At 40.2% G+C, this 71687-nt stretch overlaps 3 protein-coding genes and 4 long non-coding RNA genes across 7 annotated transcripts; 5 read left to right on the forward strand and 2 right to left on the reverse strand.

The window, feature by feature from the left end:
• The first annotated feature begins 1211 nt into the window (after nucleotides 1–1211).
• On the forward strand, nucleotides 1212–5106 carry LOC129750656 (uncharacterized). Its single transcript, XR_008738439.1, has 3 exons — nucleotides 1212–1358; nucleotides 1418–4249; nucleotides 4315–5106. It is a non-coding gene; the product is annotated as an uncharacterized LOC129750656 (long non-coding RNA).
• Nucleotides 5107–8616: 3510 nt separating this feature from the next.
• On the forward strand, nucleotides 8617–10689 carry LOC129757160 (uncharacterized). The gene is made up of 5 exons (XR_008739633.1): nucleotides 8617–9280; nucleotides 9347–9636; nucleotides 9702–9871; nucleotides 10316–10421; nucleotides 10487–10689. It is a non-coding gene; the product is annotated as an uncharacterized LOC129757160 (long non-coding RNA).
• A 4348-nt stretch (nucleotides 10690–15037) lies between these two features.
• Nucleotides 15038–16952, reverse strand: LOC129758315 (uncharacterized). Its single transcript, XR_008739944.1, has 5 exons — nucleotides 16447–16952; nucleotides 16091–16380; nucleotides 15856–16025; nucleotides 15306–15411; nucleotides 15038–15240 (listed from the first exon to the last, which is right to left on the reverse strand). It is a non-coding gene; the product is annotated as an uncharacterized LOC129758315 (long non-coding RNA).
• A 9126-nt stretch (nucleotides 16953–26078) lies between these two features.
• On the reverse strand, nucleotides 26079–26940 carry LOC129758263 (uncharacterized). Its single transcript, XM_055755737.1, has 3 exons — nucleotides 26688–26940; nucleotides 26540–26626; nucleotides 26079–26480 (listed from the first exon to the last, which is right to left on the reverse strand). The coding sequence occupies exons 1-3, from the start codon at nucleotides 26820–26822 to the stop codon at nucleotides 26382–26384; spliced, it is 321 nt and encodes a 106-aa protein (XP_055611712.1). The 5' UTR covers nucleotides 26823–26940; the 3' UTR covers nucleotides 26079–26381.
• Nucleotides 26941–27807: 867 nt separating this feature from the next.
• On the forward strand, nucleotides 27808–29275 carry LOC129755931 (uncharacterized). Its single transcript, XM_055752636.1, has 3 exons — nucleotides 27808–28135; nucleotides 28202–28583; nucleotides 28658–29275. The coding sequence occupies exons 1-3, from the start codon at nucleotides 28051–28053 to the stop codon at nucleotides 29073–29075; spliced, it is 885 nt and encodes a 294-aa protein (XP_055608611.1). The 5' UTR covers nucleotides 27808–28050; the 3' UTR covers nucleotides 29076–29275.
• Nucleotides 29276–30135: 860 nt separating this feature from the next.
• LOC129750724 (RNA 3'-terminal phosphate cyclase) lies at nucleotides 30136–31658 on the forward strand. Its single transcript, XM_055745734.1, has 5 exons — nucleotides 30136–30307; nucleotides 30367–30936; nucleotides 30998–31119; nucleotides 31185–31443; nucleotides 31506–31658. The coding sequence occupies exons 1-5, from the start codon at nucleotides 30266–30268 to the stop codon at nucleotides 31587–31589; spliced, it is 1077 nt and encodes a 358-aa protein (XP_055601709.1). The 5' UTR covers nucleotides 30136–30265; the 3' UTR covers nucleotides 31590–31658.
• Nucleotides 31659–33778: 2120 nt separating this feature from the next.
• LOC129750727 (uncharacterized) lies at nucleotides 33779–34335 on the forward strand. Its single transcript, XR_008738471.1, has 2 exons — nucleotides 33779–34048; nucleotides 34128–34335. It is a non-coding gene; the product is annotated as an uncharacterized LOC129750727 (long non-coding RNA).
• Nucleotides 34336–71687: the final 37352 nt, after the last annotated feature.

Consider the following 71687-nt stretch of genomic DNA (forward strand, 5'->3'; position numbering starts at 1 on the left):
GGACAGGAAATCTAATGATTCTTCCCTTATTTAACATCATTAATGAGATAAATTTAGTATTGTTACTTAGCGAATCAGGTAATAGGGTATAAAGGTATAGTTATTGTAAAATACCAGTTTTGTGCTCACTAAGAAATCCCTGGTGCCTTGATTTCCGCGCAACAAAGACTTCCGGAAATTCCGCGTTGTAACCAATTGAAACATCGACCGAGTCAGACGAAAACCCTCAGCTTGAGGGAGTTGTATGAGAGCGCAAGAGAAGAAGAGGAGAGCGACAATAAACGTCATTCGATTCGACGAGGGGTGTTCGAGTGCAAATGTTTATGTTCGAATTGTAACTGATTATATTGCAATAAATCCATTCCTCACATTCCCCTTCTTCTCCGTAGAAAATGATAAAAAAATATTGTGCGACACTCGGAGTCAATAAACCGCTTTAAAAAAATTGAGCGATTAATCAATTCTTTGCAATTCAAAAATCATCTTTTTTGTATCAATCGTTCCGAGGTAAAAACAAAGAGGTTAATTATCATTGAATATTGTTAACCACTTGTTTAAAACGAAATAACAATCATGTTTTAATCAGTACCTCAACAAAACTCGCAAAGGGCAAATATCATAATCTTATATATTGACAATGTTTTCCAGCTTTTACTAAATTCGGATTCAACGGAATGTTATTATCTCCATCAAAAAGCGTTTTGATAAATTTATAAAAAGATTTTAGCAGCAACAATTTACCGACTAATTTTATTTTGTTTAGACCAGCCCCACCAATGGTTGCTAAACCTCGAATCGAGTACATTCAGCAACATATTTATCAACCCATCATCGCACCAACAGTCGCTAACTTGATTCTAGAAATAGCATTCGAGCAGTAGGTTGTTACAGGATTCGTTTATGTAGCAACCCGGTAGCAACGCAGCCGGCCGTCGCTATCAGAAAATAAACAAACACAAATACCAACCTGGATGGCAACAAAGGGTGCGAAAATCAGTAAGTAGATAAAAACACAACCAAAACACATCAAAGCATCAAAAATACCGACCGAAATAGCAACGCCCGGTGGGTTTGGTCTTAGTAATTGAAATCGTTTTCTACCTGTAATTGAACACTTCTAATATATAACGTTGCGTAACGCTGTGCCTACCGTCTTCGCCGCCACTGGTCAGAGCCGTTGCATTTAATTTTCAAAACAAAACAAGCACAATATGATGTTTTTCTTCGTTCTGCGCAAGAGCGCAATGGGAAATCCTGGCGCGCCCAACGTTCAACTATTAACCAGTCATGGGCTGTGGAAGCTTCGCTGTTTTAACAAGGGCATGTATTCGTCTGGACTGCGTAGGACCTTTGCTAAGGTGAGCCTTTACAAGTTTGTATCCACTCCTCGTTACTCACGCACTATACTCCATCTCAGGTACTTTTACTGCCGAAACTGGCTCCAGACCAATCCATCATCCGACCTCAGTCGAGAGAAAGCTGTCGACGACACAAGTTGATAGGTCCATGGAAATAGAGCTGCTGTTAAAGATCAGCAGTATGATTCATCACAAATTCCGTCTCATCCTCCGGTATGCGCTGATTACACGCAGGTTCATCAGCCGCTGCACTCTGCAGAGCTTTTGCAGGTTACACTGCCTACACAAGGCTGCCTTCCAGGCTGCCGCTCCGTACCGAAAAATGGACGAGGTAACACTCGCCAGGACCCTCCTTCTGCTGCAGCGGATCGCCGAGTTATTCGACATGGCCCGTGAGAGGGCTGCTGTCGCCATTTTTTTTTTTTTTTTTTACAAGATGGAAATTTGACTTCAAACCATAACAGCCGGGTGTTTGCTGCCGTGTGTGGGTTCGTCCCACTAAAACCACCTTGGGCTTCGTGTGCCAGATGTGCCCCTTGGTTTCACCCTATGATACTACATCAAGGGGTAGGCTGTGATCATGCACTTATACATCTCACCCTTTTCCTCTTTCTCAATTTTTCCTCAATTTCTCCTTGATCATCGTTCTGCTTTATCCTTCTTCCTCCTTCTCCTTTTCCTCTATCGTCAACTTCAGACTGGTACGGAAGACCCCGAAACGTGTGCCGGTTAGGTAACGCTTTCATAATAACTCACGCCCGTCACAGCATCCACTATCCCGGAGACCTCGAAACGTGTGCCGGTTAGGTAACGCTTCCAAAGTAACTCGCGCTCGTCACAGCAACCACTTCCGCAGGATTTCTAACCACCAAGGCATGGCCGATTGAGAAACTACCAAGCTAGAATCCTGACACGACCACCCCGAATGGTATCTCCGCTTCCTTTTGCTGCAGGAAAGATCGTAGCTGAGTACGTGAGACCTTTTAAGTCCCACCACACGTATGAGTCCAGATTAGGGTTATACCGCGCCCTAAGATCGCGTTGCTTTTGAATTGAAGTGTCATACGATGCCCAAGACCTTTCATTAGCTTGTCAAATTTGGTTGACTATCTCGCTCTCTCCGTTCATCATCTTTCCTGATCCTTATCAGATCGCGCATGATTTGCGAGATTTCGTCGACTATAGCACGCCATGACTGTTCGTCGCGACACATTTCACTCACTATGTTTTCAGCGTTCAAATTTTGAAGTTGTTGACGCCTTGAATTGAACCTGGGGCAGACAAAGATAGCATGTTCTGCCGATTCCTCCGTCTCTACGCATTCCGGGCAATAAGGCGAGCTGATAAGCTTAAACCGATGAAGATATTGCTTAAAGCACCCATGACCCGAAAGGAACTGCGTCAGGTAGAAGTTGACCTCTCCATACTTCCGATTTACCCAGTCTGAAAGTCTCGGGATTAGCCTATGCGTCCATCTTGCGTTGTTCGATGCGTCCCATTGCTCCTGCCACTTGAGCATTGACGCTGCTCGTTGAATATTACGCACTCCTCTAACAGCTCTTGCTTTGTAACATTCCATATCCTCCGCCAGAGTTATGTCGATGGGAACCATGCCCGCGATGACAAAAGCTGCATCTGTTGATATGGTCCTGTACGCACAGGAAACTCGCATGGCTATCAACCGATGTGTGCTCCGTAATTTGGATCTGTTGCGCTCTACCTCTATCGCGGAGCTCCAGGCCGCTCCTCCGTATCGTAGTTTCGACAGTGCTACGCTCGCAAGGAGACGTCTCTTGCTACTCTTTGGACCATGGCAGTTCGGCATAATCCAGGCCAATGAATCTATGACTTTCGATGCACTTTCGCAACAGTATTTGACATGCGCACCAAAACTTAAGCGATGGTCGACCATTACTCTGTAAAAAAAACATATTAGCTCCACGATAAGGATTATCAAATGATGAAAAATTTACCTTTTTTAGATTTTTTTTTTTTATTTGTCTGCGTTTACACGACTTTGCCTAGGGCCAATTATGGCCCAACTTGGCTGACTAGTGTATGTTACAGTTCTTGTGTATATGTGTTCTTGTGTTGTTTTTCTGCATATCTATTTTTAGAATTTTCGAATCTACTTTATCGGTAGCTATTGTGCCTGCTCTTCTTGTGTTTATACTCCGGGGAGTTTACAATCGTTATTTCGAATACATGTGCGTGTTTGTTATTCATGGTTGTATGGGCGATACCCGATTTTTTTACTTCTTGTGTTTATACTCCAGGGGAGTTTACAATTTCTTGTATGTTTTGTCCGAAGACCTATTCTTGGCCGAGGCCTTTATTCGATTCTTGTACTCATGAAGAGTTTACAATTCTTGGTTTTTTTTATTGTCCGAAGACATTCTTATTCTGTGCGTTTCCGAAGACCTATTCTTGTTAGCCCTAAGCTAAAGATGTATAACTTAGGGCTATTTTTTGTTAGGGGGGTGAGGAATCGAACCTCTCATCATCTGATTGAAAATCAGACCGGCTAGCTGACTGAGCTAACCACCCCCCCTATTTTTTTAGATTTTAGAAATCGATTGCAAAATCCTTTTTTTTTTGTTTTCTTGTTCATCTTCTTTTCGTTGTTTTTATTTATTTTTCGATCAGTGACACTTGACGTTTTATGACATTTTGACAGGGTTTTATACACTCAGAACCAAAACAACCCAAAAATAAGAACGCCAGTGCATCAAAACAAAGTTCGACTGGCGTTCTTAATTTTGGGCTGCTGTCAATGCACCAAAATCAAAGTTCGAAGCTCGAACTGACCACCCCAAAAAAATTTCCCTTTATTTTCAGTTAGTTTCGTTTTGTAAGCAAAACAAAGCCAGTCGCATCGGAAACAATTTTTGGTAAAATGCTTTAAATTTGATGAAATTTTATTATGCTTAATGCATTCTAATTTATATTCTTCCAGTAAACGCTTTTTTCATGGATTATACCTTCTTTAGAAGCCGTACCTACTAGAACAGTATTTACATCATGCCTCCAGAGAATTTCCGGAAGGAAGAAAAACCAGTGGGAAACCGGAAGAATCGTAGCCGTTGATACTATATCCACCGGATGTCAATTCCAGTGATGATTTCAGCCTGGTTTCCTTCCGGGTACATCCTGCAGGACAGACCCATTGATTCTGGAAGGAAAATGTAAGCTTTAAGAAGATCTGTTCTTTATGATGGCAACGGCACTCTTTAATCCCTGACCGAATTGCTTGAAAATTTCTCCGGGCTGAATCAGGCTCGAGTTTATTAAATTACTTTCTTCAAAAACTTCCGCCGAAGTCAGTTTATTGTGAAAAAAATATTTTTGGGAATAAAATTAAATAAGAAATATGAATAAAAATATTGTGTTCATTAAATTTTCATACTCCCTTTTGATATTTGGTTCATCAAATGAAAAAAATCCCAAAAAAGTTGAGGAGGTTGTATTTTTGCTACGACCGCAAACGTAGAATTACAATTTGCTCCTGTCAATCGTTCATATTGTTTGTATTGAATTTATGGCGATTTTTTAAATGATGATTTTAACCGATTTTTATAACAGTGGCTTTCAATATAATAACAATTCTTCTTAAAATTTCGATAGATTGAAGTTAATTTCACCTCCGCCCAACAAATTCAGTTTTGCGAAGAAATAAAAAGACCATTTCCGAAATATCCAAAAAATGAGTCCAGTGAATAGATTTGGAGTTTATTTGAGCGAAACAACAAATGGGAAATTTTTAGTTTTAGTTTAATTAGTCCAGAGCTGAATGAAAAATAAAAAAAATTGGTATCATTTGGGCATTCATTCTGAAACCCTTTTTCTAAAGCTACTGCGTATAGCTAAAAAAAATGATTAATATTACAATTTGTCACAGCAATTGATAAACAATTGTGACGAATAAAAAAAATCAATAATTTTGACGTTTTTAAAGTTAAAAAACTGAGAAGGTTAAAAAAATTGCAGGACTGAAGTCCTTGAGCCAATTTTTTTTTTCGAAATATGAGAAAGTGTTCACACTCGTCAACTTGAACTGCGATTTCGGTAGATGAGACTTGTTTATGTTTACATTTAGGTTTCTGAAAGTCTCCCATACTTGTCGGGAAACTTGAGACATGCATCTTAGATCTAAATCTATATATATAAAAAGTAATTTCCGTTTGTTCGTTTGTATGTTTGTCTTCAATAGGCTCAGCTGCCTTAAGAGCTAGAGAGCTGAAATTTGGCATGGGTGCTCATTAGGACCAGGAATGATGAAAAATGTTTTTAGATTTTCGGATGACCCCTTTTGAAGGCGATCGTCCAAACAACAACGGTTTTATTCCCCCGAACCAAAAGTCATGGCACCCATTTTGTGAACCGACTTTCGTTTCCGTTCGTTTCGTTGGCGGGATTATTTTCACCATCACCATGGGCAGGCTATTAAAAACGACCATCCAGAGCTCACATGTACTGGATAGCAAATCGAAGCTTGCTGAGCATTGAAAATTTGAAAGTGAAAATTTTGGCGGGTGTTTTTTGGACCTTCTACTGTTCAAAGCACATGCTACCGGTACGAGATATTTGAATACAATTATAAGCCTACATTTTGATTGAAAAATACAACTAGCCTGTTAGGAATATATTGACTAGAATAGTAGTGGCTTTCAAAGTGCTCTTTACCGCAGCTGGGGGGCTTTGAAGGTCAACCATTTTTATATTTTTGGAATTCCTCATAGAGAAAGAAAATTTTTTTAGATTCAGAGTATATAAGTTCAAGGCTGCGATTTTAACGCTTCAATTGGAATTTTGATGGGGGATTAGAAAATTGATAAGATAATAAAATTTGAGGTTTTGAGTTTTATCCAATTCGATTTCACTGACCAATTTCTAACTTTTGAATTATCATTGATGATCGATGTGGTCGATTCTACCATCTATTAATTGGATGTTTGTGCCCATGAAAAAAAAACAGAACTCCAAAAAATCCTTTTTCATAATATAGAAATGGTGTTTTCGAAATGATTTGTTTTCGATAACTTCAAAAAGCTATTAGTAGAACTTCCAACATTTAAGGTAAACTAAATTAAACATTGCGAAATTGAAAAGCGAAAAAAATACACACATGCAGTTAAAAACATGCGAAGTGAGTTTTCAACATGCTCAACAAAATCATCCATATTGAAAAGTGGGATAATCTTCAACAGATATTTTCATAAGATAAGGGATGGAAAAGATAAAAAAGCAGTTTAATCTTTTGAAGATAAAACTATTAGGCCAAATCTATTCAAGCTTCCTAAGAAATGATGTTTGTCTATATTAAGTTTTCAATATCTTAGTCATCTTGCTGTTTTTATACATCGGATTGGGTTGAAAATTGGCAAATAGGGGTTATTTGGGACAAAGAATTGAATTCACTTATCCAAATTAAAGTCAGGGGTCGGCCTAAGGGGTCGTCCATATTAACCTTACAATATTTTTGAAATATCGTCGTTGTTATACATCGGATTGGGATGAAAATTTGCACACGGTAGTTTTCAGAGACGGACAATCAACTTCAGATATCAAAGATTGTATAAGAGGCCACCAAAAGGAGTTTAGCTTTTTGGCAATAATTGCGTTGTTATGCGACGATCAACCCCCTGGCAACTTGACAGTTCGGTCGAGTTTCGTGTATCTGTTTCAAAATCGCAGATGTCGCATGTGTGCCGCTTGTTTACATACTTTTTGAGTCATGCATATGGAAGGGGCACACTATTAAATGTGGTGCGAATCAGGCAAATTCATAACTTTCGAAAGAATAACAAAAAAATTTTAACCGAAATTGTTAATCTTATTCAATATTCTACCGATTTATATAATGTGTAGGAAGAGTATTTCTATAAAATGGCAAAAGTTCTGCTATAATGTGATTGTTTTGTAATTTTAAAATTTTCATATGCATCGCAGCTTATGGCAATCACTTAATGATTGATGCTGATGCATTTATTGTGCTTGAGTGCCTTCAACAGTTTCGGTGGAAGGTAAACTTGTCCCAAAAAACTGCCGGATATCAGTAATTTATTTAAAGCAGCCCAGAACTTTTATACCTTATGTAGGACACACAAATTAACGCCCTACTCGTTTTCTTGGACTAAACTTTTGAAAACAGATTCACTGCACATAAAACATAGTTAAAAGTTCCAAATTTAAAACTTATTTTAGTTATGGAATCAGTTACAGAAAACATATTTCAATATGCGTCCTTCCGACATGTTAAGTAGCTCGATTTTCGATTTGACAGAACCAGAGAACCAGAAAAAACTGGCACACGCGATTTGTATGGGAAACGTCAAGTTGCCAGGGGGTTGGCGACGATCGACTCGACATTTTTAAACGGGGGGTTTTTTTTTGGCACGGGCAATCAATTTCTGATTTCAAATGAAGTAGCAGACGACAGAAGAGGTGTTCGTTCAATATTTTTGCAATTATAACTTAACAATTAATTCAGAAATGCATTAAGAAAATATTTGGCTATTGACTTTCATACAAACTGTTCATAACATATTCCAAGTTGAAAGCGAAACGGAGTTCGTATGGGAACAGCTAGTGTGAAATAAAAATCTTAGCAACCGAAATCACAGTTCAAGTTAAGAAAAATATTTGACCTATTCCGCATAACCAGTTTTTATACAAGCGAGCACCCCTCGCCGATCGATAAACTCTCCTAAACAGCATCTCTCCAAACCAAGCCCCTCCTATGCGCACCGATTCAGCGACCAGCCGCCATCAGAGCATTTTTGCACGCAACGCAGCTTGCGAACGGGAACTCCAAGCAGCTCTGTCTGTATCCGGCGCCATTCATTTAACGTGTACCCAGGGCGCACAGCAGCAACGAAACTACTCTCCGCCACTGGAATTCTCTGCCGCTGGTCATCTGCGCTGCTTGCTGTCTCTGGCTGGTTCATGCCACTACACTTGATGCTGAACAAAACTGCTATTCGGGGTCCTGCTGCTGGTGGGGTCCAATCACCGATCGAAGAGCAGCTAACTCTGTTCAACTCGACGGGCAGAACGAAACTGAAACCGAGTCGACCGCAGAGCCCTTTGTTTTATACCTATCGTAGGTATGGAGAAACAAAACCCATCAAAGCAGGCGTTGGTGATGACGTCATAATCCTTTAGATGTGATGGCTCTTAAAGAGGAGTTTTTCGTGACGCGAGTTCGGTTCGCAAATTTCAATTTGCCCCCCTATAGTGTTGCCGTAAGACGTAATTCTACGTCAAAAAATCCCACCGCATGACATGCCCCAAAATTAAGTTGCAAAAATTACGTTTATTCTCAAGTTTGGGAAAACCCCCTCAAACTCATTTTCGTCGGGAGCCACACGGAAAAATTGAGTTATTCATAAAATGTATTGCGATTACACCTTCAAAATAACTAATCGGTTGTTGCTCACAATTTGTATATACCCAATTCAATTTTGAGTAGTTTTGGGTTTCCAATATACATATTTGAACTAACACTCGATTATGCAGCTCTGTATAAAAAGTTTGCTGTTGTTGGAATCTGCTGAAAAGGGATGTTCAAGGCTAACTGTGAGCTTTTTCTGTTATTTTAATGAAAAAAAGAGCCAAGAAGAAAACAAGTAACAAGAAGAAAAACATTCATGGAGATATGCGAATTATTTTTTCGGAGTTTCGATAGCAGAATTCGGCGGAAATAGGTACTTAAACTGAAAAATCGACTGGTGCTGGAACATCGCGAACAGAAAACTGCGAAGTGGCCAAAAGAAGGTTTTGGGAAAAATGAAGGACTAACCGCGGAAAACTGATTCGATGGATTTACCGGAGACAACCGGTAATCTGAGGGCGATTCTTTGGTGAAGCCGACAAATAAGCCAGCTGCGGTCATTTGAAAAAATGAGACCGAACAACATAGGGTTAACTGCAGCAAACAACTATGGTAGTTGATCAGTACAATTTATGTATCTTTTATCTGTTTGCAGATTCCTATTAGGATATTTTTGAGCATAAAAAAAACTGATTTGATGTACTTTCAACTCAATGTATTTTCATGAAAGTCCAAGAACTATTAAAAAAGGTGCGGGAAGCTCACGTAACACTGCCTCCAGGTGAATCCGAAAGTGTACTGTGTGTTCCGAAACTAAACTAGAAACGAGAAGACGATCTTTGCTCATGGTACCTTAAATGAATGAACATTCATAACTGAAATGGTTACGTCATTGGCAGTGATCCAACCCGGAATATTTCAACGGTCCCGGAAAGTCATCGGCGGGTCCGAAATTTTCTAAAACCGACAGAAATTTATTGAGACCAACATTTATTTTTGTTTGTTTGCAGGATGCAACGAGAAGCGGCCGTTTAAATAAAATCCTGTGAGGAAACCCTATGGCATCCAGCTCATTATAACGTGGAAAAACTAAAAATAGGAACGAGTATTTTGTCGCTTACGATGGTAGAACATGGTTTTTGATGAAGACAACATCAAATTCAAGTACTTCGTCCCAAGAGTAAGTATCGATTTTTACAATTTATTGTTGGAAATATCGATGCCATTTGCATAATAGACTTTATCAAATTTAGTGATAAGTTATTCTTCTTTTAAAAACGAATTGATTCTACTCAAAAGCGAAATTTTACGATAAAACACATTTCTAAAGATTTCCGTAACGTTTTATCCTTGACCTTGCATATTAGTTACGTATTACTGCTGTAATTTCAATAAATGATAAATTAATTTTTGCTTGTCTACAACATGAATACTGATTAAGTTGAAATGTGGTAGAACTTCTCTAGATATTCATTCTGATTTTGTCTGGATTTTATTTTAGAAAACGAATTCATTAATGGAATTAATTCAAAACAATGGTTTCATATAATACATACTTCAAATATTTTTCACCAAATTGATGCTTTTTTTCAATTCAAAGAAAAAACTTTGATTTCTGTTCCAGGTACATAATTCCTATCGGCATCGGAATCGGCGAATTGTGTTGCAGTAGGTATAATTCAACTTGGGACCCGGCAATGGAAAAGAAACACCTCTGCTATGGCTGAAAGGTAAGAAGTAGTTTCCGAAATTATTGTAACACTTTACAGAACCTAATTGATTGGTTTAATTTCAGGAACCGGTGCTGAGCAGGTTTATCGAATCCGGAACGGTATCTGGTTCTCGATTCTCCCGAAATTCTGCACCAGATGTTGGGTTATGATCCGAATGGTACCCGGTCAAAGAAGGTTGACAGATTCTCTCACAAAACTCACAAGCATCTACTGACGCGATGCTATGGATACGTTTAAATCTATTGTATTTCCTTTGATGACACAAATAAAGACTTAATTACTGCAAAGATATCTTTTTTTTCTAAGAAATTCTTTTCAACTTTACTTTTGTGTAGAAATTTCCAAAATGCATGGACACCCCCATGTCAAAATATACAGAATTGACTAACTGGCTGAAAGCTTTCGAATGTGTAAAAGCTTTTTGCTCACGCTCTGTGTAAAGCGCCCAAACATAAAACTAAGTGGAGACACTTTTCTCGAATCTGTATGGATTTTTATACAGAACAGAGTAACTTTGTTTACCGTGCAGTTTCATCCGATTTTGCGGCATTTCAACTTGGTTTTGGGTTAGACCGGCCTAGAGTGTAGCAAGGTTTTGTAATTGCTTTATAGCGGCTTTCAAAACCGCTATATACACGGAGAATAAAATATTCTTAAATTTGATTGAGGTTTTCTAAGCAGGTTTTATAATCGTCCCGTAGATATCCTGAAAGTGGTATTTGTAAGTGTCTTGTCGAAAGACGCTTCACGGCTATAAAGACTTCCGCAATTACGTTATAAAACTTCGAAATTTTACTATAAAACCATCAAGTGTTTAAAATGTTGCTTGGGATATGTTTATAATAAATTACAGTTTGAAGCGTTTCGCTACCAAAATTGGTTTTTTACTCGAATATTCAACAGCCGTCATAAAGTGATATTTTTCAATAGGGCGTAATCTGTTTGGTTAGGTAGTTAGCTAGATTAGTTTCAAAGAATTAGAATGTTTCAAATATTGCTAGGTAATGGTATTCGCCTCCCCAATGCTCTAGAATGTGTGCATTTGCGGTTTATGAATTTCGTTGGCTTATTCTTAAATCAAGCATTTTACAAAAACTAGATGCTCATTGGACGGGAATACTGTTTTTGACAAATATGATATTTCATTTTGTAATACACTTCCGACATATGTTATTATTTATTTACTTTTGGTAGGTTTGGTTTGAAATTCATAAATCGAAGTATAAAATAGAAAGTATGATTTCGATAAGCAAGGATGAGTAGATAGTCCAGATAATTAAGTTCGAACATTTAAAATCAGGCAAACGGTTTATTTAATTAGAGTCGCTATCGTGTAGATTGAGTGTAGTTTGTCAGAGAAGTTGACCACAATTAGTGATGAGGTTTTAAAAACCAGCATTGTTCTGGTCCTATTCTGTTGATAATTTGACGATACTTATAACTAAGCTATTTAAGCATTCAGTTTATTGTTTGATCAGTTGAGGAGAAACTTTTTCTAAATTCTGTTTTTTATGATATCCTAGTTGAGTTACCGAATCACCGTGTAGATGCGTATAATCAATGACTAGAAGATATATCTTTAACTTAGCAAATCTATGATTAGATTCGAGTTCAAATTAACAAGAATAAAAATTTATGGAAACGAGTAAGGCTAGGTGACAGGTAGGGAAAATTTAACTACGGTAAGATCGTGAACCCTTCTGAACAAAAAAAAACAAAAAAAAGTTTAATGAATTTCAAAACACAATTTTCCCTATCATTACAGTTGAAAAGAATTTCATAGATAGAGCCTTCCAATCCTCATAAGTCTCGGGCTTCGTTAAAACCTCGACATTCTACCAAAATGTGTTGAACTGTTATTTGAACTCCGCAGAAAAATAGAATAAAAAAAAATTCTAATAGTTCTGTAAGTTTACAAATTACTGTATGAACTTCCCCTTGTAGACTGCCATGTATTCAGTCGATATGGTTTGTATTGGAAGATGGTTCCAGTGAGACGCACCATAAATCAGGGTACTTTTCCTAGATGAAAATCTCCATGAAGCGCATTCCAGTCTAGGATGTCTTCGGGTTTTCGATAAAACTCCGCAATGATCTGGAGCCATTCATGAACGCCAGTCTTGTGGAGGCATGAAAACTGTAGTTGGGACGACGTTATTAGCAATCGAATTCTAGCCAAAAGAGAACGGTATATCAAAGGACTGTCAGAAGTTGAGGCACTCAAGATTCAATAGTGCTACTTCTCCACAGCGTCTGTCCCAATATCGAAAACCAATTTAACCACACATCTTCTCAGTTGCTAGTGAAAACGCATATAGAAGCGCAACATACTTTCGGATCAAAATCAACTGTTACGGCATCAGCGAACGCGCCTTCGCTACCAAGAAGACCCCACCAACAACTGACGTCAATGCTGACTAAAGAGAAGCCTTCCGGTAAAGAAAAAAATAAACGTAGAAAGAAGACATACTAGTTTACAAACGGATCCTTGATTACACATGGTGGAACGTTTAGTGACATACGACAGTTAGTGTAGACGGTTTCATTTCTCCAAAATTGATTTATTTGCTAAAACTAGTGAACAACTATCTACAGTTTGTCATCACAGTTTGTATCACCATTCACTGTCGCAGTTCGATCATAAAGTCACTATCACAGCTTGTTACGAAAAGACCTTATACTTACGAATCTAAAACACCGATCAGTACACGATACTACCGTTCAGGACTTGAACCCCGGCAACAAGACCATTATATTTACCATAGCGCAGGCACTAAACGTTAAATTTAACAATCAAATAAATTGTTTAAATCTACAGAAGCCTTATATCTTGTCGCCGAATCGGGAACATCAACGGTCAAGCACATTGTGCTATTGTTGCTGCAAAGGCGAAGGTGGCCAGACTGCAGCATTTATCGATTTCTCGACTAGTGCTCTTGGCGGACGTTCCTGGTGCAACGAGAAGGTTTTTTTCTAGGCGGACTCGTTGACAGTCCTCTCGTGGATAGTAAGAGACCATCGAAAATACTAACAGTAGTAGTAGGAGTAACAAGTGCAAATTTCTAACTTTCTCAAAACTACAATTAATTAAAACTAGCTGACCCGGTAAACTTCGTTACTGTTACTCAGGCTAGCCTAGCCGAAGGCACTCTTTGCAGCGTGTTCGGTCGGATTGAAGAAACCATTAAAAGCCGAAAAAATATCTTCTACAATCTTTTTCTAAAAACTCATGTATAATTATCCTTTTAGTTTTGAGCTACCGCTTAAACATTGCTTCAAACCCCGGAACGATCGAGCAAAATGCTTCATCATCTCCATCCCCATCATACCACAATCTCAAGGAAGAATATCCTGTATGGCGCCTCCTGTTGGAAGCGACAAGCCAAACAAAATATTCATTAATACTCTAACGTTTTGTAACATAAGTGTTTTCCGTAACCTGAACTAATAGGTAATTGTAACTCTAGACTACGTTAAAGTTAATAAATTACAAATACTTGCCGTGACCCCAATTTCGGCCAGAGGTCGGACAGTCAGCGATTCATATGCCACTTGGAAACATTTACCAAAAAACCAGAAACACTGGTCTTCTTTCGGTTTTTTACTTTTCCTTCCTTTCACTGGAAGCTTCTTCATTCAGTGCCATCCCGGTTTTTAACGAACGGCAGAATCACTCACACCCGGCTAGTTACCAAATCCCACCCTCCTCTTTTCCCCCGATCAACCACACCATACACAGGAACAAGACAACCAAACGAACCGGCAACGATAGTTGCGAGAGCGTCCGGATATTTGTGTGGAGAAATCCCAACACTTTGCCTCTTCGGCCACACAATTGCCCCTACGGCCAAACTAGAAAAGCTTGTTATGCTGCTGTTGCTGATGGTTTCCTTAGTCTTCCTGCACCACGAAGATTTTTATCACACCGGTACCGGAAATTGACTCCCGGAACTTTACGGGATTTTGCACCGCTTAATGGCTAACAAATGGGCCGCAAGCTTTTTCCTTTTTTTGATTTTCATACACAAATTCTTTTCTTTTTGGGTTCACTTTTTGTGCCCCTTGTGAGCCTTCCCGATCCCCCGAAAAGGAATAACCACGATCAACCTCGCGTGATACAATTCACTATAGCGACCAAGGCGGCCCAACAACCCGAGAACGATGGTCGCGCAAACACCGGTTTGACCGAAATACCGCACCAAGTCCCGAAGATACCAATAAAATAAATTTAACGGCTTCCGACGGAGTTCAAATTGGCCGCACTTGTCGTATAACTGAAAACATTACGAATTTCAAAATCAAAACAAACGTATGGAAAATATTTAGTACAGTTGCAGGATGGCATATCTGTACACGGTAAACAAAGTTACTCTGTTCTGTATAAAAATCCATACAGATTCGAGAAAAGTGTCTCCACTTAGTTTTATGTTTGGGCGCTTTACACAGAGCGTGAGCAAAAAGCTTTTACACATTCGAAAGCTTTCAGCCAGTTAGTCAATTCTGTATATTTTGACATGGGGGTGTCCATGCATTTTGGAAATTTCTACACAAAAGTAAAGTTGAAAAGAATTTCTTAGAAAAAAAAGATATCTTTGCAGTAATTAAGTCTTTATTTGTGTCATCAAAGGAAATACAATAGATTTAAACGTATCCATAGCATCGCGTCAGTAGATGCTTGTGAGTTTTGTGAGAGAATCTGTCAACCTTCTTTGACCGGGTACCATTCGGATCATAACCCAACATCTGGTGCAGAATTTCGGGAGAATCGAGAACCAGATACCGTTCCGGATTCGATAAACCTGCTCAGCACCGGTTCCTGAAATTAAACCAATCAATTAGGTTCTGTAAAGTGTTACAATAATTTCGGAAACTACTTCTTACCTTTCAGCCATAGCAGAGGTGTTTCTTTTCCATTGCCGGGTCCCAAGTTGAATTATACCTACTGCAACACAATTCGCCGATTCCGATGCCGATAGGAATTATGTACCTGGAACAGAAATCAAAGTTTTTTCTTTGAATTGAAAAAAAGCATCAATTTGGTGAAAAATATTTGAAGTATGTATTATATGAAACCATTGTTTTGAATTAATTCCATTAATGAATTCGTTTTCTAAAATAAAATCCAGACAAAATCAGAATGAATATCTAGAGAAGTTCTACCACATTTCAACTTAATCAGTATTCATGTTGTAGACAAGCAAAAATTAATTTATCATTTATTGAAATTACAGCAGTAATACGTAACTAATATGCAAGGTCAAGGATAAAACGTTACGGAAATCTTTAGAAATGTGTTTTATCGTAAAATTTCGCTTTTGAGTAGAATCAATTCGTTTTTAAAAGAAGAATAACTTATCACTAAATTTGATAAAGTCTATTATGCAAATGGCATCGATATTTCCAACAATAAATTGTAAAAATCGATACTTACTCTTGGGACGAAGTACTTGAATTTGATGTTGTCTTCATCAAAAACCATGTTCTACCATCGTAAGCGACAAAATACTCGTTCCTATTTTTAGTTTTTCCACGTTATAATGAGCTGGATGCCATAGGGTTTCCTCACAGGATTTTATTTAAACGGCCGCTTCTCGTTGCATCCTGCAAACAAACAAAAATAAATGTTGGTCTCAATAAATTTCTGTCGGTTTTAGAAAATTTCGGACCCGCCGATGACTTTCCGGGACCGTTGAAATATTCCGGGTTGGATCACTGCCAATGACGTAACCATTTCAGTTATGAATGTTCATTCATTTAAGGTACCATGAGCAAAGATCGTCTTCTCGTTTCTAGTTTAGTTTCGGAACACACAGTACACTTTCGGATTCACCTGGAGGCAGTGTTACGTGAGCTTCCCGCACCTTTTTTAATAGTTCTTGGACTTTCATGAAAATACATTGAGTTGAAAGTACATCAAATCAGTTTTTTTTATGCTCAAAAATATCCTAATAGGAATCTGCAAACAGATAAAAGATACATAAATTGTACTGATCAACTACCATAGTTGTTTGCTGCAGTTAACCCTATGTTGTTCGGTCTCATTTTTTCAAATGACCGCAGCTGGCTTATTTGTCGGCTTCACCAAAGAATCGCCCTCAGATTACCGGTTGTCTCCGGTAAATCCATCGAATCAGTTTTCCGCGGTTAGTCCTTCATTTTTCCCAAAACCTTCTTTTGGCCACTTCGCAGTTTTCTGTTCGCGATGTTCCAGCACCAGTCGATTTTTCAGTTTAAGTACCTATTTCCGCCGAATTCTGCTATCGAAACTCCGAAAAAATAATTCGCATATCTCCATGAATGTTTTTCTTCTTGTTACTTGTTTTCTTCTTGGCTCTTTTTTTCATTAAAATAACAGAAAAAGCTCACAGTTAGCCTTGAACATCCCTTTTCAGCAGATTCCAACAACAGCAAACTTTTTATACAGAGCTGCATAATCGAGTGTTAGTTCAAATATGTATATTGGAAACCCAAAACTACTCAAAATTGAATTGGGTATATACAAATTGTGAGCAACAACCGATTAGTTATTTTGAAGGTGTAATCGCAATACATTTTATGAATAACTCAATTTTTCCGTGTACAAACTGATTTTAGAACATTTGCAGGATGGCATGGATTTATAAATCCATGCCATCCTGCAAATGTTCTAAAACTGCTAACGGGTACCCACGAAATGCAGCGAAAATTATGTAAAAAAAGACTCTACCATGCGTCATTTAAGCCTAGTCCAGTGTAAGCGTGTGAGCAAGAATTTGTTTATTTAGTACGGATCGGTGTCATCCTGCAACGTCTGTCAAGCCTAGTCCACACTACACGCTCGTTTTTGTTTAACCATTTTTGGTTCAAAAATAACCATTTTATGGCTTTGCCCCGAAAACTGCCAATATGGTTATTTTTTAAGAATTTTTCCTTCATAAATTTTAACCATTTTTGTAGTTCTAGGGCATTAACCATAAAATGTTATGTTTTTCATCGTAGCCATTTTAAAAATAATCGATGTGCAGACGAATGCGTTTTTTTTAATTCATAATACCGCGTAACTCGAGTTCTCATTTAAATCGGTCCCTTGTTATTCTGGAACATCAAATCTATTGACAATGATAAAAGGTAAACAATTTAATATAAATTATCTTCGAATAAAAATTCTAACCTAAACAAATATTTCAGGACACGGATTAGGAGGCTCCGCTTTAAATTGATCCGCTGGCAACCGGTTCATCGTAATCAGGCACAACAAACGAAAGCTGAAAAAGCATAGTCGTCGCACTATCTGGAAGCGGACTTCGCACAATTCCCCGGTAAGTTTTTATTTTCTCTCGAATATTTTTTAAAATAGAATTCAAAGGATAAATAAGGTTGGTTACTGAATGAAACATTCTTGTTTTAGGTTTTCTATCAATCGTTGCGAAATGCGAGATATTCTAACGACCAGTATTTTCACCATCCGGGAGGAGCTGGAACTGGCTGGACCGCCTGAAAAACATCATCCGCCGGTCATGAAGGAATCATTCAAACCTCCGTGAACGAACAGCAGTGGTGTTGTGATACTGATATTTTGGCCATTTGCTGAAGCTATACCACTGATGAACTGATGTACAAGCTCGAACAAAAAATCTTCAAAAACTTGTGTAAAATTTCCAGTGTTCTCTTTTAAAGAAGCCGTTAAAAAGTGACGAAAAACAGTGCCATCTATTGCTTGATTTGTAACTTTTGAACGGCGCAATAGATGGCACTGTTTCTAGATATCTTTTTTGAAAGTAAGAATTTTTCGAGAGGGCGTAATGGTGTTTGAACTCATTAATAAATAAATTTAAATACAATTAGATGAATTTTGTTCTATATAATTAGATGAATTACGAATAAATTTTAGCTGAGAAAAATAGCATCAATATAATGTTGTCACTAGAGAGACTGACGAAATGACAGATAAACAAGCTTGAATTATAAAATTCCAGAAACGTATTCAAAATTTCAAATGCTATCATTTTAAGCAAGCCGAATCAACTTTTGAAGTACCTGGTTCTTGGACGAGCGCAACTGAATATGATCTCAAAAATTAATAAACTAACATCGTAGAAAAATGGACGGCTTCAATATATTCACAACAAGGTAAATTCATTTGGTTCATTTTATCTTGATTCTTTTTACTAAAGAGGCTAACTAACAACTTTGAACAAGCCAGATGAACCAGTTATTTTACCCAGTTGAGCTTAAAATTAACAATCCAACGAAGAAATACAGATTCTAGGCTTCTCTGAGCGGGCTTTTAAACGCAACATATCTGTTTATATTAAGTGCTTCATGGTAGTTTGAAGCAATTTGAAAAACAGCTTCAAGCGTAAAATTTTGATAACGCAAATCAGAAATGTGTAACGAATCTCCAACATCAATTTGCTCGAAACTTGTCAAATAGATACGACCTTTTAGTAATTGACTAACAGTTTGTTATTTTGTTTTGTTTAAATTTCATTTTCTTCTTGACAGTTCTCTCTGGTGTCCTTGGAGACATCTGGTGGCTCAACCAAAAAACATAAAATTGATTCAAAACGGTCGTCGGGACTTTACACACTTTTCAAGGCTTAGCTTGTACATCAGTTCATCAGTGGCTATACGGATCTACAAAATGTCACCGAGGCATATGGGATCACCACTTCCGGCTTTGTTCGGAACCGACATAAGTTAGTTTTTTCATTTGAATCCGGTGGTAATCGTGGGGGGAATCAATTTTGCTGCTTCAAATGCTACCGGGTGTTTCGGCTGTCCTTATCACTTCCTGCTTCCGTCCATATATTTTCAAATATCATCTTTTGCCATCATTTCTATGGCAAATAGTACATACGGACAGAAATACAAGGAATAAAATAAACAACATACATATTTGTAAACCGTGTTTTTGCTTAATTTTGTCGATAAGTCTATCATAACGTTCAATTCCGCAATATTGCTCTTTATATTTCGTTTAAAAAATAACCATTTTCTTACTTCTAGGATGCTACAATTTACGATTGAAAAATAACCATATTCAAACTTCTCCCCTAGAAGTCATTTTATGACTTCTCAAGGAGAACTCATAAAATGACATTTCCCGGGAAAAGGTAAAAAATGGTTATTTTTGAATCGTAAATGGTTTAATGATTTCTAGCGTGTAGGCAACATGAACTGCGATTTTTGTTATGAGCAGGGTTGCCAACATTTATTTTCAATAATCAGGGAACTTGCGAAATAAAAATCAGGCAAAATCAGGCAACACACTCACTTGGCGCAACACCTTAAACTTGTAAAATTGACCCATTATTGCGAACAGCCGAGATCTGTCAAAAAAAGTGTCGTTCCATCGAGTCAATTTTACACATTATTTAGAAAAGCTGGCTTACTAAATAAAGGGTAGTTTTTTAACTTGTCATTCAGAATATAGAACTCTTTCTGCCGTAGCCGATCTCGTTCGACGATTCAATGAATCGGTTAATGCTGAAAGAAGATCAGTTGATTGAATATTTTCCTATTCTATAACAGGAGCATGGAAATTATACCTAGCCGAATACAGAAATTCAAAACCAACTGATTTGATTTTATTATTTTCTTTCCATCCTTCTGACACTTCAACGGGCTAACATCAAAGGGCTGACATCGCAGAGCGGGCTTCCAAAATAATGTGTAGATTTTACATGCTTACATTACTAATTTGCACCTCTGTTTGACGTACATGCTGTGTACACTATAAAGGGTACAAGGAGTTTACATGAAAAAGGAGTTAACCCAGTCTTTTCCGATAACGGGTCAAAACTACACTATAAGGGGTTGCGCCAGATGAGTGTGAACGTAAAAGTAACGGAAATTACGCTCAAAGTGATGACCTTTTTTTTTTTTTTGATCATCTCTCCACATTTTCACTCCAACATGTGTTGTGAGCCTACTTAGATGAATAACTCTACTGCATCAAAGCAATCAAAAGATTCCCTTCAATTCTCTTTTGTAATAAGAATTAACGGGAATCTTTCGATTGCTTTGATTCAGCCACATTTTCACTTTTTCACTTCAGCTACGGTACCTACTCCAGTTCCTTACTACCCATTTTTCATAACATTCGCAAAAATCAGGCAAAATCAGGCATATTTTCAAAAATCAGGGAAAATCAATGACTTATCAGGTTGTCAGGCAGATCCTCGAAAAATCAGGCAACGCCTGAAAAATCAGGCACATTGGCATCTCTGGTTATGAGACGAACTTTGTTGTCTGTTGTTGTTGTTGGAAACCTGAGACGGTCTCAGTGTCTCCCGAAGAAAATGGGAGACGCTGAGACCGTCTCGAGACGAACCGTCTCCTAGTGTGGACTAGGCTTCAGATTCGCAGCTGTTTTCGGAAATTTTGACTCCGGAGCGCTGCACGCGTCGACTCCGGCTTTCGGTACAACCCAGACGGAGACGAGCCATGGCCATGCTGCCAACACCACAATCAACAAGATTTTCGGTGGTTTGGAGGGAGCAGAACCAACACCGCACAAGTAGCAGCTGCAGATCCGGTTTTCGGGGGATTCGGAACGGCGCAACCTTAAAGGCGGGTTCGACTGGCTTCGAAGAATTCGGTGCGATAGCTACCATTTCGGCTGCAGGGGGTTCCGGGACAACGTCCGCCGCTTGGGTAATGCAATAAAAAAAATATAATTTTTATCTCATATTGCTAACGACGTCCTTTGTTTGTAGCTCCCGCTTTTGATGAAATCGGAGGATTCGGAAAGGGCAATCAGAAGCAGTTCGCTTCCGTTCCGGTTCGAGCATACTCATACTTTTACCAACACCGGTTTTGAAGAATTTAGTAGCTCCTTCGGAGCGGGAACTTTCGCGTAGCATCCGGCTAAAAATGGCTAGATTTCGTGCTAAATAAGAGTAGCGACAACCGGCTCTTATTCTGGAATAATAAGCTTTGGCCCAACAGATTTTCAATGTTTCGATCTTCGTTTTTCATCAACTAGAATTATTCGAACACCAAGCTGGGCACCGAGAAAGCTTTAATCGCCCACCAATGCGCCGGAAAACATCACACCTAGTTGTAACCTTTGTTGGTTCGAAACCAATGCTACCCAGTAGAGAAAACAAAACTAGCCTGGAATTGGACTCACCACGAGTCAATCCGCAGGACAAATAAAGATCAGCAGCTGCATTTTGTCACCATTGTGGGTGAAATTTTCCTCAATAAACTCAATCTTTGGAATAGAACAAGGGTTAGATCATGTATGTATGTATGTTGAGAAAAAATCTATCACTTCCAACGATATAAAACGTGTCTCGGAAATATCGAACTGTATGAATCAACCGACCAAAACTCTTCACGATTGGTGTTGAATCAGTTGTCGCTGTCGCTCTCGTTTTACCAGAGGAGGACTAGTTAAAAGAATACCTCTACAATCAAACCACAGAAATCGACACTGGAATGTGGCAAGAAGCCTAAACCGATAACCCCGATTCAAATCGAAATCACATTTCGCATGTTCTGAAGAGCACTTATTGTTTTTTTTTAAACTAGCGTACCGAAACTAGACAACATCACTAGGTAGTTGTGCTATTTCAGATATCACTTATTCAACTCTATTATAAAGCCAACTCTTGAATGTTCAAAAAATAAGAAAAAACATAGAATCTCTTTTATTTTGGAAAATTGTTGGAACATTATAAAACAATTGCTCATTTAATAATCCATTTTTCACATTTAATTCAAACGAGGTATTTGTATCTCATGTTTTCAATATCAATGTTTAATTTTTTTGGGTGGTAAATGGTGTCTAGGCAGTGAAAGACGACTTGATGGAAGTCGGTTGAAGCTTAAAAAAATTTTTAAAATGAACCGACATCCGAATTAAAAAAAAAGGTGATTCCTATTTGAACGTTAACGATTATATTTTGTTTTCAGTTAAAAGATAGGAGGGTTTTGTAATGACACAAAAAATAGATTTAGGACTTAAGTCGTATTTTTTTCCGCTAATGCTTCTTAACGGGGTTCACTCCTGCCGATTGACCCAATAATTTCCCGTCGATTGGCTGATAACGTTTGACTGAAAAGAATTTTTGGGACAACAGCTTATTTTCGAACCGAACGTACGTTGTGCACAGATGTGACGGCTTCTATGGATCTCCCAAATCGAAATGTTGTGAAAATGACAACAAAGCAATTAAAAACAAAAACATTCGAGTGAAGTGTACTAAATGTGCCGGGACATAGCCTTGTACTAAATGCGCAGGTTGACACCAGTTGTACTAAATATGTTTAGTACACTTGCAGGATTACTTATCCCCGGATAACTATTAGCCTCTGCATTATAAATCTGAAAAAATAAATCATTTTATATGCATGAACTTTTTTTTAATGTTTTTTTATTTCTGATTAGCTGGAATTTTAACATGGATACTTAAAATTCAAATCGAAAGCAGATTGAAATTACATTTTCTGATTTCAAATTAAGTTTGGAGATTGAGAATGAGGCACCTATTTAATTTATCAGATAGCAATTTTAGATTCAGTTTTCAGTTCAGAGTAAGAGTTGGAATAAAAATGCCTTTATTCAATTTAATGCCTTCTTTCAGAACATGAAGGAATTAGAAATCTTTTTAAAATTTCGAATGCTTTTTACACACAGATTAAGTTAAACAGTTTATAAAAACAATAACAAAAGTAAGTCACTTGGGGATAAGGAATGAAATTTTATAAATATGCAAAAAAATCCGATTTCGGAATACTATTTCAGAAATGAATAATTAAATAAAATTTTACCTGCTAATCGATGTCTTACATAAGAATCTTAGGAGATTAACAAACTTCACGGTCCTCTCCCTCTTATTCAACGATTTTTTGATTGGAGACACTTTTTCCCACTGGTTGCGGTCAGTTACAACTTCCCGGATGCCTTTCTGAAAAAAAGAAAATAATTAGAGAATTTTGCATAAATTGGTAAAGAAGTAAAAAAATACATCATTTGGTAGTGCTCGTTCCAGAACCATCTTCATACAAGTTTTTTTTCAGATAGGTTTGTCCCAATCGACATAATAACCAAAAGAGCAGCTCTGGTCAAATTCAAATTTTTGACCCTACTTTGCTGGCAACGAGAACGGGCCAGCGATTACGTCATCGATGCTCACACCTTCAGTCTCGAGTTATTCAACTTCCGACTGCCAACCTTTAGACCACCGTTGTGAGTTTTTAGAAGCCTGTGATGTGCCATCGGAATGGCCAATAACTTTCTTCGTCCTCAGCTAAAATAAAATTTTGTTTTAAGTTAAATAGGTTTAAATTTTGTTTAGTTTAAATTACCCACTTACCGAGCAAACTCAGGTAGAATGTTCTGCCCTATAAATTGATTCGCTTCCGTGAACAGCAGCAACGTTGCCGGAACTAAAGCGCTGGTTGATCAATCGAGCAGCCCCCATCCAGCGGAGGAATTCAATGTATAGGTTCAGGCTCTTCCGCGGGCGGTCACCACAACTAAATAGTTGGCCGGCACCCACAGGAAGTTTTTGTCAACACCCGTCCAGATGGAATTCCGGAGCAGCCTGGGATGAACGCACCGGGAACACCAAACAGAACCACAGCTCCACCCGCACGCACAGATCAGCAATGTTGACATCGTTGGTTGGTGCGAGTTCTGGAACATGTTAATCAATGGATTTTTATCTTCCTCCAGCAAAATTCGCGTAAAAGGAAAACAAAACTTTAATTTTTTCTCGCTTCGAAATTGCGACCGACTGGACGACATGCAGAAAAAAAACGACTGCGGTTTAAGTACAGACTATTGTTCGAGTCCATGCTAATATATTTGCTCAATTTGGTATACCAAAGCTATAGCAAAGGGTTTTTTTTACTCAAATTGAGCAAAAGCCATGACAATTTGGGAAAATGCTAACTGAGCAGTAAAAATTATTTTTTGCTAACGGAAAGTAACGGCTCATTTTTGCTAAGTGGAGCCTCGAAAGTTTTGTGTGTATGCATGGACCGCACATTGTAGGTGCAGATATACGAAAATGAGTATAAATAACATTCTATACGATGTAATCTGTAAAAGAAAATACGACTTCTGGTTGTCTGGGATAGAGGACATTGAGATCGGCTATCAGTTGCAGTGTTGCTGACCTGGAACACAGGCGGTCTTACTCTTTGGACGGGTGCCTGACGACGACTAAGGAAGGTAGGATTGACACTGGCTAGTTGGTTGTCCAACTCATCCTCCAACCAACCAGAAAAAATGTCGAAAGTTATCATCCTATTTCCTCTCGTCAAACTGGCCTTGTGACGAATCCACATCTGCTTGCTAAATGTTGGCAGCTTGTCTGCTAGATGAGCAATTAATTCGGGATTCATCAAATACATTTCAGCGTTAACATTTTTCAGAGCCACAGCAGTACCAGTAACGGTGTTGAAAAATGTCCTAAATGATTCAATATTTCCCTCTCTAACTGTTTCCAGGTTTCTAAGCATGTCCAGCCTATTCGACACAATCCATTCTGTACGTCCAAAATTCGTTTTTAACAGTTTAATAATCTGGTTCACATTTTCAGCGGAGGTAAGGAGAGCCTCAACGCACTGTCTGGCCTTGCCGTGAAGCGCTTTATTCAGCCTTCTCAGGTTGTCTTGACTAGACAAAGCAAATTCAACAGTGGAAATATTGAATTCATTCTCGAAAATGGGCCATTCCATTAAGTTTCCGTTAAACTGAGGCAAATCTCTTACAGCACGATACTGCAACGCTTTCAGTGCTTGCGTAACAACTTCGGTTTGTCCAGAGCCGCGGTCAACGGGGGGATCAAAACGAGGTGGTGGGTTGGGTTGTTCATGACCGTCAGGAATGTCTTCAACCCAACTCCGGACACGACAATCAGGACTACTATGAATGGAACTTCTCGAAACAGATTTCAGTTCGTTAATCTGGATCTCCCTTTCAATGCGCCTACGTTGAAACTCAGACTTTTTCTTTTCTAGTTGCATCTCTAAATCTTTCTGTATCTTTAGCTCCTCTAGTTTTTGTTGAGCTCTAATCTGATCTACTCTTAGAGATGCTTCTAACTCTTCCTGTTCTAATTGGTTTTCCAATTCTAGGGCTCTAATCTGACTAACAGTCTCACTAACGACTGACTTTCTGCTACTAATCGATCGTTTACTCCTACAGCTCATATTTCCGGTTTTGCTTCTAGCATTATCACCCGACTCGGAGTGCACTCTTGCATGTGCTGCGCCCACTTCAGACGGCCCAGGAATGGCAGCATCATGTGATAACGCTGGAACTTCTTTCACCGGAGTACGATACATTGTACTTGCTTGTGGAAGTTTGTAAACGAAATCGTCGAACTTCTTCGGGACTTTACCTGCCGTTGATCTTTCTGTTCGGCGCAGGTTATGTTCCATATAAACTGGTGTTGAGTTTCGAAGGACCAAATATTAAAACCTCGGACTCTACTGGCCGGGTAATCTTAACGGGTTTTACCTGCCGGTGGGAAGGACCAAATATTAAAACCTCGGACTCTACTGGCCGGGTAATCTTAACGGGTTTTACCTGCCGGTGGGAAGGACCAAATATTAAAACCTCGGACTCTACTGGCCGGGTAATCTTAACGGGTTTTACCTGCCGGTAGGAAGGACCAAATATTAAAACCTCGGACTCTACTGGCCGGGTAATCTTAACGGGTTTTACCTGCCGGTGGGAAGGACCAAATATTAAAACCTCGGACTCTACTGGCCGGGTAATCTTAACGGGTTTTACCTGCCGCTTCCGGAGGTTTCCGCTGGGATAAGTTCGAATTTCGGACCGTAATAGGAAATGTAGTTTTTCTTACAAAAGAACTCGATATATTTGTACTAGCAAAAAAGCACGTGTGATTTTCCTTCTATCTGACGTACAAGTGAAAAAATTTATTCAAAAATGTCAATGCCTGCTATGATCCCATCTCGTTGTCGGCAACACCACCGTTAAAACATTGGTCACTTCAGGACATCGGTAAGCTTGGGCTGGTCATTGGGCTGCAGATTCTGGGGCTGGGTGTCCAGAAGACTCATGATTGGCCGGTGAGGTTGTAAATCCTATAGAAGAAATAAATGGTCAAAAACATGGCTAAAATAGAAAAAAAAAGAAATATTACCCATGCTTTTTTGTTGGCTTGGTTGCGGCCGGAACTATGGTGGAATCGGCATGTCGCTTCGGGACCTAGAGGAAACCAACAACTTTCCTAAAATTATGGACAAAAAATGAATAAAACATACAGCAGAAATAAATGTTTTCAAACTTACCGAGAGGAGCGAAGAAATCTTGATGTTTTCGGAAAGACTTAACCAGCAGTTTTGGAAAAGTTGTGTGCGTGCAAGTAGGATGCAAAACACAGACTGAATTTCTGGTGGTGCGAGTGAGAAGCACAACGCCGTCATCTCCAATTTTACATACTTTGTAGTTATTTCAACGGAGAGGAACTTCAAAAACAGAAAGAACTGGGAAAGTATGTAAAATTCACCGAGTCTCCGAAACTCACCGCACGTAGAATGGAACGAACTTCAAAGTATGTACTTTTTACGGTTTCAGTATGTAAAAATTTCTTAGCGTGTATATTGCAATAAATCCATTCCTCACAGTTATGTGTAACGTAACTTACGTTTTGTGGATTTTTTATACGAAAGCTGATACGAATGTTTCACTTAAAGAGGAAAATCTTGTAAAAAATGATCGAACATTTTTAAACGGTCTCTAAAGTAGCTTTGGAGCATCACTAAAAAATACCAATCAGTTGAATCTTGGAAAACCTTTGCCTAAAAAAAATCAATTTAATGATTCAATAACTATCAACCTATTATTATCTCTTTGATCAATTTGATTGTATTATTTAGTTGCTTTTGATCAATAAGTAAATATTTATAAAACGGTTACTGGATTTCCTTTTCAATGTTGAAATAATTTGAAATTTTTTAAACACATTTCGTGTAATTAAATTTTCATTTTTGCATATTAATATTTTTTATTTAAGTGATTGTTCTATTTCAGTGCACTATTTCCTTTTTAAAATTATCCAAAAAGAGAAAATCGTACACGCTCAAACAAAATATACAAAATTTAGATTGAAATTTGTTCCTTTATATAAATTTCATTCAAACGATAACGATATTTCCGCAATTATTAAACTCCTTTGCGGATCTTAATTTTTTTTTGAACTAAGTACCACAGGGGGAGGAATATGGAATATACAATACACTTTTTAAATTTATGATTCGCTTTTTCCTTCAAAAGCAAATTTGTGTACATAATTAATCATGAGCTGCAGCTATATCCAGTGTTGAAATTAAGCCAAATTCAGTTAAATTTGTGTGAACGTTAAATTGAGAAACTTAAGTTTTCATTATTTTAAATTTAATAGTATAATGAATATAATTTTGCTTAATGAATAAAATTCAATGTAATCATATTTTTCATCAACCGATGATGGTTAAAAATGTTAAAGCGTGTTCAGCGAAACGCTGAGTAAACAAAACATGTTCTGAACAAGATAAGGAATTATTCCAAATTACGGCAAAATCTCAGCAGCTTTACAGCACAAAAACCAGTTTTATTGTAATGATTTTTAAACGAATTAATAATTAAGTGTGCCAATAGTAACTTCTAAGTCTAATGTGCAAATTCAATATGGATTTCCAATATTATCTGTTAAGTTTTCTGCTGCTAAACGCAGCAACGTCATTAGCCGATGACAAAGGTAAACGTGCATTGAGTTTTATTTTCTTATGGTTTCACTAATCCAGAACATTTTATCCTAATCCAGCCTGGAACGGTAAATGGTTTCCCAATCCTCCGAGTGGATCGACCACACAACCTAACAGTACAACGTCGACGGTAACAACTGAGAAAACAACAATTACCACCCTTGGCGCTTCCGCCTCCACCCCCGCTGCTTCCGTTCAGCGAGTTCCGATGGGTATCCGGGATCCGGACTGCGACGATGCCCAACACAATCTGGCCATCGACTTTGATCCGTACGATGTTCGCCACTCGACCGTTCACATGTGCCTAGATCATCGCCGGGACTACCGTGGGGATTACAATATGGAACCGCTTATTACTCTGCAACAGGTTCCCGCTGTCTACGTGGCCATTCACAAATGCATCAACACCACGATACAGTACGACGAACGGATACCGACGTTGTAAGCATTTATTTGAATTGAAATTCAGATCTCAATTTGGAAATTACTCATCAATTTTGTTTTTTTTTTCACAGTGGCACTCATCGGCCATTGTGGCCACGCTACGGCGAATACAAATACGTTCCACCTCAGCGTTGGTTGCACACCAGCGAGCATGGTGGCATCATTGCCCTGTATCATCCGTGTGCCAATAAACATCAGGTGGAGCAGTTTAAAGCGATCGTCAAATCTTGCCTTTATCGACATGTGATTAGCGCATCGGATCTCCCTAGCAGGGATCGACCGTTTGCCGTCGTGGCCTGGGGTGCGCTTCTGGAATTTTCGGTACTAGAACGTGAGGTGGTGGAAGATTTCATCCGGGAGCATGCTCTGAGGGGTCCGGAGCAGACGGCCCGCGATGGTCAGTACGATCATTTGCTGCTGGAACCGGCTCAAATCGTGTCGACCCTCGATGACGAAGTGCTGTGCCCCAAGCACAGACGAAGGGATTAACTTGTTGAGGACATTCAATTTAATTACTGCCCTCTTTAACAGTGCAACTTGGACAGTTTGAAACTTTTCCAAGTTATGAGACAGTGAATGGGAATTTTTTTCGCCGAATGTCTACCATTAGTGATATTTCCAGTAAATTTTTTATCCAATCATTTTATATACTGACCTTTACTAAAGAAGAACAATATTTAATAATTTAAGTTATAGGAAAATTGATTTATTTGTGAAGTCCTGCAATGTTCCCTTCTACTTTGAAATATTTTTTCTGAATAGGTAACCTCTAATCTTTCACAAAAGATTAACAACAAGGACCTTAATATCGCAATATGAAAGGGGTTTTGATAAGATCAATTTAATCAACTGTAACGGTTCGAAATTCACCGATCATACAGAAGTGAACATTAATAAGCTGAAAAAAATCGTCAGTTTCCTTAAATAACTTTCTCTCTCATTATAAAATGTACGATTGAGAACTTATTGTACATTTTCAACTGAAATTCAGCTCCAAAGCCTCTAAATTACTAATACTTTTTTAATCTCCATCTTACGAAATATTTAACGCCTGTTTGTAGGCAAAGAACTTCTTTATTTTCAAGAGCGTGCCTGCATGTTCCTTGAGGTTCTTAATGGCAGCAGAACGTGACACTTGGCGTTTAATATCAAAATAAGGACTGTCATACAGGGAAATATAATCCCTGAGAAAAAAAGAAACAAAAAAAGAAAGAAATTTAATTTTACATTGAATGAATTATTTTAATTGCCGAATATTTTTCAAAAGTTGCATTCCAAGAGGAAGTTAACGCGTCGGAGCAAATTTTAATTTTTTTTTCGATTCAAACTTTATAAACAAATCTTTGCTAGTAATCCTTTCGAATGATTCCAACCAGCTATGCCTGAAAAAAGCGTTTTTCCACCTCACGGACAATTAAACGCCTGATATTTAGGCAATGAGTTTATGTTGCATTCAAGATCTTGAATGCAAGCTTTGCATACAAGTACTTGAACAGAAAAGGGAAACTAATTTTAAAGACCAGATTGAACAAAGCTAATGCGAGGTGGATGCGCGAAAAAAAAGGTAAACATTACCCCACGATTTTTTTTGATAAACTCCGGTGTTAACAGAATTAAAAATTTACAAGAAAAGTGTTCATTTAATACGTTTTGAAACAGTCACATTGATAAAGTAAATAATGGCAGATATACTGGACATCGATGGAAGCACGCTTGAAGGGGCAAGCCATTTTTAAAAGATTCAAATTCAAACCAGTTAATTTTTGTTTTTCTTTGATAGGGAGGTCAAATCCTACGAATGTCCCTTTGCTTCAGTGTCCTATGTCGGAGATCGATTCGTATCTATAACATTCGCGCCGGTCGGAAGAAACCGGGTCTCGCAGCACAACACCTGACAGGTGTCGCACTACTACGAGATATTTGCCGAGCCAGGGTTCAGGGTCTCCAGATCGGTTCCACGGAGTTGGAATTCCACCCCGGCGATATAGGGCAAGGCAAATTCGACGGGCATGTACAAACGGCCGGAAGCATCAGTTTGCTTATTCAAGCCGTGCTGCCGGTAGCAATTTTTGGTGCCGGTTCCATTACTTTGGATTTGAAGGGAGGAACTAATGTGGATATGGCACCTCAGGTCGATTTCATGACCGAAATTTTCCGCCCCAATATGGAAAAGTTCGGTGCCACCTTTGATTTCGACCTTTTTCGGAGAGGCTATTTTCCGAAAGGCGGTGGCCACTGCGTGGTACACATTAAACCGGTGCGGACTTTGAAACCGGTGTCTTCAGTCGATTTCGGAAGTATTAGTAAATGTTACGGGTGGAGCTTCGTGGCAGGGAATGTGCCTATGAGAGTAAGTTAGTACATTTTTTAAAACTTCAATTGCAATAATAAAATTGTTTCATTTTTTGTAGGTATCCAAAGATGCTTCTAACGGTGCTAAGAATGTGCTTCAAAGGCTACAGCCTCCAGAAATCGACATAGATGAATACAAGGAAAGTGTCGACATGGCACCGGATAACTGCTCTGGGATTATGTGGGTTAAAATTTTACTAACTAAAATTCCTTACAACATAACTAATTCCAACATTTCGTATGTAGCCTAGGTCTTCAGACCACCACCGGTGCCATTCTGGGCGCGGGGTCGCTCGGAAACCGGCAGAAGGACTCCTTCCAAATGGGACTGGAAACGGCCAACATTATTAAAGAGGCGCACAGTGTGGGAGCATGCGTTGATCGGCATGTTCAGGATATGCTGGTGGTGCTGATGGCATTGGCCGATGGTCGCAGTGCGGTCAAAACCGAGCCACTTACCATGCACACCAAAACTGCCATTCACATTGCCCAGCTGATGACTAGGGTAAGGTTGAAGTTATCTGATGCTTTTTTCATAAAATTTTTGATTTGTTAATTCTCTTGCAGGCTAAATTTACGGTAACAGAACAACCAAATGGGTGTTGTCTGATAGAATGTGACGGTATCGGAATGAAAAATAGGTATCTTTGAATTTGTTTTTAAAGTCAGGTAAGTAATCATTCCTGAGTTAAGTTGAATAAATTTGAAGGCTAAATAATCAAAAATGAATGAAATCAAATTTTGTGATGCCTTAATACCTAGTGAGGTATCACAATCATTAAAAAATGGGACCTCATCTGGGATATCAAAAGTTATTTAGGTACCTATTTATTATTTCGTAAAATTGCCTTCTAACCGCGATTGCATTGAACTTTCATATTTTCATGATAACATGTTGAACATATGTTATAGATTTGTACATAACCCGCAAAGTATAGTTTATATCTAAAAGAAATCGCGGAATACTCCCAGATTATTCTATAGCGACTTAGTAATACGCCGTCCTAACTGATTTAGGTTTTACATAACAAAGAAACATAAACATCCACTTCCAAGATGAGTAATATGCCAGAACATATTGAGGCCATAAAAAAACAATGACCATTTATTTTCATAGTCTACCGTCTCACGACATAACTTCATGAACATTATTTCTCCAATTCACTGGGGTACCCCACATTCGCTAGATCATACTCCACTTGGTTGTGCCCCTGCTCGTATCGTTCCTACCGGATTCGTAGCGAACACCTGTTTTGCAGGACAGTCGCCCGGCATTCTCGAAACATGTCCTACCCAGTGTATTCGGCCAGCCCTCACCACCTTCTGGATACTGGGTTCGCCGTAGAGTCGCGCGACCTCGTTGTTCATCCTTTGCCTTAACTCAACACTCCGTTCTCCTGCACGCCGCTTAAGATGGGTCTTAAAAACCCTTCGTTTGAATTACACCAAGTGTTCAAAGGACCGCCTCGAGCAATATCCACGTCTTGTGCCTGTAGAGTACAACCAGTCCAATGAGCGTAGTGTAAAGGTTACACGTGCGAGGGCTAAGCGTCATTGTCTGCGGTCACCAGTGAGCCGAGATAGACAAAGTCTTCGACTATCTCTAAGTCGACGACGTCGATCGTGAACTTGTTATGACTGGAAAAGCGGGCTCGGTCGGTTTCGGACCCGCAGACCAGCATGTACTTCGTCTTGGACGTATTAATCATCAACCTAATCCTCCCTGCTTTATGTTTCAGTTCGCGGTAGATCTCCTCCACCTCCGCAAATGATCTGCCGACTACTATGTCAATGCCGTCGACAAAGCAGATAAGTTGACGTGATCTGTTGAAAATCGTGCCCCGCAATCAATGAGGAGTTTGTGTTATCTATTAATGAAAGTCTGGTTTCCGAATCAAGTTAGAGACCATTCATCGAAAACAACCAAGTAAATTTTTTTCCAGACTCCGAGATCACTCAAAACGAAAAAGTAAGATTCGTTGCGAATGCCCCGCGAATCCTGGGATAGTCAAACTGTGCTGAGTAAAATGCTGAACATAACAAAGATTTTTTGCTTCGGGGAAATTTGGCGGATTCATGTTTTTGGCACAAAACAGACGTTTTGGCTTTTGTACCACCATGTACCAAATCGGGCCAAAATATGACGGGTCCATCACGCTGCTTGATCATCGGCAATAAACGCTTCTGAATGCATTCCTTGATGTAGTTCTGGGTTTTCATTTTTTCCGATGTGACGTACGAGCTAGAGATTTTGCCGCACTCGCAAATTGCGGGGATTTTTTTTTTTTTTTTTTGAATTGACTGTCGTTGACAGAAGCCGCTTGATTTGGGTTCCTTTTAGTTTTTTTGATTCTGGTATGTGTTGAGCCCTAGTCGCTCTTTAGCACGCATCACGTTAGACGCCGAAGTCCTGACTTGTCTCGCCACATCCCGAAAGGAAGCCGATAGTTTCTGTTTGTAGACATTCCTGACCTTTTTTCGATAACAGGACTTACAGGACCAGATTTTCGACCGCTCCTTGGTTCATTTTCAAATGTACAATGTTCATCATATTTTTTAATAGTTGTCCGTACCGCTCTGACGCTCACATCCTCTCCTTCGGCCAATTTTCTCAATGAGATTCCACTCACAGTACACACAAAATTTTCGAGGCTCCACTTAGCAAAATTTCGCTGTTACTTTCGATTAGCAAAATGGGTTATTTTACTAACGCGATAGCAAAAAGCTAATTTTGCTTCACTTTAGTAATTGAAAAGGCAATTTTACTTAATTTTAGTAGAACGAAAGTTTTCTACACACAAAACTTTCGGGGCTCCACTTAGCAAAATTTCGCTGTTACTTCCCGTTAGCAAAAATATTTTTTTACTGATGAGTTAGCAAAAAGCTAAATTTACTTGATTTTAGTAATAAAAAAGGTCATTTTACTTGATTTTAGTAAAACGAAGGTTTTTCAGCCGCTTTGTTCACAGACACCAGCCGCCGCGCCAGTAGGGAGAAAAATAAAAAGCTGTCGCGATTAAGTGCGGTTCCGGATGTTCGTTGCTGATAATTCTTGTGGTGGCAAACTCCACAACGAAATGGTAGCTGAATCGACACCGGATGCTTACAGGGTAAGGTCTGATCTTAAAGTGTTCAGATTCTATAATTTCTCAATTTCTAATTTGTGTGTTTGTTTTTTTTTTCTACCAGGATAAAACTGCAACATGAAGCGCGCCACAGGCCGGTAATGAAGAAGGACCACAACTGGAAATTCAACAAGCTGCATCCGGCAAACACCCCGGTGCTTTCTTTGTCGAAGGTGGCATGGCATTTCGCTCGCCAGTAGGTGCGTTCCCAGAATAGGAAAAGTGTGAAAAAAACATAAAAAATGTGAAAAATAAATTATAAGTGAATGAAATTTGTGTATTTTATTCAATATTCAAACATTCCCCTGATTCTCCAGAGAAAAAATAGAGAAACATGAAATTACGGATCCGGGCAATCATTTTCTCCGGTTTTTGCTAGAAATTTGAGTAAAAACTGCGGCGGCTAACTTTTGTACTCGTTTGCTAAAATTTTAGTTAAAAAATATTGCTAAATTTATTGCTAAGTTTCTAGCTGGTCAAATTTGAGCAAAATTTTGCTAAATTCCGGCCTCGAAAATTTTGTGTGTAGCCGCTTTGTTTACAGACAGCAGCCGCCGCCAGTTGGGAGAAAAAAAAACAAACTGACGCGATTAAGTGCGTTTCTGAAAGCGCGATGCTGGTGGTTCTTGTGGTGGCCAGATCAATACCGGATCAATGCGTACAGGTAAGGGCCGCGGCCGTGATCATGAAATGTACAGATTTTCCGATTTTCAAAATGCAAAATTGTTTGTTTTATTTTTCTACCAGGTTGCAGTTTCCGGAGATATTGACGGGGTTTTCGCAACAGTCCGGAAGTGGACAACTGAAGTTTCAACGCGCTGCGTCTGGCACAATCATCGATGCATGAATGACGAGCGGTCATTAGCCGGAAGGTGCGTTCCCAGAATCCATACTTATTACTTTGCATTTTATAAAAAGTGTTTTGAAAAAGTAATAAATAAATTCAAAGTGATGTTATCCGTGCATTCTATTTAATAATCAAACATTCCCTCGAAATTTGCAGATAAAAACATAAAAAAATGAAATTTCAGATTCTGCGGGATTTTTATTCCTGGTTTTTTGCTAAAATTTAAGTAAAACATGCCGGCGGCTAATTTTTTTTTCATATTTGCTAAAATTTGGGCAGAAAAAAATTGCTAAATTGATTGCTTAATTTCTAGCTGGTCAAATTTGAGCAAAATTTTGCTAAATTCCGGCCTCGAAAGTTTTGTGTGTACACAACTTTTGCACGATACTGTTTCTCTTATCCAGAGTAAAACACGCATTTTGGAACGTAATCACAAACTAAATGTTTTTTTTATGTTATCATGTACAGAAATGTGTAAACAAAAGGACGCAGTCAGCAGAATGCGAAAAAAAAATAGATTCAAAATGACCGTTAACATTAGGTGTGCAGTCTATAATGGCAAATATTGGTTTTGTTTCTGTAAGAACGTAGTAAGCAGCAACTCCTATGGTGCGGAAGCATAATAAACACTGTATCCTTAGTTAACTAGTTTGTTAGGAAAATAAAACTTTTTACTCTTTGACGAGCACTCAATTAAGTTGGTTCAGCTTTGTTTCACTCTGCTCAATTGGTTATGAGCCCAGCTGAATTAATTGAAGCCTGGAAGATTCTGCAAGCAGTTTTCAAGAAGTCATGGTTCTGGGAAGAGATTCCTCCAGCGGTCCAGCAGCACAAGGCGGTGCTAGCGGTCGAAATCCTTCGCAAATCAACAGCGGATTTGGCGATGGTTCGACAAGCGCACGCAGGCGGAAACGATCGAATTCTCGGACAAGTCAGTCTTCCGGCGCTGGAGAAACTTAAAGGTCGCCAGAATTACTCAACGTGGGCGTTCGGCATGAAAATGATATTAGTTCGAGAAGGCACGTGGTACGCTGCTTGACCCGGAGAAGGTCAATATGAGCACTCGCTACAATTTGCCTGAGTTTGGAGTCAGTGTACTACAGCGTAGTTCAGGACGCACGAACGGCACAGGAAGCTTGGGAAGAGCTGCGAAGAGCTTTTCAGGATGACGTTTTGACGAGGAAAATCGGTCTGCTGCGGAAACTGACATCGTTACGGCTGGAGGAATGCGAAAGCGTGGAATCATATGTCGATAGTTTGATGTCCACTGTCCATAAACTCGCCGGGATTGGGTTCCGAGTAGAAGACTCGTGGCTGGCGGCGTTGCTGTTGATAAGACTCCCTGCAAATTACGAGCCGATGATCATGGGATTGGAGGCTTCGGAAGCAGCACTGAAGGCGGATGCGGTAAAGACTAAAGCCTAGTCCACACTAGGAGACAGTTCGTCTCGAGACGGTCTCAGCGTCTCCCATTTTATTCGGGAGACGCTGAGACCGTCTCAACAACAACAACAAATAACAAGGTTCGTCTCATAACAAAAATCGCAGTTCATGTTGCCTAGTGTGGAGATACTGCAAGACGTTAAAATTCAAACAGTATCAAAGTCGATATCTCCGCAACAAAATGGGTTGGCGGAGAGCATGAATCGCACTCTTTTGGAAAAGGCCCGTGCGATGTTGAACGATTCCAAACTGCCGAAGCAGTTTTGGGCTGAAGCGATTTTGACAGCAGCCTATATCACGAACCGGTGTCCATTAAGAGCGTTAGAAAACATCACACCCGAGGAAGCATGGTCAGGAAAACGTCCGAACTTGCATCATCTAAAGGTCTTTGGTTCACGTGCCATGGCGCATGTGGTGAAGCAGAAACGCAAGAAGCTGGATCCGAAGTCCCAGGCATGCATTTTCGTTGGGTATGCCGAAGATTCCAAGGCATACAGGTTGTACGATCCGGTCCAAAACGAAGTTTTCATCAGCTGTGATGTCATCTTGGTCGAAGAGGGAAAGCCGACAGCTTGGTCAATTCTTCAAGCCCAGATCCTGTAAATTTCATCGCAGTGACAACGATGCAGATGCAAGAATCTGTTAACCAATCCGAGGATGCTGACTCTGCGCTCCCACCGCAACTTAGTAGACCGGCTGATCAGCAGCTAGAGTTTAGGCGCAACGGTCGGGAGCGCCGACCCCCAGGCAAGTATTCCGATTATGTTACTTTTACGCCTTTTACTGTCCTGGAAAATTTCCCCCCAGACATCCTTTGTTGCTGCTGACGATCCAGTGAGTTACGCTGAAGCCCTGGCGAGACCGGACCGAGGCCAATGGTTGGCCGTCATGCATGAGGAGATTCGATCTTTGGAGGAGAATCATACCTGGGAGTTAGCTGATTTGCCGAAAGACCGAAAACCGATACGCAACAAGTGGGTGTTCAGGACCAAACGGGATGCTGACGGGCGAATCGACAAGTACAAGGCGCGTCTTGTCGTGAAGGAGTGTTCGCAACATCCAGGAATCGACTACGACAAGGTCTATTCACCGGTGGTCCGATATTCGACGATTCAATATCGCTTGCAGTGGAGCACAAATTGGATATCGAACAAATGGATGCTGTGAGTGCGTACTTACAATGAAGTCTCGGAGATGAGGTCATCTTAATGGATCAGCCGGAAGGGTTCGGCGATATGAGTAATAAGGTCTGTTTGCTGAAGAAGGCGCTTTATGGTTTAAAGCAATCCGGACGAGTGTGGAACGCACAACTGCATGGAGCACTGAATGAGTTAGGCTTATCGCAATCGAAGGTGGACAATTGCCTGTACTACCAGCTGGCGTGTAGGAAAATGCTTTTCGTCACCGTTTACGTTGACGATTTTCTTATTTTTTCCAACGACCTGAAGAAGAAGCTGAAGGAATTTTTATGTCAGCGGTTCAAGATGAAGGATCTTGGAGAGGCCCAACTTTGTCTCGGGTTGGGAATTTCCCGTGACCGAGCTGATGGTAAACTGTGGATCGATCAGGCTCAGTACGTGGAGAACATCTTGCAGCGGTTCAACATGGGAAACTGCCACCCAGTTTCGAATCCGATGGATCCAAGTACGAAGCTGGACAAGACGATGTGCTCGACCACGAAGGACGAAATTCTGGAGATGGAGGAGGTTCCGTACAAGGAAGCTGTTGGTTGCCTGACGTATTTGGCTCAAGCAACGAGGCCGGATATAATAAGATTGCCAGAATTTTTTCAGTACGTATCCGGGCCGGATAAACCGGGCGATTTTTATATAAAAACCTGACAAAATCCGGACATTCGATTTCAAATTGACGACCATAAATCCGGGCAATATCCGGGCAAATTTTCTCTAAACTCAGAAATTACTCAGCAAAAATCAAGAAAAAAAATTAAATTTTTTTTTTCATCAAAACTCAGCGATAGATTTTAAACCGTATTTTAGGCTTCCAAAAAACCTTTCATGATTATTTTTATAAAACTTGTTCAAAAAATTTCGTTTTGGAGGTGTTTGTTGTTGTTTTTTTTTGTTTAATTTGCCAAATAAAGTGAAGCATTTTTCAATGAAATCTGGGCAACCGGACCGGGCCGGACTGTTCTCAAATTTAGTATTGAATATCCGGGCAAACCCGGATAAAACCGGGCAAACCCGGATAAAACCGGGCAATCTGAAAACCTTAGGATATAAGTTTCGCCGTGAATCAGGTCAGCCAATTCTGCAGTAACCCTGGTCGCCAACACTGGAAAGCTGTGAAGAAGATAATCAAATATCTGAAGGGAACCGTTTCCAACCGTATCAAGTACAGCCGAGAAGGAGGTCATCTACACAGTAAACGAAAATTACCGAGTTCGGTAATTCTTTTACCGAAATCCTAACATGTGTAAATCGTTAAACTGTTCGGTAATTTTTTCGATAAAAAACAAACGAACATCGGTAAATCGATTCTTCATTTACCGATGTTCGTTTATTTTTTACCGAAATTATTACCGAACAGTTTAACGATTTACACATGTTGGGATTTGGTAAAAAAATTACCGAACTCGGTAATTTTCGTTTACTGTGTAGTTGGATACTGGGATGCGGATTGGGGAAGAGATCCTGATAGCCGGAAATCGACAACTGGCTATGTTTTCACCATTACGGGAGGAGCTGTGTCATGAAATGTGAAGCAGCAAGCAACAGTTGCGTTGTCTTCATGCGAGGCGGAGTATCTTGCGCTGTCCAAAACCATCCAAGAGGCTCTTTGGTGGCGCCTTCTACTGTTGCAGATTTCTGGAGAACGAGTCATCCTGATACGATGTGACAATCAATCCGCCATCTGTATCGCAAGGAACAAAGGGTACCATCGGAGGACGAAACACGTGGACATCCGGTATCACTTCGTGATGTACTGGAAGAAGGCGTTGTTGATCTGTCTTATATCAATACAAAAGATCACTAGCAGACGGTTTCACCAAGGCGTTAACGAGTCTAAAGCATGGAGCATTCAAGAACTTGGTTGGACTCGTAGCTTAGAGCAAGTTCACTGGTGTTGAGAAAAAGTGGTAGAAATTTTGCCATTTTGAAAATTTTACCATGCAAACATGTTTTCAAGATCTTGGGGCGTTGTATTTTTTTAAAACACTGTTTCTATTTCAGCCGTATGTGATAGAAATATTGCTATTTTTGCATCACAGCATGCGAAAATACAACACGTGTTGTGAAAAAACTACAAGGCCACAGATCTTGAAAATGTTTCTGCATGGCAAAATTTTCAAAATGTGCCGTAAGTGTCAAATTTTCTACCACTTTTTCCCAACACCAGTGAACTTGCTCTTAGGGAGAAGTGTTAGGGAATAGTAAGCAACGACTCCTATGGTGTGGAAGCATAATAACCACTGTATCCTTAGTTACCTAGTTTGTTAGGAAAATAAAACTTTTCACTCTTTGACGAGCACTCAACCAAGCTGGTTCAGCTGTGTTTCACTCTGCTCAATTATTTCCGGATCCTGGGCGTTCTACGTTTTCGGCGTCCTCCAACATCTTCTTAGATTGCTTAAAAAAGTCGCTGCGACTCTGCGTCAACTCAAGAATATCGAAAATGAAAACGGTCGTCTGCTCGACCTTTCTTTGTCAACGAAGGGTTTAGAAATCCTCCTTAGTAATCTCACTCAATGTTACCAGGATGTTTGCTCCCACAGAGAAAACAGGAGCTTTCTATCATGATTTCAAGAATGCTGGCTTTGAAGCTATCTTCCTGGTTCAGGGTTCTATAAAATGGGAAGTTACTTTAATTTATCGGTCTTATCGATGTAAAGTGATGTTCTTTTCATTAAGAACATGTTAAGATTATGAAATTTTATAGACGGATAGAAAGTTAGAAGAAATGAAAGGTGGATTGTGTGTTGAATGATGGATGGATTTGACATTTAGTTCGGGTCTTTGACAGTGTTGTTTGGGGCCCAAAATACGTTGCACCCACCTGGAATCTTCCGATCGCTTTGATTCAGTATGTTAAAAATTTTAAAATTAACAACCTAATCGAATATTTTCTGACAACTCGTTCTGAATAGAGTTTAAACTCGTTTCACTTCATTCGAAAAAAAAAAAACATGATGACCTAATGAGTTCGCAATAAATGTGAACACAACCCTTTCTACGATCATCAAATTTGAAAACTTCATCCGGCACAAAATCCTGCATTTGAGTGAAGCAGAGAAAAAAAAACCGAACCTCGACAAATATATCGTCCCATATCTACATATCAGCTTAGCGCAACACGAGAAGCCGAAAGCGCATTGAATTGAATGCTTCGAAAGCTTTCATTCGCGGTTGATGCGTGTCTTGATTTGATTATGAATATACTGTCGATGGAAGCATATTTTTTTCATGCTCCGAACTTGAGGCGTGTCCAATTGCTGAATGAAAACGGTTGGAGCCGGTGAAAAGGCGATTGCTTCTTGATTTTTTTCCTCGGTTCGCCTTGGGGATCATGTGGCTACCTCACATACATTTATTGGTAGTTCTTACTGGGAACCTGCACTAGCAATTGCCCCAACAACAACAACAACCACGAAAAGAGATAGTATCCATCCATCCATCCTTCCTAACTCCCGTTAGCCATTGTTTTCAATTGGAAACCGTTTTGGTTGTTAAATTAGTTAGCTGCAAGAGCCGGATATTGATGTTATCGATATTAAGTTTCACACATGCGGCTATATCTAGATAAGGCGGTGCGAGTATCGATTTGAATATTAAAAGCTAACTTTTTAGGGCGTTGTTTCTGCATTGCGGTGGGCTATGATATGAGACATCAAAATGTTATACAAGGTGGGAAGACAATAACTAACTTCAATAACGATATGAATAATACTGGAACAAATCAACGAATTTCAGGACTCTTTTCTGCTGGTGTTCGTTGATTTCGAAAAAGCATTCGACCGACTGAACCATGAAAAAATCTGGGCTGCTCTTAGACGACGAGGAGTCCCAGAGAAACTAGTCCATCTCATCGAAGCACAGTACGAGACATTTTGCGTGCAAGATCTTGCACGACGGTAACTTGTTCTATCGATTCCCGGTAACTGCTGGAGTGAGACAAGGATGTATTTTATAACCGCTGCTGTATTATGGAGGCTTACTCTGTGGTCGAAGCCACAACGAAAAAGTAAAGATAGCAAGCATATTTGGAGCATCTTTTGGTTTTGTTGCAAATTGGTTTAACCAGGGGACTGAGACAATCGGAGAATCATCGTCAATGATCAAACAAATTTTGAAGCCAATGATTGAATTTGTTATAATTTGTTACAATTTGTTAGAGAGAATTAGAAGGTTTCAGTTAAAATGAGAGAAACCGGTGCTCAGAGAGAGTGAAAATGTGCTAATTGTTGCAAATGTTGCAAATTGTTACGATTTGTTAAGCAGTTGTTGAATTTTGATCATTACCATTCCAAATGCAAAGAATTCTCTCTCCACTGCAATCCCTTGGGTTTAACCCTCATCCGCATTAGAGTGTCATTTTGACACTATTTCAAGTTTGAATGCTTGTAACTTTTTTCAGAAGCATCAAAAAACAAAAATTTCTTCGGGGACCCTAAATGAATTCAAAAATTCTTTAATTTTGCATTTTTACTTTATTTATGGACGAACCCTGGAAGCCTGGACAAAAAAACTCCCTTTTCCGACTTAGAGTGTCATTTTGACACTCCAAAAGTAAAATCCATTTAAGTCGTTTGAATTGTTATGAACTTCATATAAAACTTATATTAATAGAAACCTTGTAACGTCAGTAAAATATGTTTAGAACATTATGTATAGCTAAAGCTTCTAGTTTTCTCGTTATTCAGCATGAAAGAAAAAAAATCCGAAAAAACATGCCTCAGGAAAACTGCTGTAGTTCATATGCTACACGTCCAAAAAAATATTTGCCTTATGCATATGAAAGCTGAAGTTAATGTCTACATCATGGAACAAAGAATTATTTTTTAAAATTTTTTTTAATGAAATGGTCACAAAAAGTTCAAAAAAGTGGTCTGAAAAACCTACTTTTCATTCGATTGCTAATAAATACTGTTTGAGCGATGGTAGAGTGTTTTAAAAAATATGACTACAAACTTTATTGAAATTCTAACATTTTGCTGTCTTTAGATTTTCGATGTAACAAAAATTGAATTTACTGGAATTTTTCAAAGTTGGCTGCTTTGCGCGATTTTTTCACTAATTGAAATTTCATCTGTTTTTGTGGTCTTCCGTCAGGTTGTTCCCGAATTTGCAGTGCTTTTACTTTGTTTGGACCAATCAAAAGTATATTCATTGGAAAGCACATTTAATCTACATTCTAGTGAAGTGCAACAATTCACGCTATAAGATTTGACAAAAATATGAAAATTATAAACGTAAAATCATTCCTGAATTTCTAGAACTACAAGCAGCCATCCAGCAAAACGTGTTTGATTGCTCTCCGAGTAGGTACGGTGGGTGGTTATTCCAAGGGATTGCAGTGGAGAGAGAATTCTTTGCATTTGGAATGGTAATGATCAAAATTCAACAACTGCTTAACAAATCGTAACAATTTGCAACATTTGCAACAATTAGCACATTTTCACTCTCTCTGAGCACCGGTTTCTCTCATTTTAACTGAAACCTTCTAATTCTCTCTAACAAATTGTAACAAATTATAACAAATTCAATCATTGGCTTCAAAATTTGTTTGATCATTGACGATGATTCTCCGATTGTCTCAGTCCCCTGAAATCACCACCCACCGTACCTACTCGGAGAGCAATCAAACACGTTTTGCTGGATGGCTGCTTGTAGTTCTAGAAATTCAGGAATGATTTTACGTTTATAATTTTCATATTTTTGTGAAATCTCACAGCGTAAATTGTTGCACTTCACTAGAATGTAGATTAAATGTGCTTTCCAATGAATATACTTTTGATTGGTCCAAACAAAGTAAAAGCACTGCAAATCCGGGAACAACCTGACGGAAGACCACAAAAACAGATGAAATTTCAATTAGTGAAAAAATCGCGCAAAGCAGCCAACTTTGAAAAATTCCAGTAAATTCAATTTTTGTTACATCGAAAATCTAAAGACAGCAAAATGTTAGAATTTCAATAAAGTTTGTAGTCATATTTTTTAAAACATTCTACCATCGCTCAAACAGTATTTACTAGCAATCGAATGAAAAGTAGGTTTTTCAGACCACTTTTTTGAACTTTTTGTGACCATTTCATTAAAAAAAATTTTAAAAAATAATTCTTTGTTCCATGATGTAGACATTAATTTTAGCTTTCATATGTATAAGGCAAATATTTTTTTTGGACGTGTAACATATGAACTACAGCAGTTTTCCTGAGGCATGTTTTTTCGGATTTTTTTTTCTTTCATGCTGAATAACGAGAAAACTAGAAGCTTTAGCTATATATAATGTTCTAAACATATTTTACTGACGTTACAAGCTTTCTAGTGATATAAGTTTCATTGTAATCGCTTAGAAATAAAGAGAGTTATGACGATTTTAGCTTGGAGTGTCAAAATGACACTCCTAGTGCTGATTAGGGTAATGAAATCTAATGCGGATGAGGGTTAAACCCATTTTATTGTCCCCCCATAACTGTATGATCTAGTGACTTACGTGTGTTTACTCTGCACCATCTTTAACGACGTCACTGACCTCTTTGGGGCTACTTCAAGCTCGATGAGTTGGCACGACGAAGTGCGGGCTTTACACTGTCCTAGTGCCATCGGCTCCGGAAGGTACGACACGCTTTGGTTGACCTCACCCGTGCCGTACACTGTACACCGCGCTCGGTGATCCAATTCACCAGTTGTTCTTCCTTGCACAAAACGAATTCGTTGACCTTCGCTGCTTGTGCGACACGCTTCGGTTGACCTCACCCGTGCTGCACCGTTTAATCTCTGGCTCCTCACCAGGAAATTATTGGCAGAAAGCTGCACCGCACCATAGGCTCACCCCACTTCCTTTTCTCCCTCTCCTGACTTGAAAGCGCCGCACGGTTTCTTTGCGCTCTACGCGATCCTGCTCCGCGTCACGTCTGATTATCCGGTCCGATTTGCGGAAACTTGAGTTGTATTTAATGATGCTTGGCTTCGACCTGAAGCTGAAGAAAACTTACGATTCCTCCAAGCGCACGATTTCGTTTCGGGATCCGGTGTCCGAAAATGTCGTCCGTTCCTGGCAAAAACTCCTTCACCCTCGACTGTGTTCGAAGGCACATTTAAGCTCGTACGCGTTCGCAGCGGTTCCGTCGACCCAATGTTTTCTCGATGAAGGGTCGAACCGCTCTGTCATCAGCTGTCCCAAGATCGGTAACTTTGTGCCTCAGATCCTCGAAAGGAACGGCTATGCGATGCTCCTCCTTCTACAGCTGCTATCTGGCCGTTCGGTGCCCAAAAGGGGAGAAATTGGTGGTCTTTCCAACCTAGACGATATGCCAAGCAGGCAACTCAGCTCTGAAGCGAGTGGTTCCCGGAATTCGTCTCCACGCTCTGCTATAAACCACTGTTCCCGAAAGGGAAAGCGAAGTGTACGACAATGGTGCCGATACACGAGCCAGTCGTCTGACGATCGGTTCGCAACGGTTTGCAAAAGCCGCATATAAAAAAAAGGCCCTGTCGGATGAAAAGTTCCGATCAGCAACGGGAATAGTTTAAAAAATGATGGTCTACTCACTCTTACGACCTTTTTCTTTAGCTGGTTTAAATTCTCCCCAGCGATCACCCCGTGTCCGCTTTTGGTGGTGGCGGATTTTCTTTTTGCCTCTGCCGCCGAGCGAAATCTGCGAATAGGTGCTTCGGTAAGCGCGCTGCCTTAGCAGGAATTTCGCGTGCTGGCGACAAAGTTGTTGGCTCTTGTTGGCGGAGCAGAATATTTTCGGGTCCTGTGGTGGAGGAAACTGTTCGAGGGAGTTTTAAAATCGCGCTCTGAATGGCGACGATGATGTATCGGCTTACCTGAGGCAAACCGATAATGTAGCGGCAATTTTTTGCCGTTTTTTCAGCGACTTCACCACCGGTTACACTTTTTCAACCACCTTGCCTGATTTTTTCCCGGAACTGCGTTTTTGTTAGCGCCACTGCTGCCAACTTCGCGTATTTCAATCACTTTTTGTGTAGGTATTTGTTTGTTTTTGTTCACCGAGGGGTGATTCGTTTTCATTTTATTTTACACACTGCTAGATAATTACGAGGGAATGGGTTAAATTTAAATGTTTGCAGGTTCGCTCAAATATCGTATCAGAATAATAATGAAAAATCTTAAATGTAACAGCTGTTTTTTTCGTAATGGATTAGATCTTTACTGGATCGATCGACTGTGCATCGAACCGAGGATTGCCGATTGTTCGACAATGGAGCAGCTAAACCACCTGGACCTGGCAGACGATAATGTTTTGCTCGCCAAAACACAACCGGATATGCAGAGCAAACTCGACGACCTCACCGAAAGTTCCAAGGCAGCAGATCTCAAAGTCAATGTCGGAAAGACCAAGTCGATGGAGATCAACACAGGAAATCCCTCCAGTTTCATGGTAGCCAAACTAATTTCTCACGGTACTAACTCTAGTAGCTTGTACTAGCGAAGTCGCGACACTATTATTCGTCACCTACAAGTCAAACCCTTTCACTAAAGGGGTCGCAAGTTGAAATCGGAGCTAAATTTATTCCTCGTGGTACTAACACTAGTAGCTTGTCTCAGGTCTCTTCAAAGCTCTTGTCTAACGCCTCAGGTCTCATGTCTTATGTATCATGTCTCAGGTCCCAGGTCTCAGGTCTTAGGTCTCAGGTCTCAGGTCTCGTGTCTAATTTCTAATGTTTCATGTCTCTTGTCCCATGTCTCAGGACTCATGTCTCAGGTCTCAGGTCTCAAATTTCAGGTGTCATGTCCTAAGTCTCAAATCTAAGGTCTCAGGTCTCATGTCACATGTCTCAGGTCTCGTGTTTTATGGCTTAGGTTTTCAGTCTCAGGTCTCAATGTCTCAGGTCTAATGTCCCATGTCTTTGGTCTCATTCTTCAGGTCTCATGTCTCATATCACAGGTCCCTTGACTCAGGTCTCAGGTGTCATGTCTAAAGTCCCAAGTCTCAGATTTCAGGTCTCATGTCTTTAGTCTACATCAGGTATCAGAAAGGGGGTGGCTCATAAGCGGCACGTTATCCAAACAAACGGGAAAATTGTACCTGGCCGCATTTTTTTATCATTTCATCACATACCTGGAAATCAAATAAGCGAAAGGTCACTAACCGTACTAAAGCATGGATCACTACAAATCTGGACGCACTATTTATTTTACCATAGTGCTCCTAGTTGTCGGATCTGGAATGTTTTGGCAGCACTTTGTAGAGGAATGTTTCTTCTACCAGTGCTGAAAATTTCATTACAATTCGTTTTGTTTCGAAAAAGTTACACGTGATGGAAGCCGCGAGATGAAAATAAATTTTGAACAACCACGTCAAAAACCCGACGTGGTCGGGTTCAAAAATCGCGAAACCGTTAAAAATGGTCAAATCAACCGTGTGTAGCGTTCTCAAACGGGTCTGTGAGATGCGTACTATAGATCGGCAGGTTCATACCAAGCGTCATAGTGGAATTAAGGATCAGAAACTGCATTTGAAGGTGTTGAGAACGATCAAGGAAAACACAGGGTAGTCGGACTATGACATTGCCAAGAAATTCAACGCCGACCGGTGCACCGTCAGCAGAATTCGTCTACGCGAAAGAATACGATCCTATCGGACCAGTAAGCAACCAAACCGGACATTGAAGCAGAATTTAGTAGCCAAAGGACGTGCCCGCAAGTTATACAAGAAGATTCCAACGAAGTTCGACGGATGCATCCTCATGGATGACGGAACGTACGTGAAGATGGATTTTGGGCAGCTTTCTGGCCAAAAATTATGTAAAGCCACTGCAGTGGTGCACTGCACTGGTCATGGTGATGTCCCCGGCAACTTCAAATTCGTTTTTGCTGATAAGTTTGCAAGAATAAGGACTCCGAAATTTACAAGGAGGAATGCCTGAAAAACTTTTTTTTCGTACATTAGATCTCACAAAGCACTAGTTAAGTTTTCGCCAGATTTGGCAAGCTGCCACGACAGCTAGGAGGTTCTACAGTGGTATTGGGCCAACTGGTGGATTTTGTCGAAAAGGACATCAACCCACCCAACTGTCCTCAATTCCGCTCTATCGGAAAATTTTGGGCAATTGTCAAGCAGAAGATGAAGAAGAATGGTAGGACGACTCGGGATGCAACAGAGATGAAGAGATTGTAGAACAAAATGGCCGCTGGGGTCAGCGAATAGGGTGTTCAAACTATAATGAGTGATACTCAACGAAAAGTTCGAAAATTCATCAAAACAACATTGGATTAATTTTTTTATTATTTTTCCTTTAAAGTGCAATAAAAACCCTACATTTCAAGTACAAAACATTTTTATTTCGTTCACATAGCTCCGAGATAGACCCGTTTTAAGGCGTCCAGATGTGTAGTGATCCATGCTTTACATGTTACAAAAACAAGAGTTTTGATTCATCAAAGAAAATAGAATAGAAAGATTTTTTTTTATTCAATTGACATTTTAAGTGCCATGAAAGGATTGCTTTATTTATTGCATATTAAAATTTTTTTAGGATAGAATTTAATAAATAAGCTGGAAATTGAATAAAATATTTGATTCTTCTTTCTTTGAATCTTCTCTACAGAATCTTCATCGATAGCTAGAATAGGGTTACCATACGTACTCTTTTAAGAGTACATGTACTCTTTTTCGATCGAGAAATAAGCGTACTCTTCTTTTTGTGAAATTTTACCAGATGTACTCTTTTTTGTTGAAAGACATGTGATCAGAAAAAAACCAACGTACACATAACTTCCAAGACATTACCAGTTTTTAATAGAATTGTAATATCTCGGTGCCTCAGATAGCACGATATATGTACAGTAGAACCCTGCTTATCCGAGCTACTGTTTTCATTCAAAATCCATATAAAAGTATGCTTTATCATAGCGATATATTGTTCAGGTATTAAAACTTGAAGAAGATTGACCTTAATGGGTAAAATTCCTAAAAAACGGTATTAAGTTGACATTTTTTGCAAGTCCAAAATCTAAACTTGACAGAAACGTTGGGTTAATAGAAAAATAAAATTCATGTATATAAGAACCGATCCATGCGTCTGAATGATTTGCAAAACTAGAGCAAAAGATATGGTTTATCAATGTATCTCGTTTAATCCGAGGTTTCACTTACTCGAGGTGGTCCCTCCCCCCATTACATCGAGTAAGCGGGGTTCTACTGTACATCCTTTTGAATACCATCCGAGTGCAAAGCTCGATAAATATTAGGATCTTTGGTCAACCTGATGGCTGGTATAACGCGAGAGCTCAGAAAACTTAAGTTCGGATGCACCGGGTTCTACTTTTCAACGTTTCTCCTGGCTTTTGGATAAATGATCTCAATGTACTCTTTTTGGTGTCGCGGGATATGGTAACCCTAAGCTAGAACCACCTTGTGTCTTTTATTTTCACAAGGGAATATTTTAATCACTTTCCAATATTTTGTATCAATATCACGGTTGAGTTTTGATACCATTCGCAGAATTGTGGACGATCCATCGCGTTCCAATGATGGAATGGGAGGAAGTAATGCTGTGGCACGACGTAGTGGCTGAATTGGTGTGTATGGCGTTACACAGAAATCCGATGGCTCACCTTTCGCTTTGATGACTTCAAGCGAAGATTTAAGCCAATCCATGCTATGCTGATCCGCTGCATGAAACCAACCATTTCCTGATTGGATTCCTGAGTTTAAAAACCTCGGCTGAGTTTCCGAATCAGGAATTTGTTGCTGCATTTTCACCAGCAACATGTTGATACGATCAAAGTACGGATCGTCAATATCTGCACAACGGCGTTTAATAGTTAACTTCAAATCCGAGTTCCCTGAACACAGTCTTTTCTCCAAATTGTTCTTGGGTGAAACGGCCATACGTTTTCCAGCATCACTGCGGGGACTTTCAAGAAGAAAGTCTTCAAAGTCGTCATTAGGCGGCTGGATCATTTTATTTAAACACGTGGTTTTTACTTTTTTTCGGTTATATCCTTAGAGCTGCTATCTATCCGGTAGTCACATTGAAATAGGCAGAGCTAACAAATTGGTATGAGAACAAAGTAAATATTTTGTTCATATAACAATTGTACTGCCTTAGGAGAAACAATAAAAACTCACACCAAAAGATGAGTTACCAACACTAACAGTATACCATAATATTTAGGTGAGCAGAGTACCCCTTGCAGAGTATCGCATTATCTACTATGATTTTTCAGGAGGGACTAAACTAAGTATACTATAAGTTGTAAAAGATACCGAAATGATTGTGCTTAGATTAAGACACCCTGATCCACATTTTCTTGAATCAGAACCGGGATCTTTATAAAAGCTGAAGGCATTTAAGGCAACCAGAAGAACTTATACACACTAGTTATTTGACCAAAACTTGGATTACATTTCTAAATATTTGCAGTTTCAAATCAATATTCAATCGACCAGAGAAAATGGGTTCTGCCAGATGTCATTCCACACAAACATCAGTTCTCATCCTTGAGAGATACTTATGAGTTTCGTCAATTGCAGATGGCGTGAATCGAGCTATTAAAAATGCTCCATAGATAGCGTTACCCGTAGTCATAAAAGTTAAAACATTTGTAACGATTTTACCGACATCTGGTGAGTAAAAGTATATCAGTATTATATTTTTCAAATTTTTAACGCCGATTACCGACATCTGGTGGGAGGATTTTTTTATTGACCTCTGGTGGATAATAGTGAATATCGGTTAGTAAGTGAATAGTGAATCTTGGATAGAAAATGCATTGGATACAGTGGAAAGAATGTTGAACTGCGTAAATTTTTATCTTTAACCATCGTTGATGAAATTGTTATAAATTATGTTAATTTTAAAAGTATTTTAAATGAATTTATCAAAATAAGGTATAGTTTTTATTTTTTTTTATCTGAATTATGACTTTTTTAATTCCAAAATCAATTAAAAATTCACAAAATGTATGTTAACTGGTATGAGCGTACTGAGAATTTTATCGTATAACGTGTTAAAAAAATTAAGAGTTGTTACTGGCACACTGAACTATTTTAAATAAAACATTTGATCATTTCGGTCGCGTCTCGGGTTCATACTGAGGAGTTTGTGGCTGAGATGGTGTAGATTTTAGAAACCTGTGAAGTTGTTTGGTTTGATTTTAATTAAATTTTGAAAATTTTATTTTAAAATATTTTTTCTGGTAAAATTTAAATTTAATATTAACATCTTTTTCAAACACAAGTTAGCAGGGCGGTAAAATGTGCGCACTCCGTAGAGTGCAGGACAGGTGAATCCAGCTGGACAATCTGTAGAATGGTAACGACGGTAGATATAGCTAAGAAGGTAGTTAATCGAATTCCAGGTAAGTGAACCTTTCTTTTTTTCTATACGTAGAATAGAAAAAACGTTTTGATTGTGAATAAGAATATCCAAAACTCTATCTCGCTAGTAGTTGAACTGAACAGTGTTTAAAAAATGGGATAAAGTCAATATAACAGAATCATTTTCCTATGATTTGATTTGAAATATTTTTTAGATTTTTTTTATCAAAAACTTTTTTGACTCGCCCAAGATATAACATCATCGTATACACATAGTAGATACATAGTAGATTCTTATTGAATGTTCTAATGCAACCATTTGTTATCATCGTTTGGTTTTCACATATTAATTGTTTTAACTTTTAGAATTTGATGCTTTTTAATCGTAAAGTCAGTCTTATGTTTTACTGATTCGCCATATTGATTAATTTATCTTTTATCATTTTATTCCATTGATTTATTATTGTTTACTCGTCATAAGTTTAATTATATTTTTTCTAAATGTATTTTCAAATGTTGTTTGGGGTTTTGGGTTGGGCCATCCGGGCATCCGATTGAAGCGATTCTTGAGGAGAGCATTGGGCTACCTCACCAGCAAGGGATCGTGAATTGAGGAAGGGTCCGTCTCCCCACCCAGCTGAGCGCTCTGCGGTGCAATGGCTCGATCCAGACGCTAGATAAGTTTAATTTGTACTTTCGATGGAGACCATTCGATCCTATCCCTATTTAGAAATCTAAGTGCCTCTGCTTACGTTTCTTATCCCTTGTAACAGTCCATTCAAAGACATTTTGAACATATCCAGTTGATGAATCTTGAACAAGTTGCAAAGTAAAAGTTGCTCGCTGCTACTGGCTGTGCCTTGCTACCTGGGTGGTAGACATACATACATACATACAGAAGAACTTATACACACTAGTTATTTGACCAAAACTTGGATTACATTTCTAAATATTTGCAGTTTCAAATCAATATTCAATCGACCAGAGAAAATGGGTTCTGCCAGATGTCATTCCACACAAACATCAGTTCTCATCCTTGAGAGATACTTATGAGCTTCTACTTACCAGAGATTTTTTTTTTTGTGAGCTCGCTCACCAACGTTCTCACTAGATATGAGATAGTAAGCATAAATATTGCTTGGAGAAGGATTTCGACACAATGGCGCGTGAACCCAGTCAGTGATGATTAGGTTGTGAGCTAAACCACCGTTGATTTCTCACTCGAGTGAGATTCCATAGCAAGATGCTTGGAAGATGTTTCGACACAATGGCGCCGCTGAACGTTTAATGCTTTCACTTTTATCCATATATTTTCGGATATCTTGTACAGGGTGACAAAAAAGTCCGGTCACACAGGAAAATCTCAATATTTCAAAGAATAAGAATAAAATCTGAATCTTTCTTTAATAGCTTTATTCAGTAACTCATAAAGATACTTCACAGACGATATCTCGGAATTACACCACCTTTCTCTGATCGAACCAGCTTCAGACGTCTCGGAAAGTCGTCGCAAGCGGCGCGCACGTGCTCCATCGGTATCTCGTCCCAGATTTTCGTGATAACTCGCTTGAATTGCTCCAATTTTTTTTATTTTATAGTCGTTCAGCTACGACATCATGTATCCCCACACGAAATAATCAAGTGAATTCAGATCCGGAGACGACGGAGGCCATTCATTCTTTGAAATTAAATCGGTCAAGTTTTCCTCACACCACGCCTGAACAACCTTTGCGGTGTGGGATGGGGCGTCATCTTGCGGGAAGCAGTAGTAATCGTCTTCAAACAATAGTTCAGCTTGAAGCAGAACATTTTTCTTCAAAACCGTGTCTAGGTAGTACGCTGCGTTGATTTTAACCCCTTTATCGATAAAAATAAGAGACAGTTTACCTCTTTTGCAAATGGCTCCCCAAACTATCACTGACGTCTTATTTTGGAACCGGGAAACGTCCAGCTTGTACGCAGGAGCTTGCTGGAGGCTCACACTCCAAACTCGATCATTTTGGCGATTGACTGTTTGCTCCAAAACGAACAACTTCCCGTCCGAAAAATTAATCTCGTCATCTGCGCGCCAACCAAGCAGCGATAACAGCTGCTCTTAACTCTGCCATGGCTCATAACTCAATGTAAACAAACTGCACAGAAACGAAACTCTGCCACTTGGGACAGCAAAGTTAGCCCTTTCATTTGACATATAGATGGCACCAGAGAGATGCAACGTGTAGGCTACAGGCGACCCCAAAAAAGTGTGACCGGACTTTTTTGTCACCCTGTAGTCATAACACACAAAATTGTTTTGTTACGTATAGTGCTAAGTTCCATTAACCACTTGCAGTATCAACAAATAATTAAAATCACTTAAATAACACAGATAATCTCGATTAAAACGACACCTCACACACGAAACTCACGGATTTTTTTCCTCGCGGTACTAACACTAGTAGCTTGTCTCAGGTCTCTTCAAAGCTCTTGTCTAACGCCTCAGGTCTCATGTCTTATGTCTCATGTCTCAGGTCCCAGGTCTCAGGTCTTAGGTCTCAGGTCTCAGGTCTCGTGTCTAATTTCTAATGTTTCATGTCTCTTATCCCATGTCTCAGGACTCATGTCTCAGGTCTCAGATCTCAGGTCTCAAATTTCAGGTGTCATGCTGTCATGTCCTAAGTCTCAAATCTAAGGTCTCAGGTCTCATGTCACATGTCTCAGGTCTCAGGTCTCGTGTTTTATGGCTTAGGTTTTTAGTCTCAGGTCTCATTGTCTCAGGTCTCATTGTCTCAGGTCTAATGTCCCATGTCTTTGGTCTCATTCTTCAGGTCTCATGTCTCATATCACAGGTCCCTTGACTCAGGTCTCAGGTGTCATGTCTAAAGTCCCAAGTCTCAGATTTCAGGTCTCATGTCTTTAGTCTACATTCTCAAATCTCAGATCTCAAGTCTCAGGTCTCAGGTCTCAGGTCTTAAATGTTAAGTTACATATCTTATTGTTTCAAATGTTAGAGCTGTAGAATTAGAATGTTCTTTTTTGACACGGTTTTCGGAAATTAGCACGGTTTATTTTACACGGTTTTCGGGAATTAACACGGTTTTTTTTGCACGGTTTTTTACGTGGTACGTATATCAGTGTAAAAAAAACCTTACTGTAATATGAATTTGAGCTATTATTAACAAATCACTCAAAGATCACAAAAAGATTTGAAATGTATATCTATTTTTTTTTTCAGAATTAGCTCGCTTAATTCATAAAATATATTCTGAAATACTTTGGTCTATTCGAAGGTCTGTTTCTTCTTCCACGAACCTTTTTCTTACTAATTGATAACTTCCATACCCGATCAGGAGAGCATATCCAAAATAATTACTCAAACATATCTCACCAAGATATTTACATCTGATTCAGTTATAATTAAGTACTCCAAATTTTCGATTTTGAGTTTCTCCAATCCGAATTATATCTTATTCTGATTGACAGACTTGATTGGAGTTGAGCTCATTTTCAATTATCAAGATTTTTTTCTGATTGTCTTAAAATAAAATGATTATATCTTATTTTGATATACGTACAACTTTTTCTGAAACACGGACATCGAAGTCAACGGCCCAAACCGTACAATAATGAGTTTGGCTCAACAGATCCATAAAATTGAATCCAATTTTGTGGAATCCAAAAATGGGGCATGGTTTTAGCAAATAATGTGGTTTATTGACATCCCACTAGAAAATTTTCTCGTAGCACTCATATCTTGATAAGTTATAATTTTGATAGGTTTTGTTCTGTCCAATATCAAACTATGCTATCTGAATGAGATATAATCTTGAAAGGAGCATATCTAAAATTGATATAATTTAGCTATGAGCGCAAAGATTTTTTGATATAATTTGAGATATTTTAACATCCTACGAGTACTGAATAATAACTCATTTAGATAGGAAAAAATTAGTATCAAAATATCTCTTCTAGATATAATTTAGTTTTTCTCTCCTGATCGGGTACTGCACCTACATGTCATTCGATATAGAGTTTTTTCTTAAGCCTAGTTTGCCGTTTTGATATTATTTTTTTCGTATATTTATCCCCTTCGGTTGGCTTGGCTTGGCTCGTTTCGATTCGATTCGAATTCTCTCGTTGCTCTGTACAACAGTCCACCAGCCAGCATCGAGGTTCTTTTCCGCTCGGATGTTGTAGGTGTAGGTATAGTAAAAGCATTTTCATTCAAATTCTAAAAATACCAGCAGTTCATTGATACAAAAACACCCCGTCAATCATTGCGGCGTGGGCGTGCTGCTAAACTTGTTTGTACGCAACACATGTACAGGGAGAGGGAGAGCTAAGAAGACTCGGACTCAGTTCGGATGGATGGATGAATATGGACGCGGATGATGGGACCCGAAAGGATGACGGTGGCATGGTGGCATGGTGGACACGGACACGGATCAACCGGTCGACCGAACGAAGGAGATTTCGTGTATTGGAACGGATCGATGCGGTGCCATGGTAATGGACGGATGAATGAATGGATCGACACAGAAGTGTGACAGCGACATCGCATGAAGGAGGGATACTCTGAACAAGACGACGACGACGACGACCACGACGCTACTCGATAAACATTCATATATATTGTAGGTAGGTAGGTGTAGATGCCTACCTACATGTTCTAGTGCTGCTGTTGATGACCTTACTGTTGATGATGAGCTCGTAGTGGGAATCCAAAACCGTTTACATCAACTCAAGGGAGACAGTTTTCGGTGCTGGCCAATTGGCCCCAGTCGGATGTGACCTGGCCGGCCCGAATGGATACGCCCCCCCGAAAATATTCTCGATTCTTTCCATGCCGAGCGATGGCAATTCAAAGCCATTCACCCACAAATTTTGTACGATATCTTGTAAATCAAACACAAAAATCTAGTTAAAAATTGCACTGAAACTTTTTCCTTGAAGCAATATTCGATTGGTTTGAACAATCAATGTATTTTTGATGACTTAAATCCTAAAATTTTGATGAAAAATTTTTTTTGTCAATTCTTTATTTCAAACGCCCTATACCTTTAGGTTTTAAGGAGCCAAACTCATTTTGTTTGATTACAATTTTGTGCTTATATCTAGTTCATATACATGCATAAAGTATAGTTAATCTTTAATCTGGACGCACTGTATATTATACCATAGCACTCCTATTGGTCGGATCTGGAATGTTTTGACAGTACTTTGTTTTGGACTGATTCCTCTATAAGTGCTGAAAATTACAATTCGTTTTATTTCAAAAAAATTACACGTGATGGAAGCCGCGAAACGAAAATTAATTTTGGACACCCACGTCAAAAACCTGACATGGTCAGGTTCAAAAATCGCTAAATCGTTGGAAACGGTCAAATCGACCGTGTACAGCGTTCTCAAACGTTTCCGTGAGATGCATACTATTGTTCGGCAGGTTCATACTGAGCGTCATAAATAGTGAAACTTAGGATCGGAAACAGCATTTCAAGGTGTTGAGCAATGTTCGGAAAATCGGTCAAGAAAAGCAATCAGGATTGGTTTCTAGCTAGAATACTGATATCTCGGAATGCTGTGATACGCACGTGGTGAAAGTACCCATTGAATATATGTCGAAAATCAACACTAACTTGATACGAAAAAATATACCATGCCCCATCGGAGGCTACCGTTGTTATTTGTCACGTGGCTAATCGACGGTGATCGACATATTTGATGATACATTTTGAAGGTCGCTCCCTCAATCATTCCCGAACGTCTATCCTCGCATCATTGTTGATAATGTTCGTTATTGATAGACGATCATGAATGTTTCAGAAGGAAGAATCCGAAAAAAATACTAGGACCACATGTTTAAAAAAGCCGTACCACAAGCTGGACAGTTCATTGCGGTTACCTAGTCATGATTTTGTCCTTCTACGCAAAGCGAGAAATCATCTGATAGCCTACATAGATCGCTCAAAACTGATAGGGTAAATGTACCCGACCTTGGCACCTAAGGCATGGTTTACCCTTTTTTTTTCGACATTCCTACCTTCCTGTTGAGTGCACCATAGAACATCCTTTGAAGAATTTACTTGCTAACATGCTTAGAGTTCAACAAAAATATGTTTTCTCTATGGAACTTTCATTAATGTGAGTAAAATGCATGTAAAGTTCTCACTGCGGTGCTCCAATTACTTGGCCGCCGTACCAATTGTTTTCCGTTTCGATGATCCGATTCTTGGCCACCAGCAAAGTGCAATAGATCTTTACCAACAATGCTCAATTGACAGTTAACAGAATCGTTGGCTATTCTGAATATAAGGCCACTGACAGAATGACGTCAGCTGAGCGTAAAGTTCTATGCGACGATGGAACACCGGGCGCCACTCATACAACAAAAAGGCTTTTGAAAACATTGATGAAATTTGGTGGAAAGGGAAGCACAAACTAAGCTTTCATTTCTAAAAGTCGGAAGTCCAGAAATTCCGCAATGCGATTGCGACACATAGGGTTATTTTCACTACCGAACAACTGTCTTCATATTGTGGAGTTTGGCTTCATAAAGTAAGAAATTGAAAAATTCCTTGAATGGTATTTAAAATTTTGCCTTTTTGAATTTGTTAGCTGAGATTATGAGCTTCTAGCAAGAGCCATCTCGAATGCCCGAATGCCCGGGGTGTTGCGCAGTGGTTTGACACGCCAAATAGATCATAGAATGTAAACCTTGCTAAAACAGTTTTTTTAATTCGACTCACATAAAATATTTTAAGCAATAATTGGAAAGCAAACGATATTCTCCTGAACTTCCAACTTCTGTTTCCATGAAAAAAATTAGAACAAAATTCCAAAAAATAAAATCTGAGTAGGTATATGCAATAGAGCAATAGAAAACGATTCCAAAACTCAATTAATTATGTATTCTATATACTAAAGTCATAAATTGCCATCGATCTAACAGTTTTCAGCTAAGAAGAACATCTTAAGTCTTGTGAGATGCTTAACTTAACTTAGTTTTTTTTTCAATATTTCGAACCACTGTGTTGTTTTGCTCGGCAGACTGCAATACAAATGCTGTTCGCACGCATACCAATGTGCCTTCGATTCATGGTTCCCAAATAGCGATTTTTGCATTTAAAATGCTTGGATCTGACTTTTAGATAGTCGAATAACTTATGTTCTCCAACTTATTGCGAAGCTTAAGTTGATAGCAACGGTCTTATCATACAACCCAATTAGTATGAAAACATTTGTGCTTAGTTTTAAATGAAGTTTTAGGAAAAACATCAGCCCAAAAATACTTCTTTAATGAACATGTATTTTTTCCAGCTTCCAACACTGGTGGTGTATTTCGATTGAAGTTGCATGCCAAGAAAAGGAACCAAATTAATTTTAAATTTTTGTTCAAAACCTAAATAAATATTCACTCTTTAGTCTTTCTAGTATTTTTTGATTTTTTGCCGAGTTTAACTGTAAGCATAAGTATTTATTGCAAATTTTTCAAATGAATGTCCGCTTTTGAAAGCGCATGTGAATTTAACAGTTGCACTAGAAAGGTGAGTTCATCTGATTTTCATATGGTGATTTCCAACATAATTTCCTCGGATGCAGATCGAAAAAAATAACTTCTTTATTAAAGTACAAACAATCAAAAAATTCGGTATGCACAGATTTGAAACAAATTATTCTCTTCGCATTGAAAATATATTCAAAATTTTTAAGCTCAATTTGGACCTGAAAAACATGAAAAGACATGTTGGCATGCCAAGAAAAGGACCATGCCAAAATAGGGCTCACTTACCCTACATATCAGTCATGATCCTAAAAGTTCAAAGTCGTCAAGGAAGGAAATCAGCATCGAGACGTTCGTTACTGATAGTCTGCGTCCTTCTTTACCACATCATGTATCGCAAAAGTGTTCCAAATACAGAAGCGTCGTTGTCATACATGATTGTTTGTACGATTTGGTTGCAGAAGGAAAATTTGACTGCTTTGATTTTTTGGCTCTGAATGTATTCAAGCATGGCTCAGTGAAAATGATTGATTTTCGGAACATTGGTGTTGAGAACGATCAAGGCAAACCCTGGGTAGTCGGACTATGACAACGCCAAGATTCGTTTGCGCGAAGAAATACAATCTTATCGGGCCAGTAAGCTACCAAACCAGCACAGGTATACAGCAAGGTTCTAACGAAGTACGACGGGTGCATCCAAACGTAGGTATAGATGGATTTTAGGCAGCTTCCAGGGCAAAAATTTTCTAAAGCCACTGGCCGAGTTGATGTCCCCGGCAAGTTTAAATTCTTTTTGGCGATAAGTTTGCAAGAAAGTATTTGATCTGGAAAGGTATTTGCAGTTGTGGACGAAAACCCCTAGTTTTTGTGACCAGCAAGACCGTGGACTCCAAAATGTTCAAGAAGGAGTGCCTGAGAAAACGTATTCTCCCGTACATACGATCTCACAAAGGACCAGTAAAGTTTGGTCAGATTTGGCAAACTGTCACTACAGCAAAAAGGTACTACAGTTGTATCGGGACAACGGGGTGGATTTCATCGAAAAGGACATCAACCCACCCAACTGCCCTAAATTCCGCCCTATCGAAAAATATCAAGCAGAAGATGAAGAAGGACGTTAGGACGACTCGGGATGCAACAGAGATGAAGAGATGGTGAGGTCAGCGAACAGGGTGTCCAAACTATAATGAGTGGTACTCGACAAAATGTTCGAAATTTCATCAAAACAAACATCGGAATAATTTTTTTGTTGTTTTTCCTTTAAAGTACAATAAAAGACCTTCATTTTGAGTACAAAACATTTTAATTTCGTTTTCATAGCTTCGGGATAGATCCGTTTTATGATGATCCATGCTTTAATCAGAACCGTATTAGATTGCATAGAAAATTATTTTTTGCACAGATTGCAAAATATTCCGAACCTTTTAGATGTCAGAACAGCGGCTATTAAGCCTACACAAAATATACTACTTTATAAAAAAGAGTAAAAAAAGACCAACTCTTAGATCGAACGGACGGAACACACAAGCCAACGCACATAGCAACGATTTCCGCGCTTCTCAGCTTCGAGAAAAAAAAAACAGACATCGACTCAGGCAGTATAGAGCCATGCTTCAGCTCTTCTCGATTTCAGCCAGCCAGTTTGCGCGCCACTTCTCGAAATATTAAAGCCGGAAAGTACATCCGGTCATGCGCGCATTAATGGCGTAAACTTATGCGTCGTCGACTCGTATGGAGCGGAGCGAGAAAAACATTCGACTCAGCTCAGCACAACAACGCAATATAAAACCAACCGACGAACCTGTGTGTTGTGTAGGTAGGTATCTGCTTCTTCTATTCCATATAGAGCGCTATAGATATCTCTGGGCAACCAACCTACCTTCCAAACCGAACCAAGAGCTAACCTACCTACATGCGCATATTCGAAAAGCGATCGACTTCTCAGCGTAAATTGAGGCGATGTTTTTTTTTTTACTCGCTTCCTTCAGAGTGTGGCTTTTGACAGGAAAACAGACGAGTCTTCGAAAAAAAACCTAAAGAAAAAAAAACTCCGGCGGAATCCCGGAGGAAATGGGGTACACACACGCATGCATATACATAAGATTTTGTATTTTGCATAACGATGTTTTCTTCCTTTGAAAATTTTGTCGCTTTCCTTCGGTTGGGCAGGGTTGGCTTTGGGAGTGCTTGATCTCGGGGCGATGGTTTGCTGTTTTTATTTAAAGCGTAGGTATCTTCTTAAACCAAATGCCGGAACATGTAGGGAGGCCTTCAGGAATAACTTGAGGCATCTGTCATAACTGCTCTATTAGAAAAAAAAATCGAGAAAGGTATTTACAGCATAGGCTTCTACATGCCGTATTTGCCGTGATGTGCTTCTCGGATTATTCTGGAGTATACGTTTTTCCGATATCCTTGTGACTCGAGGTTCATACTTCTGCCAAACGAAATTCTGTCACTCGGAAGATTACCTACGAAGACATCATCCTACAGCGCTCAATCGCTTTTCCTTGTTGACCCTGTTATCAGCACAGCATTCTAACAGACTGTGTTTAAACTCCAAGCACTGGTAACACCTAACTGACTGCAAGGTGTTACCAGTATCTGAGTATAATCGATCTTAAGCTGCGCTTTCTATCAGATTGGTTAGCACCACTTGTATTCGGCTGTTGTGTAGACTGACTTTAAGCCGAATGAGGGCTTCATCATTCGAATTAGGAAACTAAAGGGTGATACGGTCAAAATTGGGTCAAGGGAAAACGCGTGTAAATCGATGAAATCGTTTATTTAAAAAATCAAATTAAATTTCCTTTTCAAGTTTAATTAGCATAAAAATCAGGAAAATATTCAGTTAGGCTTCCGCTTTTCCAAATCCGAATTGCCGGGCCTTACGCTTTACCCCTGCCATCAGATTTTGTACAGCCACCTTGTCCACCTTCTTCGCCGCAGAAAGCCAGTTTGCCTTGAACTGCTGCTCCTCCTTAGCAGTTTTTTTGGTCTTCTTTAGGTTCCGCTTGACAATAGCCCAGTATTTTTCAGTTGGGCGGAGCTCTGGCGTGTTGGGAGGGTTCTTGTCCTTGGGAACCACCTGCACTTTTTTGGCGGCGTACCACGCCATGGCCTTTTTACCGTAATGGCAAGATGCCAAATCCGACCAAAACAGTACGGAACAACCGTGTTTCTTCAGGAAAGGCAGCAGACGTTTATTCAAACACTCTTTCACGTAAATTTCTTGGTTGACAGTCCCGGAAGCTATGAAAATGCTGCTTTTCAAGCCACAGGTACAGATGGCTTGCCAAACCAGATATTTCTTCGCGACTTTTGACAGTTTCATGTGCTTGGAAATATTTGCTACCTTTCCCCTTCCTTTTGCCGTATAAAACTCCTGTCCCGGAAGCTGTTTGTAGTCTGCTTTGACGTAGGTTTCGTCATCCATTACCACGCAGTCAAACTTTAGCATCGTCGTGTACAGCCTACAGGATCGTGCTTTGGCCGTCGTATTTTGTTTATCATTGCGATTTGGAGTCACTAGCTTCTTGTAAGTCGATAGTCCGGCTCGTTTTTTGGCTCGATGCACGGTTGTAGACGATACACCCAGCTTATTTGCGGCATCTCGGAGAGAAAGGTTAGGGTTTCGCTTGAAACTACCGGCAACTCTCATTGTCGTCTCAGCGGCTTTCGGTTTTCGATTTCCCCCCGATCCAGACTTCATGGCTGTCGACAAATGTTCCCCAAACACTTTAATTACATTTGTAATGGTTGATTTGGCAACTTTTAGCGGTTTTGGCAGCTTTGCGTGCGAGTAGCTCAGATTTTCGCGATGCGCGAGCAAAATTTTTGATACGCTGCTCTTTTCCTTGGATAGCATTTTGACAACTGAAGAGTGATTATCAACAGGCAACATTCTACACACACATACACACACACACACACACACACACACACACACACACACACACACACACACACACACACACACACACACACACACACACACACACACACACACACACACACACACACACACACACACACACACACACACACACACACACACACACACACACACACACACACACACACACACACACCTTCAAAATAAGGGGTGTTCAGGTTTTTAAATGCAAAATTGAAAGAAATACGTCAAGTTGATCGACCTAATTTTGACCGTATCACCCTTTATGATCGCTTTTTTAACGTGGTTTTTAAAGCCGATTCCTGCAATTTTTGTTGATTGATGTGAAATCGACGGTAGACTGTTGGATAGCATTCAAGCTCCCCTGAGGTCGTTGAAGGACTCGGGATGAATCATCTCAACGGATGAAAATCCCTGAAAAAAAAGTCGTTGAAGGACACTTTATGTTAAAAGGATTTTTTCCGCAAAACCGTCCAACTTAACTCTTCCTAGTGTCAGGAGCTCGTCGTAGGTTATGTTCCAAAGAACAATAAATAATAGATGTTATATACATTCAAAAGTACTACTGCACAAAACCAGTCCGCTTTTTTTCGAGCATATGATTATCAGCCGTCTTGATGGTAGTTCCGTTGGGTTCCGATTTTACCGGAAGCTGAAGCGAGTTCACCTTTGACCACGATATGCCTCTAAATAAGCTACCTGCAACCTTCCTCAAATAATATTTAGACAGATCAGCTGGTATACAGTGATCTTGTTGATCAATCTATCTTAAACTTTCACGCCATAAACTTAAAACACGTTAGAAAGCTTTTTCTATACTTACTCAAATCAACGTGCATACAATAACCTTAAGGTTGCATCTCACGCACAACTCCACTCATTAGGTTATGTACAAAATCTAGCTACAGTTTATTCTGTGTGAATACCCAATTTTCTGTTCATATCTTTCTCGGTTTTGACCAATTTAGAATGGTCTGTAGTTCCTTCTTCATATGAGTCCAGTATTTTTGGATGGGTGTTAGCTCCGGTATGGAGTTCGGTAAGAAAGTGACCATTTGAGATTCGTACCACTCAAAACTTTTTTTTTTGTAGAACCTTCGTGCTACAGAGAAAGCTGACGCTTTTGAGACACTTTTAGAAGAAAGATCTCCCCATTTACCAGTACAGGTAGTAACCACATCCGCGGAGTATTTGCACAGAAGCCCTGAAAGCCGACGAAAGGTCGACTGGACGTACCTAATTCAGTTCACTTTTCCACTTATAATCTTTTTTGTTGTTGATACAGATATAGGCGCAGGTTTTGACTTAATTGTACAGATTAACAACAAGGCAAGCTGGCTCAACTTTCTAGAGAAGCTAGCCACATCAAGCTTGAAATTCTGGGACTGAGCGAAGTCCGTTGGCCTAACACTGGAGAACACAAGACACATTTCGGGCAAGTCCAGCTTTACTCTGGCATACGAAGAGAACACGCTACTCGGAAACGAGGAGTTGGTTTCCTGTGAAGCCCGCAGGCCCATGGTCCAGTGTTATGTGCCAACTTGCGTTGCCGACATGCAGGAGAAAGAGCAGTTTTACAGTTAACTGAACAGCGTGTTGAGAAAATTCCGAAGGGTAACATTCAAATCCACTTTAGCCAACGCAAAAATTGACTACAAAAAACACCAACACGGTGATCGGTCGATCGCCTTTCTCCCATAGACCAGCACATAAGGTCACTTGGTTATCCCGAGAAGGCCGAACAAAAAATCAAAATGATCACATCTGCATCAGCCGAAAATGGAGAAGGAGCCTTCTTGACGTCCGCAACAAAGCGCAGACTTTGCATCTGACCATCACTTCTTCCTTAACGACGTCCGCAGCTTGAAAATCCAGAGGTGAAAAGGGCATACGTTGAACAGCTTGAATCCCGAGGCTCGGAACTGCCGACAGACGGGAACAGTGGTGTGGAATCAAGAATGCCTTTATCACGACAAGCCATGGTACTCTCGGTAAAGTTTGTGAAAGAAGAAGTGAATGGATGTGGGATGAAACTTGGAAGATGGTCGATGATCGGAGAAAGGCAAAAGTCGGAATTGAGCAGGCATGTACCGGGTCAGCCAAAACCGCCGCCCGCTTACGAGGAGCTAGAGACTTGTAGACGAAACAAGAGGTCCAATAGAACCCTTTGCTCGAAGCGCCAACAGTAAGTTGCATTAATGGCGTCAACTCGGAAGCGCCCTCGCTGCCTGAAATAAATGCCATTAAATCCAACAAAACACCTGGGATCGATTGCATCCCTGCTGAAATGCTGAAAGCCGACCCGGCCTTGTCAGCACAAATGTTGCACCATCTTTTCGCTGACATCTGGGATACTGCAAAATTCCCGGCCAACTGGATGCAATGTATTTTCGTAAAGGTCCCGAAGAAAGGAGACCTGACAGAGTGCGGTAGCTGGTGTGGAATAACTTTAATCTGTAAAATTCTCAAAGTACTCTGCAAAGTGATCCTGAACAAGATCCAGGAGAAAATTTATGCTACCCTCTGACGGCAACAAGCTGGATTCCGATCCGGACGATCATGTGTGGACCACATCACAACGCTACGAATAATGCTGGGTAAATCAACGAACTCCAGGACTCTCTTCTGCTGGTGTCCGTTGACTGAACCGCGAAAACATCTGGACTACTCTTAGACGACGAGGAGTTCAGAACAGTACGAAACATGCAAGATCCTGCACGCTGGTACTTTGTCTGATCCAATTCCGGTAAGTGCTGGAGAGAGACAAGGATGTATTTTATCATCGCTGCTCTTTCGCATCGGAATGGATTAGATCTTGACTGGATCGATCGACTGTACACCAAACCGAGGATTGGAATCCTTCGACAATGGAGCAACTGAACGACCTGGATCTGGCAGATGATATTGTTTTCCTCGCCCAAACAACAACGGTTGAGCAGAGCAAACTCGACAACCTCATCGAAAGCTCCAAGGCAGAAGTGTTTCCAGGATCTATTTAAATCTGGCGGTCACGCCAGATTTCTTCACGAACGAACGTCCGAATCTTCAACTCAACGTCACATCCGTATTGCTGTACGGGTGTGAAACTTGGTGCACATATGCGATGACGACGCGAATAGTGCAAGTATTTGTGAATCGCTGCCTGCGGAGTATCATCCGTGCTTGGTGGCCTGACAACTGGATCTCAAATGAGGAACTACTATCACGACAGTTGACCAAGTCCTTTACCGATATGTCCTTTGTTAGAGGTCCAATATGTCCGGTTCAGTGATCGTCTTCGAGGACCCCTCATCAAACATTGTGTGACTCTGGAAACCTTTGTGTCACTGATATCTACAAATCCTTGTGTTGTTAGTTCTTTGATTGCCAAGTAATTATAACAATCATTACTAAATTGGGATCTCTCTTTTGTTGGATTCGATTTCTTACAATCATTCTAGCTAAATTTCAAAACACAAAGTTCGACCCTGGCCGCTGCAATCCAATATGCTATGCGTATATTTTTTATTCGTCATTTGTATCATCGTCGTGACTCTCTTTGAACACAAAATTTATATTTCTTGAAAGGATGGGGGAGAAATCAGAATCGAACCTACAGCAACCGGTCGTTCGTATGGTCGGAAGGCTGGGGTTGACTTGTTGGCTTGTTTTTTTCTGAAGTTTTTGGAAAACTCGGCCCAATGCTGCTGAGCTGAGCAGTTTGAAGTGTGCTCGGCGCGGCGGCGACAGAGAAAGAAGGAGAAACAGTCAGACAGAGAGAGAAAGAGAGAGCACGCGAGCTAAGCAAATCATCATCGGCTGATCGACGGCGGGTGTATGATGTGTATGGCACGCGGGATGTGCGTGTGCGGTGCGTCCGGTCCTTGCGGCGGCTGAGGCCGGGCGGTGTGACGCGAGATACCGGACGGACAAACACACTCGGTGCGGAACGCGCGCGCGATTCATTCAGTTTCATTCATCATTTTTACTAGGAGGCGATCGGCATACTTTAAGCCTATCGGCGGCAGTCTTACGGACGTAGGTACATATAGGTATAGCAATGGGTGTCGTGCCACAACTGCCAAGCAGCTTCCTCAGATGTACGCGTTTGCCAATCGTGATCTCATGTCCCCACATAGATGGCGACGGCATGTAGAAATATTATTGAAAATAATGATTTATTAAGTTTAACATTATAAATCTAAGAAAGAAAAAAAAGTTCTAAATATCCGCATTTTCTTTGGAGCATGAATTTCAAGTCAAATTTTCATGAATGCTTTTGAAACTCTCGAATGGAGAACTTTTAAGTGCCTTCCACGTTCTTGTATTTAAACTTAACCCCGAAACTAGTAGACCGATTTGGGTGAAACATGGCAGGTGCGGGGTTTTCAGGACCGGAAAATGTTCCTATGATAGTGTTGAACTTACGGTTTTCGGGAGAAGAATTCCGGCAGCAGATGATTCTGCTGCAACGTCGATGAACCAAAACAGTTTGTTTTTGTTCTGTTTGTTTTGGTCAATTCGTCTATTGAGAACAATAGCAATTGATCATTGATGATTGCTTATGACAGGTGGTGATGATGTACACGGTACAAATGTTTACATCATCACACTGTGGACCAATATAACTCAAACTGTGGTTAGCAGTTACACTGCAGTGTTGGCAGGCAGAAATGAGTAGAAGTATCAAAGTACTCATTGAGAAATGAGTACTTTCCCGGTTAGGGAATATGAGAAGTGGAAAGTGACAAATAGCTATCGCTAATGTAATGAGTACTATTATAGTGACTAGACGAACGAAACTGAATAAAGACTAACTTTATTCCACCACTGAAACCTGCGTTTTTCAACAGGTTATGGGCCCAGATACATCTGGATACGGAAATTACTAGTTAGTTCGAGAGGGGTACTCTCAAGTATCAATACTTGCGGTTAGCAAGTTCATCAGCGACCAGGGCAGAAGGACCAGCCAGGTCGAGAGGCCAGCCATCAGCCAGAGGACCACCGAAGAGGGCCAGCCAGCTGATGGAGAACCAGCCAGCGCCGAGACGAGCCAACCTAGGGTCTTCGAGCCAGCGGAGATGGACCAGCCAGGGCAGAGGCCAGGCAGCCAAAAGTCCACGGCCAGCCAGGAGGTGTCGCCAGAGCCCGGGGAGGTTCGCGGATTGAGAGGGTTACTCTCGATGCCGTCACGAGCCACGCTGCGGTTAGCATGCGTGAGCTCACGTCCGACGGCCGGGAGGATTCCCTGGATCCGCAACCGGGCAGCGCGATGGTCAGGAGGTCCACCCCGGATTAATAGGGTGGTGCTGATAGCCGAGAGGGTTACTCTCGTGCTTTGGTTGTGCGCTATGGACAGCAGTTATGAGCTGATCCATGCGCAGAGGACCATCAGCGCAGAGCACCGTCAGCACAGAGGCCACGAGATGCTCCAGGTTAGCCAGAAGGTGTCACTGGAGTTCGAGGCCGGGAAGTCGGGTTCCGAGAGGGTTACTCTCGATGCCGACACGAGCAGCGCTGCGGTTAGCAGCATGGTTTTATTTCCGACGGCTGGGAGGAAGACTCTCGGGATCTGTAACCAGGATTGGTCAGGTCCGAATGCTCCAGATGGAGGATTAGCCCGTATCGGAGATTGCAAGAAGCTGTTTGCCGAGAGGGTTTCTCTCGTGATGTGGAGCTACGCTACGATCAGTACGCGTGAGCTTATCCAAGTCTACAGTATGGTTTTTCTGTGGCTTTGGAGATGTTTTGGGCGACGGTTAGTTGTCAGCAACTTCAGCAACGCATCAGAGCCAGATCGGGCTCATGCTGCTGAACGTTGCTCTCCGGCTTTTTGGAGCGCTCGAAGCATTGAAGCAGCAGGACGAAAGTCTATGAAGCTGCAATTCGAGAAGATCGTTCTCATGCTTTCAAGCTGCGCTGTGGTTAGCATGCGCGAGCTTGTCTTCGATATTTGGAAGTTGTTCCGTGTGCTGCGGAGGAGGTGGTTCAGGCGACGGTTAGTTGCCAGCGATTTCAACCACTTCTTGATTTTTGCGGCATTTAGGACGAGTGTTGCCGATCGAAGTCAGGCTTATTCTCGGAGCCACCGAGAGAGGGCTTTGTTAGCTACAAGAGGATGCTTTTCTAGGGTTACCAGAACACAACACTCTAGATATGTTGTACGGTCGCACGCTGAGGTTATCAGCCACCAGAGTCAACGCAAGATTCGCGATTCTGGTGCCCGTCAGCGTAGGGTGCGAAACGAGAGCGACTTCAAAGGTAGCAATGACGAAGATGACGATGATGATCAAGATTCCGTCATTCCCAAGCCGGCCCAGAGACGCAATCAGCGAACTGGAGAAGCTAATCAACGCTACGTGGCTAACGTAGCCGCTGATGATGAGGAAGAGCAACTTCGAATCGTCAGCAAGCTCAAGGGCCAAAGGGACTGTTTTTCCGGAAGACCATCGCAGCCATGAAAGAGAAGGAGATTTGGGCTGAACGAAGTGAGGTTATCACTGAGCGAGCAGCTGTTCAACGATTTGATCGATTGTTTGCCGTTTTTCGATGATAGCGGAGATTTGGGAAGCGGTTAGCTTATCCCCGGTTACAGGAAACCCATCATGTCTCTGACACGAATTTTCGACGGACGCAATTTAACAATAGTGAGGTTATCACCGAGCAGCCGTTCAACGATTTGATCGGTTGATTGCAGTCATCAGAAAATCAGTGCTGCGGTTAGCGCACTTAGCAAATACCAGGCCAGCCCGAAGGATAGGCATTGGTTAGGCCTGAAGCGTATTCTGCGATACCTTCGAGGTACGACCGATACGGCGTTGGTATTCCGCAGAAACGCGAAATCGGAACCACTCATCGGATATGCTGATGCAGATTTTGCCAACGACTCCGATGATCGAAGATCTGTATCAGGCTACGCTTACATGATCTTCGGAAATCTTATTTCGTGGTCAACGAAACGTCAGCAGACGGTCAGTCTGTCGTCGATCGAAGCTGAGATAGGAGCCCTTTGCCATGCGGTCAAGGAAGGTTTGTGGTTAACAAACTTCCTTGGTGAATTGGGTGTGGTTAGCACTCCTTTCACGTTAATGGAAGACAACATCCCTTGCATCCAGTATCTGGAAGAGACGCGGACTCATCAGCGGATGAAGCATCTGGACGTGAAGTATGCATTCATCAGGGAGATCGTAAGAAGCGGTCAGCTTTCTTTGTGGCACATCTTTACTGAGGATCAGCCAGCTGATGCGTTCACGAAGGCGTTACCAAGGGCGAGGCACGCGAAGCTTTTCAGCATTCTCAATTAACGAATTGAGGGGAGGTGTTGAACTTACGGTTTTCGGGAGAAGAATTCCGGCAGCAGATGATTCTGCTGCAACGTCGATGAACCAAAACAGTTTGTTTTTGTTCTGTTTGTTTTGGTCAATTCGTCTATTGAGAACAATAGCAATTGATCATTGATGATTGCTTATGACAGGTGGTGATGATGTACACGGTACAAATGTTTACATCATCACACTGTGGACCAATATAACTCAAACTGTGGTTAGCAGTTACACTGCAGTGTTGGCAGGCAGAAATGAGTAGAAGTATCAAAGTACTCATTGAGAAATGAGTACTTTCCCGGTTAGGGAATATGAGAAGTGGAAAGTGACAAATAGCTATCGCTAATGTAATGAGTACTATTATAGTGACTAGACGAACGAAACTAACTAAACGAAACTAACGAAAAGACTAACTCTATTCCACCACTGAAACCTGCGTTTTTCAACAGATAGTTTGAAATCCGTCTCTCAGTCCGGTGGGGCAAAAAGGAAAGTAAAAATGACCCCATAAATTTTTTTGCATAATTCTAGAACTAATCAAGCAAATGGAACCAAATTTGACATGTAAAAATATTTGGGTTGTGATGAAATCCACAAATGATCGTCCGGGTCGGAATCCAGTTTGTTGCCGTCGGACAGCTGCGTCAATTTCCTCCTGGATCCTGTTCACTTTGAAGAGTACTTTGAGGGTCGTACATATCAACGTTATGCCACGCCAGTTACAACACTCTGTCAGGTCTTCTTTCTTCTGGACTTTTACAAGAATATCCTGCATCTAGTCGGCCGGGAATGTTGCAGTATCCCAGATGTCAGCGAAAGACGGCGTCACATTTGTGCTGACAAGACAGGTCGATCGGTTTTCAACATTTCAGCAGGGATGCAATCGATCCTAGGCGCTTTATTGGATTTCGTGTCTTTGATTGCCGCTTCTATTTCAGCCAGCGAGGGCGCTTCCTAGTTGACGCTATTAATGCGATTTACTGTTGGCGCTTCGAGCTGCGGGTTCTGTTGGCCATCGCTATTCGTGACTTGGAAGAGTTGTTCAAAATGCTCAGATCAACTTTTGGGCTTATCTGTTCAATCTGTCAACAACTGACCTGCTCGATCTTTCAGCGGCATTCTTGCATTCGTCCTTGCACCACTAAGGCGGCTAGAAATGTCATATAGTAATCGGCTATCTCCAATGGCGGCGGGTCTTTCTTCCTCTTTGGCTAGGGAGTTTGTCCAGGCTGGCTCTCTTGTCTCGTCTAAAGGGTGATACGGTCAAAATTTGGTCAAGGGAAAACGCGTGTAAATCGGTAAAATCGTTTATTTAAAAAAATCAAATTAAATTTCTTTTTCAAGTTTAATTAGTATAAAATTCAGGAAAAATATTCAGTTAGGCTTCCGCTTTTCCAAATCCGAATTGCCGGGCCTTACGCTTAACCCCTGCCATCAGATATTGTACAGCCACCTTGCCCACCTTCTTCGCCGCAGAAAGCCAGTTTGCCTTGTACTGCTGCTCGTCCTTAGCAGTTTTTTGGTCTTCTGTAGGTTCCGCTTGACAATAGCCCAGTATTTCTCAATTGGGCGGAGCTCTGGCGTGTTGGGAGGGTTCTTGTCCTTGGGAACCACTTGCACGTAATGGCAAGATGCCAAATCCGGCCAAAACAGTACGGAACAACCGTGTTTCTTCAGGAAAGGCAGCAGACGTTTATTCAAACACTCTTTCACGTAAATTTCTTGATTGACAGTCCCAGAAGCTATGAAAATGATGCTTTTCAAGCCACAGGTACAGATGGCTTGCCAAACCAGATATTTATTCGTAAACTTTGACAGTTTCATGTGCTTGAAAATATCTGCTACCTTTCCCCTTCCTGTTGCCGTATAAAACTCCTGTCCCGGAAGCTGCTTGTAGTCGGCTTTGACGAAGGTTTCGTCGTCCATTACTACGCAGTCAAACTTCGTCAGCATCGTCGTGTACAGCCAACGGGATCGCGCTTTGGCCGTCGTATTTTGTTTATCATCGCGATTTGGAGTCACTACCTTTTTGTAAGTCGATAGTCCGGCTCGTTTTTTGGCTCGATGCATGGTTGTAGACGATACACTCAGCTTATTTGCGGCATCTCGGAGAGAGAGGTTAGGCTTGAAACCAGTGTTCCGAATATCACTCAATTCTCAT

Source organism: Uranotaenia lowii, chromosome 3 (genome assembly GCF_029784155.1).
Source record: "Uranotaenia lowii strain MFRU-FL chromosome 3, ASM2978415v1, whole genome shotgun sequence".
In the NCBI taxonomy this organism is placed as follows: Eukaryota; Metazoa; Arthropoda; class Insecta; order Diptera; family Culicidae; genus Uranotaenia; species Uranotaenia lowii.

What these genes read in the sequence shown, in the direction of transcription:
- LOC129758263 (XM_055755737.1), bottom strand. Translation starts at nt 26,822, where the DNA reads ATGACGGCGTTGTGCTTCTCACTCGCACCACCAGAAATTCAGTCTGTG. An exon ending in AGATTTCTTCGCTCCTCTCG is followed by an intron (nt 26,627 to 26,687) that starts GTAAGTTTGAAA and finishes CCATAATTTTAG; the next exon opens with GAAAGTTGTTGGTTTCCTCT. An exon ending in AAGCCAACAAAAAAGCATGG is followed by an intron (nt 26,481 to 26,539) that starts GTAATATTTCTT and finishes TTTCTTCTATAG; the next exon opens with GATTTACAACCTCACCGGCC.
- LOC129755931 (XM_055752636.1), top strand. Translation starts at nt 28,051, where the DNA reads ATGTGCAAATTCAATATGGATTTCCAATATTATCTGTTAAGTTTTCTG. An exon ending in GTCATTAGCCGATGACAAAG is followed by an intron (nt 28,136 to 28,201) that starts GTAAACGTGCAT and finishes ATCCTAATCCAG; the next exon opens with CCTGGAACGGTAAATGGTTT. An exon ending in GACGAACGGATACCGACGTT is followed by an intron (nt 28,584 to 28,657) that starts GTAAGCATTTAT and finishes TTTTTTTCACAG; the next exon opens with TGGCACTCATCGGCCATTGT.
- LOC129750724 (XM_055745734.1), top strand. Translation starts at nt 30,266, where the DNA reads ATGGCAGATATACTGGACATCGATGGAAGCACGCTTGAAGGG. An exon ending in CAGGGAATGTGCCTATGAGA is followed by an intron (nt 30,937 to 30,997) that starts GTAAGTTAGTAC and finishes CATTTTTTGTAG; the next exon opens with GTATCCAAAGATGCTTCTAA. An exon ending in GATAACTGCTCTGGGATTAT is followed by an intron (nt 31,120 to 31,184) that starts GTGGGTTAAAAT and finishes TTTCGTATGTAG; the next exon opens with CCTAGGTCTTCAGACCACCA.